The 72,089-nt window shown below is 36.7% G+C and overlaps 2 protein-coding genes and 1 pseudogene across 2 annotated transcripts in view; 1 reads left to right on the top strand and 2 right to left on the bottom strand.

Moving 5' to 3' along the window:
* Window positions 1–41,763: 41,763 nt before the first annotated feature.
* Window positions 41,764–57,761, top strand: CSN1S1 (casein alpha s1). The gene is given in 19 exon segments (NM_001082391.1): window positions 41,764–41,812; window positions 43,530–43,592; window positions 45,098–45,130; window positions 45,615–45,635; window positions 46,068–46,109; window positions 46,506–46,529; window positions 46,810–46,833; window positions 46,916–46,957; window positions 47,968–47,991; window positions 49,406–49,429; window positions 50,051–50,080; window positions 51,162–51,185; window positions 51,276–51,320; window positions 52,853–52,897; window positions 53,745–53,771; window positions 54,726–54,749; window positions 55,554–55,712; window positions 56,331–56,374; window positions 57,373–57,761. Coding segments are annotated over 17 exon segments (648 nt in total). The 5' UTR covers window positions 41,764–41,812; window positions 43,530–43,541; the 3' UTR covers window positions 56,340–56,374; window positions 57,373–57,761.
* A 5,791-nt stretch (window positions 57,762–63,552) lies between these two features.
* LOC149125147 (FMR1-interacting protein NUFIP2 pseudogene) lies at window positions 63,553–66,901 on the bottom strand (annotated as a pseudogene).
* A 2,703-nt stretch (window positions 66,902–69,604) lies between these two features.
* The window catches only part of CSN2 (casein beta), a 9,834-nt gene continuing 7,349 nt past the window's right edge, over window positions 69,605–72,089 (bottom strand). The window contains 2 exon segments of the mRNA NM_001082759.2: window positions 69,605–69,932; window positions 71,421–71,462. Coding sequence (NP_001076228.2) covers window positions 71,457–71,462 — 6 coding nt within the window. The 3' untranslated portion in view covers window positions 69,605–69,932; window positions 71,421–71,456.

Here is a 72,089-nt window from a genome sequence, read left to right as displayed (position 1 = left end):
ATTAACTTTGGGAAGAAAAATTGTATACTTGCACTAACACCTTGATTCTAGTCATTCTACATTTAGCAAAATAATTGTAGAAGTGTGTAATTTACCACAATAAAAATTGCTGGAGTCATTGACTCCTGTTCTCATCAATACCTGTCATATTCCTAGCATTATGCAAGTACTGAAATATTTATCAAGCTAATTAGTACATAAGTAATTGTTGTTTTTTATTGATAAAATTTCATTTTGGTATCTTTTTGCCTGTATACCTTTATATTTTCTCCAAACTTCTAAACCCTTTCCAGAACAAGCACAAAGGATAATTAAGTATTATGTGTGATAGGAAAAAAATAGAAAAAAATATATGGATCCCATAGACAGTAGCTCCTTATTATCTTATCCTTTGACAGATAAATGTGTTTGTATTTGCATGCATCTTGCCATTTCTCTCTGTTAAATAGGAAGGGAATTATTCCTTCCTCTATCAAAGCAAACCTGTGACGTGCGCTATGGTTCCTATATCCTCTTGCCTTTCTTGGGACCTTCAGCTCTTGCCATAGCCTATATATTGGTCATCTTTGCTGCATAAATCGCCATAATATATTATAATTGGAGGAAGAGTATCAGTTTCAGATTTTGTTGATTTTTTTGGATGGCCCTTAAATGTCAGGAAGCAACCTGGAATCAGGTTACAATGGTTATATTGCAAACATATATTACCCAAGAGTAATATTCTAATTCATATGCAGAGAATACAGAACTAAAATTAAGATAGACCATGAGACTGATTATATTGTATTTTTCCCAGAGCATACTAATTTTTAAAAATTGATTTTCTAAAATTTTCTAAAATTTATCTAAAGCATGTTTCAACTATTGCTTTGTATTTCTAGGACTAACAGTCAATCAAGACCATTTTAACTTCTCCAATTCATTCTATTTTAGTGGCAATACTTTGTCATGACAACATATTAAAAGACACCTACTAAATGTAGTATTATTTACAAAATAATAAATATTTCAAATATTTTTGTCATTGAATTATATTTGCTACTATTAATATGATTTATTTTTGGTTAAGATTTCTTACTATGCATTGACCTATTAGTAGAAGGCCTAGTAAATATGAGTATTAGAATTAAAAAATGCTAGTGTTTTTAAATTTCTGGGTTAAAAGTGATATTCTCTTCAATTCCAGTAGGAGGAGGCAAAACCTAAGGAGTGTTATAGGAAGTAGACCAGACTTTGAATCTAAAAGGAAACCCTGACTCATGATTTCCTTAAACTCCAAACATGTTTGTGACACACTCTAAGCCTTAATAAAATGCAATTGTTTTCTAGATTAGTTATTTTTTTTTTTTACTTTTCCAAGTGGAAAATTTTTAATTTTGCATTTGAAGAAGAGTTCAGTGGTGAAGCAATGTTTATGGACTAAAGAAAGCTCTCTCTCTCCCCCCACACAAATATAAACATGCATGAGTGCACACATGCACATATACACAAATACATGCAACCTGGGGGGATCTAATAATGCTCTACACACCCTATAGATCTGAGAAGTTTTGGTAGATGACAGACCTATTTTAAATTGGATCCTTTTCTTTTCAAAAAGAAAGTATTAGCTTTGATCAGTAGGTGGCAGTAAGGAGCAACAAAATCTGTTCAGAGGAATAAATGCAAAGTAACAGAAAAAATTAAACATCTCCTGTAATAAATCATCTTTCTTTTATTAGACAAGGTAAGACTAGTTTCTGGGTTGGAATAATATTAAACAAATATTTTTAATTTCCTAAAGACCATTTTTAAAATCCTCTTTTTTCATATTCTAAAATTAAATATGACTTTGGCATATGGGTTATTTTTACTTCGTTGAAACTAAGAGTTACTAGTTTCATTTGTCTAGTGATTTCTATAATCAATTAATCAACTACTTAGTCATCTAACGTCACTAGGTACTAGTCATCAAAGTTCAGAAAGAGATGTGTTACATACATACTTGTCCTCAGTTATTCCTTTGAGTTTATGTCAAGGCTCATGTGTTAGGGGTAAATATTTAACTCACTTTTCAATTCACTTGAAAACTATCAATTTGTCACCAATTATATTTCAAGTACTGCAAGATACTAAGAGATGACAATGCTTCTACTTGCCTTCAAAGTATTTACAATAAATGAGGAAATACAAACATGTAAACAGGGAACGAAAATGCAAGCAGTATTGGTGGAATGCAATGCTGGTACACATGAAAACTTTATCTTGTATAAAAGACCTCAGGAAAGAGTCATTTCACAAACGCTGGAGAAGTGGTCACAAAGCCAGTATAGGCCAAGCAATGGCAGAGGTGGAATGAAGTAAAAATAAAAAAAAAGTTTGAATATCCCAGGATAAAGAAAGAGCACACACATTGGTTAGAAGGAGTGGGAAGCTCATGCACTCTTAAACTGAAAGACACATGTTATGGTTGTATCCCTGTAAAACCATGAGTCTCTGGGGGTAGTAAGAAGGAAAGCTGGGGAAGTAAGCAAGGGATATTGTGCATTGATTTATAGGTGAGTTTACCTGTTTCATTGTTCCAAAAGCATTGGGAGACATGGGAAAAGTAGTTTGTATGCGACAAACAACACAATCAGCTTTACAGTGCTGAGACATTTCTTGGAGTAGAGTGTGGAACATGAGTTAGATAGGAAAATTGCAGGCAGTGAGGGCTGCAAAGGGACTAGATCGCTGTAGTAAGATGAGGGTGGCTTAACTAGAAATGACACATTTTGTAGGAAGTTCGAGAGAGACGGGCTGTTGAAAAAGAGACAGTAGTCAAGAAATCTCTGAAGTGAGTAATCAAGGGAAATGTTTAGGAAAACAAGTTTGTTTTTAGATAAACTAAATTTGAGGTGCCTGTAAGTCTGTAGTCTTTCCCTCATGGCTTGCTATCTTATGAGAGGTACTAATATCCACCATGTGTTATTTGTCCCATCCTGTATATGCAAATTATTATCATGTTCCTAGAGTTTTTCTTTCCAAAAAGTTTTTTAATCTGTCTAGTTATTTCCATTTCCACCATCTTCCAGTTTAAGCATGATCTTCTCTTTTTGGATAATTTTAGAAGGCTCTGAACTAGTCTACCTCCTCTCTCCCCCAGTAGCCTTTGGTTACCCACCATGATCTTTTCAGGATATGCATTCGATACTGTCCCATCCCATAACATTCCTACATCGAACATTTAAGTAGCTTCTCTCTCGGTTGCCTCTTCACTTTACTGAGTGTTTCTTTTGCAGTACAGAAGCTTCTCAATTTGATGTAATCCCAATTGTGAGTTTTGCTTATGCCTCTGGAGTCTTTTCCAAGAAGTCTTTTCCTATGCCGATGTCTTAAAGAATTTCCTCAATATTCTCTAATAATCTGATGATTTCCAGTTGCAGATTTAGGTCTTTAATCCATTTTGAGTGGAATTTTGTGTAAGATGTAAGGTAGGGACTTGCTTCATACTTCTGTATGTGGAAATCCAGTTACCCCAACACCATTTGTTGAAAAGACTGTCTTTGCTCCAGGGATTGATTTTAGCTCCTTTGTCAAATAAAAGTTGGCTGTACATGTTTAGGTTGATTGGTGGCATTTCTATTCTCTTCCATTGGTATATCCATCTATTGTTTTTTTTTTTTTTTACTGTGTAGTTCAATGTGAATTAATGATATGATTAGTTCCCAAACAGTATTTTGCACTTTGTGTTCTGTGTGGTGGAAAACTGATGAAATCTTTACTTAATATATACTAAATTTATTTTCTGTATATAAAGATAATTGAAAATGAATCTTGATGTGAATGGAATGGGAGAGGGAGCGGGAGATGGGAGGGTTGCAGGTGGGAGGGAAGTTATGGGGGGGAAGGCATTGTAATCCAAAAACTGTACTTTGGAAATTTGTATCTACTAAATAAAAGTTAAAAAAAAATACCCATTTGTTTTTGTACTGGTACCAGGCTGTTTTGATTATAAATGTCCTGTAGTATGTCTTGAAATCCAGGATTGTGATGCCTCCAGCTTTGTTTTTGTTGTATAAGATTGCTTTAGCTATTTGGGGTCTCCTCTGTTTCCATACAAATTTCAGTACCATTTTTTTCTGTATCTGAGAAGAATGTCCTTGCCATTTTGATTAGTATCACATTGAATCTGTAAACTACTTTGGAATTATGAACATTTTGATGATATTGATTCTTCTAATCCATGAATATTGAAGATTTTTCCATTTTTTGTATCTTTTCTATATTGTAATTCTCATTGTAGAGACCATTTACATCCTTGGTTAAATTTATTCCAAGGTATTTGATTTTTTGTAGCTATTGTGAATGAGATTGATTTTAGAAGTTCTTTCTCAGCCATGGCATTTTCTGTGTATACAAAGGCTGTTGATTTCTGTGTATTGATTTTATATCCTGCTACTTTACCAAACTCTTCTATGAGTTTCAATAGTCTCTTAGTGGAGTCTTTTGGATCCTCTGCATATAGAATCATGTCATCTGCAAATAAGAACAGTTTGACTTCCTGCTTCTCAATTTGAATCACTTTGACTTGTTTTTCTTGCCTCATGGCTATGTCATAAACTTCCAGGACTGTACTGAATAGCATTGATGAGAGGAGCATCCTTGTCTGGTTCTGGATCTCAATGGGAATGCTTCCAAATTCTTGCCCATTCAATATGATGCTGGCCATGGATTTATCATAAATTGCCTTGATTATGTTGAGGAATGTTCTTTCTATATCCAAGTTGCATAGAGTTTTCATCATGAAAGGGTATTGTATTTTCTCAAATGCTTTCTCTGCTTCTATTGAGATTATCATATGGTTTTTGTTCTGCAGTCTGTTAATGTGATGTATCACATTGATTAATGGGTGAATGTTGAACTATCCCTGCACACCAGGGATAAATCCCACTTGGTCTGGGTGGATGATCTTTCTAATGTGTTATTGGATTTGATTGGCTAGAATTTTGTTGAGGATTTTTTTGTCTACACTCAGGGAAATTGGTCTGTAGTTCTCTTTCTTTGTTGCATCTTTTTCAGGTTTAGGAATTAAGGTGATGCTGCCTTTCTAGAAAGAATTTAGGAGGATCCCTTTCAAGTGTTTTATATAGCTTGAGAAGAATTGGAGTTAGTTCTGCTTTAAATATCTGATAGAATTCAGCAGTGAAGCCATTGGGACCTGGGTTCTTCTTTGTTAGGAGGGTCTTTATTACTGATTCAATTTCCATCTTGGTTATGGATCTATTTAGGTTTTCTATGTCTCATGGCTCAATTTAGGTAGGTTGTATGTTTCCGGAAATCTATCTATTTCTTCTTGGTTTCCCAATTCTTGGCATACAGTTCTTTGTAGTAATTTCTGGTGATTCTTTTTAGTTCTCTAGTATCTGTTGTTACATTTCCTTTTCCATCTCTAGTTTTATTAATTTGGTTCTTCTCCCTCCTGTTTTTGGTTAGTTGGGCCGATGTTGTGTCACTTGTTTATTTTTTTTAAAAATTAGCTCTTCATTTTGCTGATCTTTTGTATTGCTTTTTGGTTTCAATTTTGTTTATTTCTTCTCTAGTTTTAATTATTTATTTTCTTCTATTAGTTTTGAATTTGGTTTTGCCATTGTTTTCCTAGATCTTTGAGATTTATTGATAGCTCATTTATTTGGTGCCTTTTTAATTTCTTGATGTAGGCACCAATTGCTATAAACTTTCCTCTTAACACTGTTTTTGCTGTTTCCCATATGTTTTGATATGTTGTGTTGTCATCTTCATTTCTTTGGTGACACACTGTTCATTCAGGAACATGTTGTTCAGTCTCCATGTGATTGCACATATTCTAGAGATTCCTGAACTGTTGATTTCCAGCTTCATTCCATTGAGGTCTGAGAAGATACATGGCATGATTTTGTCTTTTTTGAATTTGCTGAGACTTGCTTTATGACCTAGTATGCGGTCAATGTTATAGAAAGTTCCATAAACTGAGGAGAGAAATGTGTATTCTGCAACTTTGGAATGAAAAGTTCTGTAAATATCTGTTAGGTCCATTTGACCTACAGTTTTGATTAACTGTGTTGTTTCCTGGCTGATTTTCTGTATGGTTGATCTGTCTATTCCTGAAAGTGGGGTATTGAAGTCCTCCATTACTATTGTATTGGAGTCTTTGTATTCCTTTAGATCCCTTAACATTTATTTTAAATAGCCAGGTGCCCTGCAGTTAGGTGCATATACATTTATAATAGTTACATCTTCCTCAATAATTGATCCCTTAATCATTACATAGTCCCCTTCTTTGTCTCTAACATTTTTTATGTGAAAGTCTATTTTGTCTGATATTAGAATGGCTACACCAGCTGTTTTTTGGTTTCTGTTAGCATGGGATATCTTTTTACATCTTTTCACTTTCAGTCTGCATGCACCTTTGTCAGTAAAATGTGTTTCTTGTAGGAAGCAAATAGATGGGTTTGTTTTTTAATCCATTCAGATGGTCTGTTTCTTTTAACTGGAGAGTTGATGTCATTTACTTTCAAAGCGACTATTGAATAGTAGCTATATTGCCCTGGTATTTTTCCATAAATATTCCTATTTTTCCTTTGGATTTTCTTTGCACATGTACTGCAAGATTTTCTTCCTTTACCTTCTTTCATACTGATGACCATGTTTCTTTGTTTCTGTGTACAGCACATCCCTAAGATCTTTTGAACAACTTGATGGGTAGTGACAAATTCTTTCAATTTCTCTTTTTTATGGTAGTTCTTTTATTTAACCATTATTCATAAATGAGAGCTTTGCAGGGTGCAATATTCTGGGTTAAGTTTTTTTTCTCTCTCTCTTAAGGCTTAGAATATATCTCGCCATTCTCTCCTAGCTTGTATAGTTTCTGATGATGTATCTGCTGTAAGTTTAGTTGGAGATACTTTGCAGGTAATCTGACATTTCTCTTATGCACATTTTAGAATATTTTCTGTATGTTTTACTGTGGAGAGTTTGATTACAATATGTTGTTGTGAAGATCTTTTCTGGTCATGTCTATTATAAGTTCTTTCCCCAAATTAGGGATGTTTTCTGTTATTATTTTACTAAAAAGGTCTTTTAATATTTTCTCTCATTCCATGCCTTCAGGAACTCTTAGTACCTGTATATTGAATATACAACTTTTGGATTATAGCAGCTTTTCCCCACATAACCTCCTTCGCACCCACAACCATCCCATCTCCCGCTCCCTCTCCCATCCCATTCTTCATCAAGATTTATTTTCAATTATCTTTACAGAAGATCAACTTAGTATATACTAAGTAAAGATTTCAACAGTTTGCACCCACACAGATAAACAAAGTATAAAGCACTGTTTGAGTAGTAGTTTTACCATTAATTCACATAGTAAGGACATAACATATTAAGGACAGAGATCCTACATGGGGAGTAGGTGCACAGTGACTCCTGTTGTTGATTTAACAATTGACACTCTTATTTATGATGTCAATTATCACCCGAGGCTCTTATCATGAGCTGCCAAGGTTATGGAAGCCTCTTGAGTTCACAAACTCCTATCTTATTTAGAAAAGGCCAGAATCAAAGTGCAACTTCTCTCCTCCCTTCAGAGAAAGGTTCCTCCTTCTTTGATGGCCCATTTTTTCCACTTGGATCTCACTCACAGAGATCTTTGATTTAGGTTTTTTTTTGTTTGTTTGTTTGTTTGTTTTTTTGTTTTTTTGTTTTTTTGTTTTTTTTTTTTGCCACAATGTCTTGGCTTTCCATGCCTGTGAAACTCTCATGGGATTTTTAGCCAGATAAGAATGCCTTAAGGGCTGATTCTGAGGCCAGAGTGCTGTTTAGGGCATCTGCAATTCTATGAGTCTGCTGTGTATCCTGTTTCCCATGTTGGATTGTTCTCTCCTTTTTAATTCTATCAGTTATTATTAGCAGAAAATAGTCTTGTTTATGTCATCTCTTTGACACTTAATTCTATCATTATGATCAATTATGAACTGAAACTGATCACTTTGACTAGTAAGATGGCATTGGTACATGCAACCTTGATGGGATTGAATTGGAATCCCCTGGCACATTTCCATATCACCCAGCAATGGCACCCTGTAACAAGGTGATAGAGAGAGCGGATGCCATTTTGGACATACTTAACAGCTTTGCCAGCTCATGTCCATGCCCAGCAACCAGCTGAGTGGAGACTCCAGAGTCTGGCAGAGAGAGCTGACAGGGTGCTGGGTGCTCATGCCTATGGGAGGCTTGTGTGCCAGGACTGTGAAAACAGAGTCTGCATGGGAAGGCTCAGGCTGTGGCTGGGACTTTGGGCAGTCTCTGTGGAAGCCTCCACACACTCAGGGTTCCCTAGTTCCAAGTTGAGAGACATTGCTGGGGAATCTGCTTACACTGATACTGCACAAATCCTTTGTGTGGTCCTTGTGGAAGTGTGGACAAATATTATACCTATTTGGGCTAGTGTCCAGGCACTGGTGTCTTTTGAGGAGAGTAAGTGAGCTGAATCTACACCAACAGAGCAGAACAAATCCAGCCTCTGATTAAAAGAGAGAGAGAGAGAGAGAGATTTACCACACTCAACCTGCTGTCACCTCAACACTCTCTTCACCATTGAGCACTGAATATAGATCTCTGGCCATATCCAGCACATGCCTATGGGTATTTGCTGAAAAGCAGACACTCCACTAATTTACACAAAAAAGGGAGGAAGGAAGGAAGAAAAGAAATAAAGAAAGAAAAGAAACCAATAAATATCATCACAAATGCTGAATAATAAACACAGCAATTCAAGAAACGTGAATATGGAACAACATGATGCCCCTAAAGGAATAAAACACTTTAATACTAAATTGTGAAGATGAAGATAGTGAAGAAATGCCAGAAATGGAATTCAAAAACTTGATCATAGGATTACTTAGAAATAATCAGAAGCAAATGCATGAACTAATGAAATTCACACATGACATGGAAGAAAATTTCTCCCACGAAATTGAGACCTTGAAAAGAAAGAAAAATGAAATCTTGGAAATGAAGAATTCAATAGAACCAATAAAAAATGCAATGTAAAGCCTTAATAACAGATTTGGTGAAGTAGAAGAATACCTGACTTAGAAGACAAATTGCAAGAAATTATACAGTCAGATAAAAAACAAGAAGAAATTAGAAAACTAATGTTTGGCAAGTTCAGTATCCCCCACAGGACTCCAGGCCAGATTCCCTCCATGCTTTTCCTGCAGCTTTTTCAACAGTGGTGTGGGCTGCTGTAGTCTGGTCTCACCTCCCTCTCCAAAGCTGGTGCAGAGGCTCTTGGCTTCTGGGGACCTAATTTGTGCATGGCCACACCCTTCACATAGATCCACTGTGTCCCTCTAATTTGCATAGTTTCCTCTGCCATTTTCTCCCTAACTCTTCCCTGAGACTGCACTCTCTCTTCTTTTTAAGCTATTTTCTCCTAGATTAGAGCACTATGATCCCTCCCTACTTCACCATCTTAATCCAATCTACCATCCCTATTTCTACCTCTTCTTTCTTCCTCATGTATCTTTGAGTCCTATTCCTGATACTCTTTTCTTCCAAATTCCTGTATCCTCTCAGATATGGAATTACTTTCCATTCCCATCTCCCCTAACCCCTTTCAGCTTTAGGCACACAGAACCAGAAGTAGACTTAAGGATGTCATCTCCTATTAGTTACTCACAAAACTGAGTATCTGATGTTTCAACAGGTGGTAACAGGAGGAGAATTTGAAGATAAAGACTTGAAGAATTAAAGTAGGTTTTGGATCATTGATTGAATTTGTGAACAAGACATAGCATAGATGTCATGTATTTAGTAAATGAAAGGATAGATTTGAATGCCACAGGCTAAAAAATGAGTCAAAGACAAAAAATAGTAAATGGAAGGACTTAATCTGAAGCAAAACTTGGTGAAACTGGTTCCTGATTGAGATTTCCAGGGACATCTGAATCTTTAGTAGTCCTGAGCCAGCCAAGTACTGATTATTCATGATCTATAATTGCTAGGAAATTGCAACCATATTTAACATCCATATTGTTTCTGTGAACAATAAATGTACAGAACACATTCAGAATTACATTTTTGAAGTAAAAATTACTTTTATTATCCTAAGTAAAAGCATTACGTAATAGAAGATAATGGGAGCCAGCACTGTGGCACTGCAGGTTAAATCCCTGGCCTGCAGCACCAGCATCCTATATATGTGCCTGTTTGAATCCAGGCTGTTCCACTTTCTATCCAGCTCCCTACTAATGCACATGGGAATGAAGCAGAAAATGGCTTAAAAACTTGGGACCCTACACCAGGGAGACCTGGAAGAAGCTCTTGGCTCCTGGCTTCAGATCTGCCCAGCCCCTGCTGTTGTGGCCTTTTGGGAGTGAACCAGCTGATGGAAGACCTCTCTCTTTCTCTGTGTATCTACCTCTCTCTGTAACTCTATTTTTCAAATAAATAAAATAAATCTTTAAAAAAGTAATAGCTATAACATTTTTATGCATCTTTCTTTTCCAAATATGAAAGAATAAAATTATATACACTAGTGCCGCCTCAAATCTGAGAAGAATAAATATTGATAAATGTGCCAATTTATAGCTGTGATAATTTGGTATAGTAGTAACAAGAGTAGAATAGTATTTAATTGGACTACATAACTTGATTAGAGCAATTTCTAGTACTTTTCTCTCCAATATTTTTAGATATCAAATTTAAAAAACACCTGTGAAAAAATTATAATCTGCTTACAGATTAAATCTATGTCATGCCTTAAGAGAGTAGCTTATTCTTTTTTCACATATGCTTGTTTATTTTGGGTGAAGGAAAATACACTGGAAATCTCATGCCACAGAATATTCTTACTAAAGAATTTCCTGGTGCTAAATGTACTTAAAAAGAATTGCCATGAGTTCAGAACATTTCTAAGAAATACATTGTTTTGTTTTCTGAACACTGTAATATCCTTGCATTATTTAACACCTTTTATTATTTTAAGCCCATGAATAATTATATGCTAAAGGCACACATTATTTTAATCACCATTTCCTTATCTATGCTGAACACGTTTTTTATAAAAATCATGAAATTATATAAAATATATAAAATACCAATAAACTTAATGTTTACAGATTATAATGCAACTAATGAATCCTAAAATGTATTGTAATTAACACATCCAAAGCACTGTTAAGTCAGGAGAGGTAGCACAAATCAGAAAGATAAAAGTCAATTTGCTTTCATAAAATAGAAATGGTTTTAGAAAGTATGATATATCAATGCAGTGTGTAATAGCCTTTATATTATTTAATAAACTCTGATCTGCTACACATGAATTTCACTGTTTAAAGCCTATTTACTTCTCATATATTATGTTTCAGACACTTCTTTAGGTATTTAGGGTACATTGTTGGACAACACAGTCAGAACTCCCTGTTTTGGGGTACTTATATCATAATGAAGTGTAGGCAGAATATACACCATTAATAGCATGCGAAATGCTATTACTTTAGAAGATCATACAGGCTATAAAGAAAATATGGGATGGAGGAGAGAGAGAAGAGAGATATAAAACAACAGAGGGAGGGAAATAGAATGGAGGGGGGAAGAGTAGAAGATAGAAGAGGAGAGGGGAGGAAGGAAAAAGCAAACAAGTAGGGGACAGGTGTGGTGAGAAACTTCAGCACTTGGAAGGCTCACTGTGAGGTATACAGTGTATCGTTGCATACTACATGGTGGGACTTTTAAAATGGAAAATGTAATTAATTCTCTTTGTTGCCAATTTATTTCTAATTTCAGTTAATAATGTATTAATGTTTATTTTTATGTCAATATTAATGTTTTCTAAAATAGCAGAAGTAATCACAGGGACTCATGTTTCACAGGTGTTTGCTGTTATTTGTCTTTCCAAGTCTTAGAATGAAGTGCATAGGTTGGGAATAACTTGGTTGGCTTTAGCTAATCACTGTGCTTTACGCAGTGTGGGAAACGAGGCTCTGGAGAATACTGCTGAGGGCTGTGGGACATTTTTCGGGCTGTGGGACATTTTTCACTCTTCTTGAGCTGTTGCTTCTGGCATCTCTGCTACATCAAACTTTCCTCCTGTTTTAATTCCTCTTCCTGTATTCTCTTTCAAACATGAACATAGACCCTCTTCCACCCTCAAGATATCATTACACAAAGCTGCAAAGTAAGTTGTCATTTCTTATCACTAATCATATCGGAAGAGGGACTGTATGCCAGGAATACACTTCACCAAAACCAAACTAAAACAGCAACCCTTAAAATCCATGAGTTAAACCCTAAGTTTCCAACAAGACATCATTTTTTCTTGTGTCCACATGGCTGCAATTCATTGGAACTTGCCTCTTTTTAACTAAGAGTTGTTCATCTCCTATCACCTTCAGTTAGACTCAATGCCCCAAATCTTTGTTGAAAGGTAATCAATGCAAAGCAAAATAAACTAGCATGTCAATCTTTTTTTTCACCCGTAACAGACACTCTTTTGTTTCATTTTGCAGAATAGTTCAGTCCCTCTTAGACCTAAGCTTTCAGTTAAGCTTTTGCTGCTTTAAAAAAAAAAAAAGCTTTATGAGTGTTAAAGAAATGGACAAATAGCTTAATTTATGTAACTTTTTTATTAATTTTTTAATTTTTATTTTATTTGACAGATAGAGTTAGACAGTGAGAGAGACAGAGAAAAAGGTCTTACTTCTGCTGGTTCACCCCCCCCCCCCAATGGCCGCTACAGCTGGCGCTCTGCTGATCCAAAGCCAGGAGCCAGGTGCTTCCTCCTGGTCTCCCATGTGGGTGCAGGGCCCAAGCACTTGGGCCATCCTCCACTGCCCTCCCAGGCCACAGCTGAGAGATGGACTGGAAGAGGAGCAACCGGGACTAGAACCTGGTGCCCATATGGGATGCCGGTGCTGCAGGTAGAGGATTAACTAAGTGAGCCACGGCGCTGGCCCCCATTTATATAACTTCGAAGAACATTTTTATCTGTCCAAATTATATAAGTACATGAGACTTGATGCTGAAGTGAGGTAAATTTTATTTCAGGCTCATTGTTTTATTTATTATACATAATTTCTTTCATGTACAGAAATGTGTATTTCAATAGCTTGAGAAAGAATGGAGCAAAGACAGAGAGGGGAAAAACACAAAAGTCAATTTTGAGAAACATCAGTCAGTTGACTGAAGCACAGGATATTAAGAGAGTATTAATAAAATTGGCTAGAAAGATACTTTTGGTTTCACCTGTCAAGTTTAGACAAAACTTATCAGGTGCATTGTTTTTAGCAAAGAAAAAATTTGAGAATACAGGAGGAACAAAATATAGAAGTTATTATGAGACCATAAAGAAAAAGGAGTTGTATATAAAATATACTGACCTAGAACAATGATTTGCTCATCCCGTAACTGTGTACCAATCCCATTCCTTAGTTTTAACTTTTGAAGCTAATATTTATGTTTTCTAGAGATAGATGTAGTATTCAGTTTTTGAATTTAGCATTCATTCTTCCTTTTCTGTAGTAGACTTAGACACAGATTATCCTTTGCTTCCTAACACTAACCCCAGCTAGCTACCCCAGTTGCCTGGAACAGAAAAATGAATAACTGATGAAACAGTATATTAGTCTTGGAAAAGTTACATTATTGCACTCAAATGATTTTTTAAATCTTTGATTCTATTTTCTTTTTCCATAGGTTTTCAAGGAGCCATCAAAGATGAGACTAGGGATAGTGGTTACAAGGTTTGCACCCTACATCAGAGTACCTGGGTTCCATCCTAGGCTCCAGTTACTGACTCCAGCTTTCTACTAATGCAGACCCTGGGAGGCAGTCAGTAGTGGTGGCTCAAGTAATTGGGTTCTAGATGCCCACGTAGGAGACCTGGATTTAGCTCCTGTGGGCATTTGGGGAATGAAACAATGGAGGAGAGTGTTGTCTCTCTCTATCTCTCTGTGTTTCTCACAAAACAAGAAAATAAATAAAAATGAGAGTGTTTTGGTTATTATATTATTGATTCTCAGCAAAGTTTGTAGTCTCCCTCCAAATGGATCTCTACCCCCTATTGATTTCTTATACACATCCAGTTACTTGACCTAGTTTACACAGAGAGAATTGTGCTGTGAGGCATATATCCATGTCTTCCCCATCATTACTCTGGTTCTTACAAATCATTTATTTACAACATAAAATTTTGAAGATTAAATTAATTTCTTTTAATTCAGCACAAAATAAATTATAATACAAAATATCCGGATTAATTTTTTATATTATTCTCCTTTAAAGATATGTTCCAAAATCATGGTCTTAAATTTATCACCATCCAAAATTTTAATGAAGTCTCTGCCATTGCCGCAGATTTGGAAAAATGCTACCAATGAAGTAAAAACATCTAGCTTAGATTAGCAAAACACATTCAGTTATTGCTAAATTGCCTTTCTGAAAGCAGAAGTTTGTATGTGCATGCATGTGTGTGTGTGTGTATCCTTACATGTGTAAGAAGACATTCTTTCCTTTGTTTTGGGGGGCTGCTGGTCAGCCTAGGTGTGCATATGCACAGGCTCTTGATTTTCACAAGATTTCCCAATGTAAAGAGATGGTGAAAATTATTACCAAGTTACACATTTATTTAGCCTACAAAATCTCAATTTTAATTTTAGAGTGTTTGAATTTCATAATGGAGTAAAACTGATCATCTCAAAGCTAATACCCAGAAACTCACTTGGCATGTCAGAGAATTCTTCCAAGAAAATTATGATCAATGGACAATGCTTGGTATTGTGTGAGTTTATGGACACAGCTTCTGCGGGGAAAACAAGCACCATCTGCTCAATATTTTCCAGAAATATTTGCTCCAATACTTACAGGAAAATATTATGTGAAGTGCATTAATAACCTTATTTTACTTCTTTCACTTGTGTAATATATTTTGCCATATTATATGATTATATATTTCTATTGCTATAATATCATATTATCTGTCAATCATAGTATATATTTAGTTGTTTATTTTAGGATTTCTCCATTAGGATGTAAGCAGAGCATTTTATATCTTGACATTTAGAAATAGTACCATGCTTCAAAGCATATGTACCAGATACAGAGTTAAATGTATCTCACTTGATAGATAAGATGTGAATAATTACTTTCCTTAACTTCATTTTGAGTTCTTATCATATTATACAATAATATCATTCAATATAACTAACTTAAAGCATGGAATGCCTCAGAATAAAACAGTTTTTTAGCCTACTTGGTTTTGAGTTCTGGAAATAATGCTCAATAACTATAAAATAAAAAATTGAAAAAATATGGCTTCTAACATCTATGGAAAGGCATCATCAAAATAGTATTTTATTTTGTATGCATAAGGAAAGATATTCTAGCCCTTATGACACTGAGAGTAATTTTTAAAGATTTTATTTATTTATTTGAAAGTCAAAGTTACATAGAGAAAAAGCAAAAGACAGAGACATACACACAGAGAAAGAGAGATCCTCCATCTACCGGTTCACTCCTCAGATGACCACAAAGGCTGGGGCTGGGCCAGGCCAAATTCATCTGAGTCTCTCACGTGGGTGTCAGTGGCCCAAACACTTGGTCCATCCTCTGATGCTTTTCCCAGGCCACCAACAGGGATCTGGATTGGAAGCAGAGTATCTAGGACATGAACCAGCACCCATATGGGATGCCAGCATTGCAGGTGGCAGCCTTAACTGCTATGCCACATCACAGACCCCAAGAGTAATTTTTTAAGATGTGTTTTTCTCTTATAATTGCAAAGAAATTTCATGATAAATTATGACCTTTAAGAGACACTTTGACACAAGAAAGGGAAATCAGGGTTTTCCATTTTAAGAAACCTACAGAAAAGAAAAAAATAATTAATGATCAGTGATTTTCTAGCAGTCTTGAAGAAATTACATATATTCTTCTGCAAAATTAAACTGATAAACTTAATCTGTATTTTGTAAACCAGACATATTATTGGCAAAATAATAGAAAATATTAGTTGATAAGGGAAAAAGCCACTATAATCACATATATTTTGCAAATATTAGGTTAGACACTATCAAAACTTTTATTGTCAGTATTTTCAGTCTTCTACTCATTAATCTTTCACACAGTTCAAAGACAAAGTTATAGATTAAGAAATCCTATGTTTTTTGACCTGTTAATTGTATCTCTTTAAACATATTAGGGTACACCAGTACAAATGATTAGGAAGGGTATTTAGTGGAGCATTTCAGATTTAAACATATTTTAGTGATCATATGCTCAAATCTTAGCCATTAATTCCTATTGACGTTCTTTCTATACTATCTTCCTGGTAATCCTTTGGTAGTTAATGCTGTTCATTTCCAGGCCTATGCATAAGTTTTGACTGATAATTCAGAAAAATAAATGATAAAACCTTATGGTTATAAAGAGTTAAAGTGTTATTGGGCCATCTTATAACATAAGTTTTATTCACAAAGAGAAAGAATTTTTAGAAATTAATAGGAAAGATGTAAGCTTTCACATTTCCAGCACCTGGATAGTCTATAGGATATATGATCTCATAACTGAGAGAAGTTATAATTATGATGGTAATAAAGGTAAATCAGGAATTCATCCATAGATGTTGATTACCAGGCAGATAAATTCAATTAATGCATTATTGTTGAATAAATGAATAACACATGAGAAAAAGACGAGGTAAAACATTGAGACCAAACTCCCTGAGAATAGGAGGTTAGTATTATTGGTATATTATAAGTTGGTTAAGGTCCCTTATGTATAAGCACTGAGATAATCCAGAATTCTATAAAACTTGTCAGATTGACTCAAATACTGTGGCAGCTGTATCTTCTCCAGGACCACAATGACCTCCCTGTAATCCAGCCATGTCCCTTGTTTGTCCTCCATATCCCAAATATTTAGCTCCCACAGAGTCTCATGCCAATTTTTTAATTGCTCTTCAACAAACGCATGAAGGCCAGGACCTATTGGGTCTAAGTCCCTTTTTCTCTGCAAGACCTTAGCAGATTAAGGGAGATATGAGGAGCTTCACAGATGACCCAGATCATTATATTAAGGCCTTCCAGAACTTTACAGAGCTGTATGAGTTAACCTGGAAGAATGTAATGCTTCTCCTTGGCTAAACTCTAACAAGGTCACAAAAGCTTGCAGCTGTATAGCAGCAGAGGAAATTCAGTTTGCCTTGTATGTGTCCCATGGACATGACCCTAAAACTGCAGTCTATGGACAAGAGGTTCTATTCCCTACAGGTCAACAGGCAGTTCCCAGAATGACCCTAACTGGGACCCTAACAATCCTGCGTAAGATTTAAGAAGAAGGTATCTTACTGTCTGTGTTATAGAAAGATTAAAGAGAATTAAAATCAAATTCTTAAACTACACTAAATTATCTCCAATTAATCGGGGCTCACAGAAAAATCCCTCTTCCTTGATGCAATGTCTGAGGGAGACTTTAAAGAAATATGCCCCATACAACCTGATTCCATTGGACAGGAAATTATTCATTTATTTGAAAGAGTTACACACAGAGAGAAGGAGAGGCAGAGGGGGAGAGAGGCCTTCCGTCTGCTGGTTCATCCCACAATTGGCCACAACAGTCGGAGCTGTGCTGATCCAAAGTCAGGAGTCAGGAGCTTCCTACAGGTCTTCCAACAAGGGTGCAGGGGCCCAAGACTTGGGTCAACTTATAGTGCTTTCCCAGGCCATAGCGGAGAGCTGGATTGGAAGTGGAACAGCCGGGACTCAAATCAGTGCCCATATGGAATGCCAGCACTGCAGGTGGTGGCTTTACCTGCTATGCCACCACACCAGCCTCATGGACAGGCAATTTTAAAGGAGCAGTACCTGGTTCAGTCTGCTCCAGATATTAGGAGAAATTTCCAAAAATTTGCAGTGGGACTTTAAACCACCCTACATAATCTCTTAAAAGTGACCACCACAATCATATATAACAGAGATAAGGATCCAAAATCATGAATAAAAGGACAGAAGGAGAAATGTAGTCTTGGTGGCAGCTGCACAGACACATTCCCAATGCTATCTCCACAGAGGCAATGAACACTTCATCAGATATTGAAAGTGCAGACCCCAAGAGCCATGCCATGTTTGTAAGGGAGATCACTAGAATTGTGACTGTCCCTGATGACTGAGAACACCACGGTCAGGCATTTACCTCTGCACAGGACTGAAGCAGACTGACGCCCTATTTATAGGCTATGGTGACCCTCTAGATTAGTACCCAGGAGTGCCAGGTAATGCTTATGGAATAAAGACCTATAAATTTCCTTCTAGGCACTGGAACAAGTTTTCTGTCCTCAGCTCCAGCTTTGACCCCCTCTCCTTTCATACTGTGATCATAAAAAAAACTATCTCAGGAACCACTCAGGTTAAATATTTCACCCAAATTTGAGCTGTGTCTCAAATGATCTAATATTCAGTCTCCCCTTTTTGATCATACCAGAAAGCCCAGCACCTTTGCTCGATAGAGACCTCCTGGCCCAGTTGAAGACCACAGCTGTTACAGGACTAGGGGAAACTTTATGCCTCCCTGACAGAGAGACATCAATCCTGAAGTTTGGAGCATCCAGGGGAAAGTTGGTCAGGCTATAACTGCTCAGCCTGTCCACTTTAATCTTAAAACCCATCCTCTTTCCCTCATCAGAGACAATATCTATCAATATCTGAGACTCAAAAAGGGATAAAAGCTGTAGTTGTCAGTTTTTAAGGTGCAGGTGAAAGCATGCAATAGTCCCTGAAACATCCCAAATCTAGGGATTCAACAGCCAAGTGGAGAATGGAGACTAGTACAGGATCTTTGCCACATCAATGATGCTGTGGTGCTCATATATTCTGTGATTTTTAATCTTTATATCTTGTTATTTCAGATCCCAGAAAGCGTGGCCTAATTCATGATTTTAGACTTAAAGTATGCCTTCTTCTGCATTCCTCTTCACCCTGATTTCCAATTTCTATTGGTCTCTGAAGATCCCTTAACTCAGTCCTGACAATGAACTTGGACTGCATTGCCTGTGGGGTTTAGGAACACCCCACATTCGTTTCAGCAAGTCTTGCTAAAAACCTGTTAGAGTTTTCTTACCCCCAGATAACTGTTCTACAATACATAGACACCATCCTCTTATGTGCTCAAACCAAGGAGGATTCCAAAGAGGCCATTAGAGCACTTCTTAATTTTTTAGCTAAAAGGGGCTATAAAGTTTCAAAGTCCAAGGCCCCACTCCACCTACCTTATAAATATCTAGGCTTGACTTTATAGGAAGGAAAACAGGCACTAAGACAGGATTAAACCTATAACCAAATTCCCATCATCTAAGACTCTTAAACAGTTTAGAGGCTTTCTATGTATAAAGGGGTTCAGTTGGCTGTATTCTCCTGGGTTGTGGAAATAGCTTGCCGACTGTATAAGCTAATAAAAGAACACACTGGTGCCTGGAATTCATATTCTGGTATGGAACACAGAGATGCAATGAGCCTTCACCCAGTTCAAATGAGTTTTACTTGAGGCCCCTGACCTAAGCATCCCCATGGGTAAAGTAATCTCTATGTAACCTAAGAAAAGGGATGGATGGATTTAGGAGAACTCAACTCAGAGGAATTGCACTTAGTTCTTATCAAAGCTAAACAGGACTTTAAAACCTGACTTCTGATTATCTGTTATTCTGTTCATCCCCTGATCAGTTAAATCAGAAAGAGACCAATCAGAGAGAGCAACTTCAGGTTTATAAAGGCAGACACTGGCAAGCTTCGTTCGCATCTCCTTCCTTTGAGCCCCCTCTGGCTACTGTGGCAGAAGGTTTCTTGCTTTCCATAAATATTTCTTGGGCTTGGCACTGTGGCACTGTAGGTTAATCCTCTGCCTGTGGCGTTGGCATCCCATATGTGCATTGATTCTAGTCCTAGCCGCTTCTCTTCCTATACAGCTCTCTGCTATGGCCTGAGAAAGCATTGGAAGATGGCCCAGGTGCTTGGGCCCCTGCACTCACATGATTGTCCTGGTATAAGCTCCTGGTTGCTGGCTTCAGATCGGCTCAGCCATTGGGGCAGTGAATCAGTGGATGGAAGGCCTTTTTCTATGTCTGTCCCTTTCACTGTTGGTACCTCTCGAATACATAAATAAAATCTTTAAAAATATAAAATAAATATTGCTTAGCTCACTGTCTACATGGAAATTCCTCTTCAACATATCATGAGCACCAAGATAGCCCTTTTTCTCATCCTGTCAAAATTCTAACCATAGCCATTTCCCACCCAGAATGTTAAACTTGGGCTACATTAGTAATAAGTCACTAAAATATGCTATAATGCATCAAATACATCAAATCTAAATGACTCACATATAATTCAGGCTATTGATTGTTTGATCTTTTAGCACAGATAATTGAGATATTTCCATACTTGAATAAGATTTATACTATGAATGTTCTCAAACTTCCACATGTACACAGTTGTCTGAATATATTTTGGAGATACTCCTTTTTTCCTATCATGTGTGTCTTAGTGTTAGGGAGCACACCTCACACACCAGGTTCCCTGCTTTGCAAGCTAAGAGTACCAGATCCCAATTTTCCATGCCTTGTTCCATCCAGTGCAACCCAAGGTTGTATTATGAGACTCTCTCCTGGTGGTATGAATCCTGTTTGAGTAACCCAAACGTACATGTAAGTTTACATATTTTTTTCCAGCTGATAGATAGTGTTCCAACTATTATAATTAAATGCTTTTGCTGTTCTCTTATGCTCTTTAGAGCCCCCTTAATATTAAAGTTTCCACTAATTCTGGATCCTCTTCTCCAATAACCTTTGTTCAGGATAGGCGGAGCTGAATTCATTACCTCACAAGCAAGAAGCAAAAACTCCTGGTATTGGAGTAACAATACAAAACATTTGGGGAAATTTAGATAGTAATGGGGAAATGATGATTATGAGCCTGGATCTAGGCAAAGTGGCGACACTTCTCACTAGATATGTATCTAATCTCTGAAGTTAGAAGGTAGAAACTCAGCCGGAGCCAGGGCTCACTTTGCTAATCATCCACCTGCAGCGCCAGCACCCCGGGTTCTAGTCCCAGTTGGGGCACTTGATTCTGCCCCAGTTGCTCCTCTTCTAGTCCAGCTCTCTGCTGTGGCCTGGGAAGGCAGTGGAGGGTGGCCCAAGTCCTTGGGCCCTGCACCCGCGTGGGAGACCAGAAGGAAGCACCTGGCTCCTGGCTTCAGATCGGCACAGCACACTGGCTGTAGCGCGCCGGCCTTAGCGGCCATGTTGGGGGTGAACCAATGGAAAAAGGAAGACCTTTCTCTTTGTCTCTCTCTCACTGTCTAACTCTGCCTGTCCAAAAAAAAAAAAAAAAAAAAAAAAAAAAAGGTAGAACCTCAGCAATGTTCCTACTGTAGTATGCTTGTTCTTCCCCCCATTCATCTGTTGAAACTTAATCCTTTCATATGATAGAGTTAGAATGTGGGGTCTTTGGGATGAGATGAGGTCATGAGCCATCATGGGATTAGTACCCTTATCCCAGACTCCAGAGGGACAGACAGTCTTTTCCATCATGTGAGGATACAGAAAAAAGGTGCCAGCTATGAAAGACATGCATCAAATTATCTGGTGCCTTTTCAACTTCCCAGCCTCTAGAACCGTAAGAAATAAAGTTATTTCATTAACAAGCCACATATTCTACAGCATGAGGATACTTTAAAAAGTCCATGGCAAATGGAATTAAAAGTTAAGTTTGTTCTGGTGCAAAATTTTCCGAAATTCATGCATAGTTTTTTTTTTCCTTTTGTATTACTAATTTTAAATTCACAAAACAAAAACCATGAGATAGTACTACAAAGAATTCCTATTTGCCTCTCATTCCATTTCCCCTATTAGCATCTTTTTCTATGAATGTTCTGAAGGGTCTTGTTTTATAGTAGCAGTGTGAAGGGGCTCAGATAACCATGAAATACTGAGAAACTTCGGGTTACCCAGGACCTCTCACAGCAGTATAATCCCCAGAAGTCATTCTCACTAATCCTGCAGAATTCCCTCCTGTCCACTAAATTCTACATCCTTTATCTTTCATCAGCATAGTCTTAATTTCCTCTAGGTTACCAGCTTTGAAGAAATGCAGAATACACTTAAAATCACTGAAAATCAATTTCTTTATAATCACAACCAATTCATGCACAGAATCTTTAAAAATTTTTAAGATTTAAAACAGATAAAGTCATGGTTTTTGGTGAGGTATATTATACAACATAAGCATAATGATCCAGGGCTGGATTATATAATACCATTATAATACCATATGCCGTTTTCCACTAAAAGCAAAAAACAGAAATCAACATTTGGTGCAATGGTTCAGATGCCACTTAGAATATCACATCAAATATTGAAATGTCTAGATTCAAGTACTACGTCTGATTGTGTTTCTTGTTTCCTGCTAATGTGCACCATGGATGCGAACAGATAATGGCTCAAGTAGTTGGGTCCTTGCCCTCCAGGTGGGAGACTAGCTTCAGTCTGTCCCAGAACAGGCTGTTGCAGGCAATTAGGGAATGAACCTATGGATGGAAGATCTCTCTCTCTCTCGTTCTGTCTCACTCTGCCTTTAAAGTAATATTATTAATTAAAAATTTAACATTTTTTCAGAGCCTTTCATGGTTTCCTTAATAGTCCAAACATTTTATATTTACAAGCTCTTTTCTTCAGAATTTTGGAAGGAAGAGACTGAACTAACACAATTAAGCCAGGTAACTGAAAATCATAGATAGAATATGAATCACAAGTTAACTAAACACATGACTGAATGGGAGAAAAACTTCATAATGAGGAAAGATATATAAGAATAAATGTCTTTTTAAAACATGAGTCCATGGCCCATTTTATTCCTTCTTTTTGCTCCCCATTGTGCTTTTTTCTCTTTTATTTCTTTCTACCCTCTATTTCACAAATTTCTTTCTTATTCTTGTTAATATTAGCATACAAGATCATCAAAATCAAAGTTCATATGACCCCAAAAGCTTTACAACTGTGTGAAATACAAGCTCATTATGAACAGAAGCGCAAGTCTTAAGTCACTAACAATTTTTTGGCATTTTAAAATGCTTTTATACTTAAAAAATTAATTAATTAAACAAATTTACTTAAAATTACATTCATTTAATAAATTAAAAATGGTCATATTCAGCATCTTGCTTGTGTATGCCAAAATATTGTCAATCTGTTGAGTCAGCTTTATTTTGAAACCCTTTTACCCAAGTAATTGATTCAGTGCTATAATGTCAATAATATCATAAAAACATTGGTGGAAAATTATTTTGTTGCCATTTATAATTCTCCAGCTGTGGAGAATTCACTTTAGGGAGCTTCACTTTAGCGAAAAAGAGCTTTGAAATTTAATTCAAATGTTGTCTTCAGTCTTGTGTTTTTCTTTTCTTTCTCATTTATTTCCTCTAGTCAATTTTTTCTAGAATTATCAAAACAAAAGTTTGGCTTATCTTTTGATGTTTTCCCTGGTATTCATTTCTACCTTTATTTCCTTCTACCCTCAAATTAAGAACTGAAAATCAGATGTATTAACTTAATTTGCCCAAAAAGATTCTCACTGAATGTACTCAGCAGTAGTTTCCAATGTCTCAGGGTCCCATAGCAGAAACTTTGAAGTATATTGGATTCACTACTGCTTGCAAACCAGCAAGAAAGCCTGACCCAGTGTCAGGAATGCAGGCAGAAGATACAAGATCCCTAGACAAAAGACAAAAGGCTTTTCACTTATAATAATAGCTCTCTACAGAGGATCAGCATTTGTTCATTTCTTTTTTTTGGGGGGGGGGATTTATTTTATTTATTTGAAAGAGTTACAGAGAGAGATAGCGACAGAGAGAGAGGTCTTCCATCCCCTGGTTCACTTCTTGCTAATGCACCTGAGAAGGCAGCATATGATGCCCCGTGGGGTTGGGTTGCCAGCGTGGGAGGCTTAGATGGACTTCTTGACTCAGTCTGTGGTGGACATTTTGAGAATGAACCAGAGATAGAAGATCTCTCTGTCACTTCTCTCTGTGTTCCCCCTTTCTCTGTCACTCTGCCTTCAAAATAAAAATAAATAAATCCGTGAGTCAGAGGCAAAGAGAGAAACAGGACAAAAAATGAAGCTGTGGAAATATTATTGCCCTAATTTCAGTATTAAAGCAAAAATTATAGCAAATTATCTCCTCCCCAGAAGGATGGGTATGAAATCAAAACAAGTTTGTAAGTAGTTAAAGTTCAATAATTTTCTATAATACATACAACTACAATTTTAAGATTTACACTATAGCTGAGTAATAATTTACATAAAATCATCCCTAACTGAATTATCAAATTTAAACACTGCCATATAACATGTTCTATGGTTATTTACTTTTTGCATTAAAAGAGAAATCTATAATTCTGCTTTACACTTTTAAGATGGAAACTGGTCGTTAATGATTTCATTGCTCTAAGCATTCTGCTAAACTAGCAGTTTGGAAGCCATTAATTTTCAGATTATAGATACATTCTCTCAACCTGCCTGCTCTTATTATACCCAGAATGGCACAAAACCTTTGGGGTAATTGAAATTTCTTCGATCTCTCTTCAATATTACCTTAAATATGTGGCTGCTTTTACTTGCTCTTTGGTTTATTTCAAAAGTCACTAACTCAGGAGGAAAGTTAAAGAGAAAAGGGACTGGCATTGTGGTGCAGTAGGTTAAGCCTCCATGTGCAGTATCAGCATCCCATATCAGAGTGCTCATTGTAGATCCAGCTGTTCCATTTCCAATCCAGCTCTCTGCTATGGCCTGAGAAAACAGTAGAAGATGGCCCAAGTCCTTGGGCCCCTGCACCCATGTGGGAGACCTGGAGGAAGCTCCTGGCTCCTGGCTTGATTGGCCCAACTCTGCCCGTTGTGGCCAATTGGGAGTAAACCAGCAGATGGAAGACCTCTCTCTTTCTCTCTCTTTCTGTGCCTCTGCCTCTATGTAACTCTACCTATCAAATAATAAAAAATAATCTTTAAAAAATATGAAATTATAATCAGTAACATTAAATTTTAGGGACAAAAGTTCAGAAAAACACCATACAACAAAAAATTGATTTATTTGTGTTATGAAGATGAATCGAATAGAGGTTCTTTTCTTCACTTAAGAAAGAATTCAGACATGAGACAGAGAAGAGTGATAGCAAGTAGCAAGGTTTAACGGGCTAAGGTATCCATCAGAATGGATGGGTACCTTTTCAGATATAATCTAGAATGCCTAGTTTACATTTAGACTGTGGGAGACCTCATTAAGCTCCAGGCTCCTGGCTTTAGCCTGGCACAGCCCTTGCTGCTGTGGACATTCAGAGAATGAACCAGCAAATGGAAGTTCCCTGTCTCTGTCTTTCCCTCTCTATCTGTAAGTCTGCCTTTCAAATAAATAAATCATAAAAAAAGATAAAAACATAAATTCAAGGATGTAAATATGCATCATAATAAAAGAAAAATAAAAGCTTTAATAGAATACCTCTTAGAAATAAATCAGAATAAACTGTCTGATTACATGGAGCAATTTTAATACAGTAAGAAAAGCCAGATGTAAATAATCAAGTTATCCTATCATCATCCTAGGCTCCTAAATAAACATCTTTGGTGTCAGACCATACCATTGTCTATGACTAAGCAGGAAAAAATAGCTTACAAAAGCTGCTTAGATATTTGAGGGAAGGTATCAATTAAATGGAAACTAAAAAGGAGAAGTTTCAGTTCAGAAGATGAACAAAAATATTAACAAATAGATTTTAAAATAAAAGATCAAAACTTCTTACAAATATTTACTATCAATACACATAACTTTAAGAAAAACCTTTTGCTTTAACACATGGGACAAAATCCTGGCTTTATTTATGTGAAAGGCAGAGTTACAGAAAAGAAAAGAGAGAGGGGGAGAGAAAGGTCTTCCATCTCTGGTTCATTTGCCAAATGGCTATGACGGTCAGGGCTGAGCCAGGCAGAAGCCAGGAGCCAGGAATTTCATCCAGGTCTCTCACATGGCAGCAAGGATCCAACCATAGCAGCCACTTGGGGGGTGAACCAACGGAAAAAAGAAGGCCTTTCTCTGTCTCTCTCTCTCACTGTCTAACTCTGCATGTCAAAAAAAAAAAAAAAAAAAAAAAGATTCCTGACACAGACCCACTTTACTGAGTAGGAGAGTAGCAGGAAGCCTTCCAGAAGATTAAAGGGCTATTAACAGAAGCTCCAACACTAGTAATCCCTAACTTGGATAAGCCATTCATTCTGTTTGTAGCAGAGAAACAGAGGGTAGATCTAGGTATACTGACTCAAAATTGGGTCTACTTCCATGAACTGATGCCTACTGTTCTAAACAGCTAGATTCAGTGGCTGCAAGATGGCCTGCATACTTAAGGTGGTTGCTGCAATAGCTCATTCAGTGGAGGAAACCACCAAGCAGACTTTAAGCCAGCCACTAGAAGTCTAAATTCCATATCAAATGCAAGGAGTTCTAAAAATTAAAAGACATCAGTGGCTAACATGATGATGCCTTATAAACTATCAGTCTCTTTTATTAGATTCACCTGAGGTAACTCTCAAGCTATGCCAAGTTCTCATTCTGATTTCTCTATTGCCATAGAAAAGTACTAAAGAACTGGGCCGGCGCCGTGGCTCACTTGGTTAATCCTCCGCCTGCAGCGCCGGCATCCCATATGGGCACCAGGTTCTAGTCCTGGCTGCTCCTCTTCCAGTCCAGCTCTCTGCTGTGGCCAGGGAAGGCAGAGGAGGATGGCCCAGGTGCTTGGGCCCTTGCCCCTGCACCCGCATGGGAGACCAGGAAGAGGCACCTGGCTTCTGGCTTTGGATTGGTGCAGCACTGGCCATTGCGGCCAATTGGGGAGTGAACCAATGGAAGGAAGACCTTTCTCTCTGTCTCTCTCTCTCACTGTCTATAACTCTACCTGTCAAATAAAAAAAAAAAAGTACTAACTCTTGTGTATAGACCATAGAGCAGCTCTATTCTAGTAGACCTGACCTATGAGATGAACCTCTAAAAAATCTAGATATTGAGTGTTTTACTTATGGAAGTAGCTTTGAGAAATAAGGAATTAGAAAAGCAGGTTATGTTATAGTGAATCTTACTCAGATGATAGAAGTTCAGGAATTGCCATCTAATATTTATGCCCAAGAAATTGAATTTATTGTTTGGACTAGAGCCTTACAATTAGGAGAAGGGCAAAGAGTGAATATTTAAACAGACTCCAGATATGCTTTCCTTATGTTACCTGAATATGCAGAAATTTGGAGAGAAAGAGTTCAGCTGACTGCAAAAATTCTTCCATCAAATATGCAATGACCACTTTTCTTGCCTTGGGAGCATTGACTGGGAGGTCCCCATATAGATAAACACTCCTTGTACCAATGTCCTGGATTTCCACACTTCAAGAACTGTCTTGCATGGCAAGATGCCCTCTAGATTGGCCCTCTAGTTACCACATGTTGGTTACAGTCATTGCCATCCTATGATCCTACTGTCTGGACTACTTCACACAGTGGGTTACCATATCTTCTTCAGGCTTGTCTCTATTGTTAAACACCTGAAATTCTATTTCTACCAATTGCTTCATGGAGATTTAAGATCCTATGGCCACTTTCTGGAGCTTTCTTCTAACATCTGAGGATGACTGACTGATGAAATGAATACCAAGTAAAACCTCTGCTTCAGGAGATTTTATTAAAAATTTACTTATTTATTTGAAAGTCAGAGTTACAGAACGTGGTGGGAAGAGAGAGAGAGGTATCTTCTATTTGCTGGTTCACTTTTGCAAATGGCCACAATGGCCACGGTTGAGCCAGGGCAAAGCCAGGAGCCATGAACTTCATCCAGATGTCCCATGGGGTAGCTTAGTGTCAAGCCTCTGGGCTATCTTTTGCTCTTCCCAGACCATTAGAAGGATGCTAGATCAGAAGTGAAGCAGCCTCGACATAAACTGACACCCATAGGACATGCCAGAGTCACAGGCTGTTGCTTTTTAGCCACTACCCAACAATGGCCGCCCTATACAGTTTTTTTTTTTTTTTTAAGAAACCTACAAACCATCCCTGAGACAAAGCTGGATATTCATCCAGCTCCTGTGTTTTATTTATTTCTGATTTTATCATAATTTACAGGTTTGGTAATACATTTCTTCATCCACACTAGTAGTCATGAATGATATAATCACATAGCTATAAATCCTCATGTTGCTTCTTTTTTATTCTATTTTTTTTTTTTTGCTTTTTTTCAATGTTGCTTCTGATCATTCCAATAAGGTGCAGCTGTTGGAACTGCTGAATCTGCTATAGCAAAATTCTCAGGATACTGAGCTACCAGAGCACCAGAGCATCTCAGGATACTGAACTACCAGAGCATCAACATGGTATTGAGCTCAGCCCAGATATGTCTTTTCAGTGGTGCAACAAGTAGATAAAATAACATGCAAACCCTTCCAAGTTAAGTTAGAGACCAAAGCTAAGGCATGAAATGCTTTGATAAATACAGTACAGTCCTCTGAAAATCTTCCTATCTTTTGTTTACGTTGATTTATATCATATATGATGAAAGGGACATGTGTTATAGTTGTCCCTTATAGCCTTTTGACATTTTCTCAAAGGAAAGAGCATACCCACGTTTGGCCACTAGAGGGCACCACTGTGAGTAATTATAGTCAGGCTATCTTCTGGTAAAGGGGGCAGAATGAGTTAAAAGGTCAAAGTTGTGAAGTCATAGACTCCTCTTTAGGAGTCAGGTTATGAAGGTACAGGAGATAATCCGGTATCCTTTGGAAATCAAGGACTAGCTAGTAATGGCTCATCCACTATGTCTTATTCTCTCTTGTCTGTGGGAGAGCAGGGCCATGATATAACCCATCACTCTTCTCATGAGTAAAATTATATAATACCACAAAGGCTAGTACATAAGCAACATAAAGAACGGCAGCCACTTTTGTTGCTCGCATCAACAGAGGTCCATTTCTGAGACAATATTGGAGCTAAGAGTCCTATCCATTGACTAAGTTTCTGCATTCTCTAGCCAAACAGTATTAGAGAAGAAGCCCAGCTTATTATTAATTATACAATTCAGTTTAAGAGTTTGAAAATTATGAAGTATGCATCCTAGGGGTGTGTCCAAGGGAATGAATGCAGAGTTATTACTCATAGTTGAGTCTTCATAACCTGGGAAGATGGAAGAGAGAAAAGACTCACTCTGAGCCCACTTATGCTTCGGCACATTACTTAAATCCCTTTTATTAGATGATACCTGGAATCTTAGAATCCTTGCACCCCAAAGTGAGGTTTCCTGTTTCAGTGGATCACAGGGAGGATCCTTGTAGATTGATATAGATCTGGGGGTATTGTCATTACCTAATGCCTTACCTAGGGTTACTGGCGGGGCATCATTGCTAAAGGGCCAAAATTTACAGAGATACATTGAGGGGTTTTACCTTGCAACTTAAATATGCGGGGAGAGTAGCACCTCCACTTGGGTCTTTGGACCTTTGGGACATTGGACCTGTGCCTGGAGCCTGTGTTTCCAGGTGAAAGACACTGGCATATCACTAAATTGTCATCATTTTAGCTTAAACCCTGAGCTTTAGTGTCCTGAGCATTCTGGGGGACTTCATTACCTTAGATGGGGTTCTTTTGACACTAGGAGGCATTGAACCACAGCCCTGCAGTCTAGGCTCTAGGACTAAATCAGTATCCAAGCAACTATGGATGCTTGTGGTGAGAAATTCAAGCGTTAAGCTAAAAGAAATCCTAGTCCCACGGACTGGGCAAGTGGTACACAATAGGGCATAGAGGCCAGTATGTTGTAGTGTAAGTCCCACTGGAGGCTGCTATGTTGGGGTGGAATTCATGCTGGAGGCTGCCATATTAATGTGGGATTTGCCTGTCCATCTTCCAGCAAAAGTAGAAGTTCTCCCCTCTGCAGTAGATCCTGCCTTCTGACTCTGAGCATGATAAGAAAGCAATAGAACCTGTTGCACCACTTCTTGCCTCCTGTCAGGCATCAAGCAAAAGCCATACAAAACTTCTTATTTTAACAAGTCAAATATTTTAAATGAAGCTAATCAGCCACATTAAATTTGTCCATAAAAGCCAGATGCTAAGAACCAAATTCTCTTGTAGTGAATATTAACTTTAAAAATGCAATACAGGCAAACTACAGGTGGGCACAAAGTGGCCCATATTCTCCTTGTTTTTCCACCATTATCTCCTGAACACTAACAGCTTGTAGTAGCTGTCCTCCTATCAATATTAGCTTTAGAAATAAAGGTACCCACATTTGCATCTTAACTGAAATGCCCAATCTGAGAACTCTGGGAAGAGCCAGAGCTGGGAGAGGATTTTTGCAAGGAGATAAATGGTACGTACAACAGAGAAAAAAATCTACTCACCACTGCTGTTTCTGAAGTCATTCCCCAGCTTCTCCAACTCCTGGGTTGCTCACTTACCAATAAGAAGTAGGGGAGTGGATTATTATTTTTTTCTAGGCTCCTGATTTGCACCTAGAGAAACATTCTAAGTACAGGCAAGAATAAGGGATAAAAAGTGATTAAATTTATTCAAAGATGAGATACCAAATATATGCACATATGAGCTTGGGTTGCCACACACTGAGAAATACCCATCCTGAGTGGAGTGTAGACCAGAAAGGAAGGATGGAGGAGAGGAAACAGGGCACCCCAGCACCTCATCCAGCTGTGGTCTCTTGAGGAAGGGAAACCTCTTCCCACTTGTTGGACCCTTTTATGAGGTCGGGAGGGGTGCCCTTACAGGCATGAAATCACCATGAAATTTCATGTGGAGCTCCATATACATATTTTCTGGTATCTTCCCCTTCAAGTCCCAGATGAATCCTGGGAAAGGGGGCGTGTTGATTGAGAATTAAGAAAATAGAATTATACATTGGGCAGCGGGCTTCTTGGGAATTCCAGTTCAATAATCATAAACCAGCTGCCTGTCCATCCAAAATCAATTTGAATTATCCAGTTTTAGAACATATCAACACTTTACTCAAGCTGTTGAATCCCCAAAAGGGAGAGTCTCTGAGAAAAAGTCTCTTAGCAGCTAATGGAATGTCCTTGGACTCCTAGTTGTGGGGTCAGTTTGTCAGTGAATATGATAGCATGGATGTTCTTGTCTTCATGCAAGAAAGAATTCAAACTTGAGACAGAAAGTAGTGGTAAGAAAGACAGCAAGGTTTAATTGGATAGAGCATCTCACAGAATGGATGGGTACCTCTCCAGAGAGTACCCAGTAATCCTATGATAGAGAACTTTGTCTTTTAATTAAAGTTGTTTCTAACTAGCATGATTAAAGTTGTAGTAGGGAATGAAATGTAGTTATCTGCTTGCCTGAGAAGTTGCTATCTGCTTCAGTTCCTCCTTGTTAGCACCAAGGAATGGTATTAACCCTTGCTAGACAGTGTACAGCTCAGTATGTGTGTGTGGAAAAAAAAAAATCATTTACTATGCACACATGTTCATCAGTATTGTATCAATTCCTGTAGCAGCCATGTGACATTAGAATACCCAATCAAATGTATGCATTTAGCTATAAAAGGAAGATAAAGAAACTAAAACCATATATTAAAAAATCCCTATTTGTTTCCCGCTCAGCTTTTGCATAAAAATCCACGTGGGCCTTATGCCATAATAATGATAATAATAATAATAATAATAACAACAATGACCTTGGTGGTTCTTCTCTGTACAGGAATCTCACTACAATTCAGACTAGGGTCAGCAAGGTTGCATAGCGTAATGGAAAGTACACACCTCACAAATCAAATGGGCATTTCAGAGCTGAGCGCTCAGAGCTCAGAGCAATACATCTGATAGACCAGGCTGGAGTCTCAGGAAAGAGCTGAGCATGCGATCTGCATTAAACTGGGGTATGTGAGGTAACAGAGTCCAGATCTTCCCATAATTTCTCCTTCCCACACCCTCTTCTCCTGGACAAAGAGTGTGTTGGTTGTGAAATAGGTGAAATTCTTCCTAAGATTTTATCACCCTATGTTCTTACACTGGGTAGCCTACTTGGCAACAGGGCAGAGAGCATTTTCCTGATGTGCCCTCCATGGATGAAGGATTGGAACTATTTATAAAGTTACTGGGCTATGGGTAGAATTTTATAGTGTGAAATCCTGAGATAATTTCAGGGCGTGTTTTGGAAGCTGCTAGAGGCTGCCACATTCCTTTCTGTGAATGCTTTGTTTTCCTCAGGCCCCTCTCACATATGTAGGCTGATTTTTATCTCCCTGTCAAACAAACACACCATAAGCAGGTGTGGCATGGGGGTACAGGTAGCTGTTGCCCTTGTGTGAAAACATGAGAAAGTTAGGCCACTTGAAAAGTATAACCCATACTCCTGGGATGGCTTGCCAATTTTGTTACTGGACAAATATTCAGTCCCTTACTGCTCCATGCTTGACAGCCAACTCATAGGAGATGAGAGTTGGTGAGAGGAAAAAGTTTATTCTAAGAAGCTGGAAGTCTTGGGCAAAGAGAGATATCTGGAGCCAAAGCATGCATTTTCCATCAAATGACTCAGCAAAAAGATTTTTGAAGGGAACGAGGCAGTTTCTGGGAAGGTTGAAAACAGAAAACAATGAGCTTGGTCAGTTTATAATGAGGCAGATTTTCAGCCTTCACTCTAATAATGGTCCATCCAGGAAACCTTGATTATGGAGCTTAGCATCAGCCAGTGGAGGTTTCTTTGCTAGTTGAGTCTAAGGTTTGCCATCCCAAGTCACCTCCTTTCAGAATGTTCCTGAAATTCTTAGGCAAACATTGCTATTCTCTAGACTAATCACAGGTAATTCTCAGTATAAGTGTTGGGTTTTTTTTGGAATATGAAGAGAAGGGAAGAGAATATGCCTTCATTAAGGTGAAAATCTGAAAGAAAAGTGAGGAAAGAGACCTTTATTAATATTACATGCATATTATATCAATGTGCCTTTCAGTAGAAATTAACAAAAAAAAACAAACTCTGAAAATAATATAAATGCCCTTTTATTGGTAAAAATATTGTGATGCATCAATGAGATGAAACATTGTTTAGTTATTGAAAACATTGCATAGAACTGTGGTTTTCTATCTGTGGTCTGTAGGATTGCTTTCTATCCCGAGAATGAAAGGGAAAGTATTCTACCAGGGAGAGGAAACATCCCAACTTGAAAAGTATACTTTTTTGATTTATGGCTTGAGTTTCAAAGAATGTAATCAATTATTCAAAGCATATTGAAATTCACTGAGAGGGGCCATGGATTTGTTGTAGCCTGTAAAGCTGCCACCTGCATCCCATATGGGTGCCAGTTCAAGTCCTGGTTGCTTCACTTCCAATCCAGCTCTCTGTTATGTCCTGGGAAAGCAGTAGAAGATGGCCTAAGCCCTCTTGGGCCCCTGCATCCATGTGGGAAGACCTAGAGGAAACTCTTGGCTCCTGGTTTCAGATCAGCACAGCTCCAGTCATTGCGGCCAGTTGGGGAGTGATCCAGCAGATGAAAGATTTCTCTCTCTCTCTCTCTCTCTCTCTCTCTCCTTCTCCTTCTCTCTGTGTGTAACTCTGACTTCTAAGTAAATAAATAAGTCTTAAAAAATTTCACTGAGAAGAAAACAGAAAATGACAATGTTACAAGAACTAAAAAACAAGCAGGTTACTGGATCACATGCAATGTATTATACACAGACTCTCACATACAGAACTCATAAAACTAGAAAACACACTCTGGATTCTATCAGTGACTAATTATCTTTGGGTGGTAGTTTGTGAATTATTTCTTTTGCTACTTTTCCATATTTTTGTAAATGTGTACATGCTTAACTAAGCTCAAATCTGCAATTGTTTTACAATCAGCAGAAAGCATGTAACTCAACTTCTATAATTCACTTAACAAATCAAATGCCAGAAACTTCTAAAACTGACTTTGTATTTTATTAATTTATTTTATTTTGAAAATTTAAATAAAATAAATACAAAAATTATTATGTAGCTAGGTAAGCATCAGCGTGTTTGTAACTGTAAGGGGAGGTGAATAAAATGGGGATATTTGATGAAAAAGAGGATTTTTTTTTGTCATCAAATGAGGAAAGAGATGTGGAAGCAGGCCTTGGAAGCAGACAAGCACATGCAAATCAAAAATCTTGCCCTTGTTCAATAACCGTAGTAAGTGGATCCCGAAGTTTTCCCAGGGGCAATTTAAGGGAAACTCCAGCACCCTGTTTCAAGGGGGCTTTTATACCCAATCACACTGTGCTTATGAAGTTCTGGGAGGAATTTTAAGAATTTCCTCCCCAGAAAGCCTCCCAGCTGACAATATCTCAGAGAGGGTAGGGGAAGAGAACCAGAAGGCCCATCCCCATTTCCATGAAAACTCAAGTCTGAATCCTGACTGGGCTCTTGGTCCTTTATGGGGATGCACACCTGGTCTCTCAGATGCACTCCCTTCATTCCCAGTCTGAATGCAGACTGGGCCCTCACTTCCCTGAGATGCGCACCTGCTGTATCTCATGTATTCTCTTCATTAAACTTTGCTGCCTCACTTACCTCTATACTGTTTCACATCTGAATTCTTTCTTGTGCGAAGACAAAGAGCCTCTGATCAGCCACCTCCAGTAACATAAAGTCACTTGTCAGACTTTCCTCAGTACCTAAATCTTTATGTAGGACACAGAAAGTCTTTGGGGGCATACTTTAGATAATAAAGCAGGGTGTTTAAGAGTGAAGTCTCTAGAAAAAAGAGTCTGGTCCAAATTCCATTTTAGCTCCTTGTACATTAATCTGTGGAATACATTTATAATTTTAAAGCCTAGGGTCTTTATGTCTAAAATTGAAATAACAAACATATTTACTTCTTTGGTTGCTCTGAGAAAATCCTTAAAGCTCTACTCAATGGTTGACTGTCTGGCTCATTATAAATGTTCAATAAATGCCAACTCTTACTATTGTAGGGAGATCTAATTGTATTAGAGCCTTGACACTGCAATAAATGGTCCATTGTAGTAAATGCCTTCCTTGTCTCCTCATGAATGCCTGGAAACAAGAGTAACAAGGGCAGAAATATGGCATTAGAATTGTGGAGGACGTAAGCTTCCAGGTAGATGATGAGGAAGGTCCATGCTTGGGCTGGAACAACCCATGACCACAACAATTTGAAACAAGAGGAAGTTATGACATCCAGGAAAGAGTTGGGTGAGGAAGGGTAGAATAGAGATAAAGAGCATTGCAGAGCTTCAGGTCAGAGTCCAAGGAGAGAGCCTGCCAAGCTTTCAGTCTCCACTTGCTTCATAAGCAAGAAGTCCCAATTCTCAAGGTCAAACCGAAACTCCGTTTTGTACTGTAAAGTCTTTCCTCTTCTGCTTCATCCTTTCCTTTCCAGCTCTATTATGCCTCACATCCGTGCTTGGCTCCATGGTGCAGTCACTTCAAATCACTGTCATTAACATACCTTTCTATAGCCACGTGTTTTTCCCATCCTCTTTCCTCAGCTCCCACACTTCTAGTCATCTTGCAAGACTCTGCTTTATCTTTTCACATGGAGAATAAGACATTCTCTTTTACACTCAGTAAGTCTTAACATTCCTCAACAAAGATAGCACCTTTCAAAATACAAAAGTTGGTGTGGGCATTGTGATTAAGCACAGGATTAAGCTGCTGTTTGCTATATCTGCATCCATAGGAGTCCTGGCTTCTCTGTTTCTGATCTGGCTACCTGATAAAGCATCTTAGAGGCACCAGATGATGGTTCAAGTGCTTCAGCCCCTGCATTCATATGGGGCCATCATATGATTCATATGAATCATTCATATGGAAGGCAATCCAGGTCTCTGACTTCAGCTTGGCCCAGTGCTGGCTATTGCAAGAATGAACCAAAATCATGAATGTCTGTGAAATCTTCTCTATTATAGGATTCTTCACAGCTGTCTCTGAATCAGCAGTCTACCCTGCTGTTTCCTCTTCCAGTTCACCTGCGTGTTGTCTGTTTTCTGAAACATTCTCCCTCCACAGTGTTCACTCCTTTTTCATGAACCTAAAATGTCAGCGATATTGCTAGTAGCCACCTTCATCGCCTATCCTTCCAAGAAAAGCCAAAATCTGAACCTGAATCTCCCAATATAAAGCCATCCCATTTTATAATCATCTCAAGCTGGTGAAGGTGTCCCTTTTCTGTTGCCAACTCTCCCTGAAACTCAGAGGAAAGGAATAATTACCCTACTTCCACCCCTGCTCTCTGATTGTTTTGCACCATCTTTACTCAAATGGCCTCCAGCCTTGGTCTCTGCCATTCATTACTTAATGTGGCCCCCATCTCATTCTTGCTGATGCTGCCTATAAGTCCTTTTGGATCCCTGGCAGAATCCAGGTCCAGAGATTTCTTTTCCATACTAGCTTCAAACTTTTCATGAATCTGAGCTACATCAGTGCCCACACAAACAACTCTTTCAAACTCTCCAATTCTTGACTTAAATGACATTTCCTCATGTCACTAATTACCTTCTTATTGGTATTATCAAGAACATTTCTATCTTTAAAATTGTTCAATAATTCTCTTTCAGCTAAAATGTTTAATATTAAACACTTCAGTACTTCCACATGGCTGCCAAGTACTCTTTTTTAATTTAATTTAAGTTATACAAGTTTTGTGTATTTTATATATACAGATTTAGGAACATAGTGACATTGCCACCCCCTCCTGCCCAAGCTCCAAACGTTCTTTCTCCTCCCTCTCACATTCCCATTCTTAGTTTCTACAAAGATCTATTCGCAGTTTACTTAATGATCATGTAGTTAGCCCTACACTAAGTAAAAGATTTCAATAAACAGTATGAAGAAAACAGAGAAAGAAAAACAAAACAAAACAAAAAAAACTACCGTTCCTCAGGCAAGTACTCTTAGAAGCAGTTAAGTTTTAGTTAATCAAAAAAGAGTTTTATTATTGATGTTGTACCTGTTAAAAAGAAAAAAATGGATAAGAATATTTGGGTGATATAATATTGGATCTAGGAACGTGCAGACTTTTGAGAAATATTGAGAAGTTTGTCTACAGGAAGCCAGTGACACTTTCACTCTACTTTTTCCTCTTACTCTCATATCTTTCCTTGATGGTCTAAAGAAATTCATCTTGTATGTGTGTTAGGCATTCTCCATTTGCTAGGACTTACTTTGTCCAAAAAATACCCAAACATACAATACTTTGAATTCAGTAAATTTTCTCATTGAGTGAAATAATGAATAACATGGACTATTAGGAAGAACTAAGCTCTGATGTCAGAAGACCAAAGTTACTAGGAATTTGTTGCATGGATCTTATGAGTAGCGAGTTTAATGATAATTATAAGAAGCCTTTGGACATTTAAAGAACTATATCCATAATTTAATAAATGAATGTATAGCATTTTGCTTATAGATTAGTTATGAACCTATCTGATAAGCTGTATTTCTGATAGCTAGTAGTTTCCATTGAATACATTGTACCCCCAAAATAACATTATTAAGCAAGGAAATCCAATTTTTAGGCCCAGGAACATATATCAGTTATGAAAACCATGTTCTGGCAAATCAGAGGATGGGGTATTTGTAACTAGAAAAAATCTCTTTAACTGGCAATTTACATATTTTTTTAGAAAAAATTCAGAATGGGTAGGATTTACTTATCGGAATTAAATTTTAGTCAAATTACGGGGATGTCCTAATAGATATTTTTACTGGTAATAGGAGAATAGGAGGCATAGTTATAATCTAGTTGCTATGCAGATCCATATTGTAGACACATTCTACTTATAAGGAAAGCCCAGCACTGAGTAAATAAATGTTTTATTTTAAACATTGTTAAAGAAAGTGAGCGATTTCATGGAAATGTGGTCCAGCATTATTTCACCCTTTTGTTCTTGTTGTACATGCTACATGTTTCTGCAGTTTTCGTCAGCTTAGTATTTTTTACTGGTGTTTTACATTAAAACCCTTATTATAGGATAAGTTTAAAGGAGAAACATGCACTGCATTTTTAAATTTCCTACTTCCATAATACTCAAAGATTATTCCATAACTCCAGAGACTTCTTAACAAGGCAGCAAAGAGCTTTTTAAACATTAATCTAAATGATAATATGAAATTCAGTGTATGTCCAACATAGCAGTACTCCAATACATTTGATACTAGGAAAAACATCCTGAAGAGAACTCTTATTTTCTATCTGTTTCTGGGTGCCAATTTTTATAATACCCAAAAGCAGTTACTAAGCATCTGTTGTGAACTGTCTCAGGTTCCAAGTACAGTATGTTTCTAAAGAAAAAGGCCTTCCACATTTCTCAGTAAGTTTCCTTCTTGAATGTTAGCTATTCATTATGTAATAGAAAGATACTTTCTTAGAAAATTCATGAACGTTTTATCGAATGTCCTAGCAAAAACTGACAACCTATCTTTGAAACATGAACCTCTGAATTCTTGACTGATACATACGACATAGGTCCCTCTAAGCAGGCTAAGTTATGGAGAAGGATATACAATAATATATATAACTTTGCCCAGTAAAATTTTATCTCTTCACATGATAGCTTTTTCTGCCAAATCTGTCTACTACTAATGGAATTTTCTTTCGTGTTCTTTTTTATTCACATTTTTACTGATATAAACAGAACAGTTTTCATGTATTTCATAAGCACATCCTTTCATGTTTTTACTAATTAATTTTCTAATGTGTATGAATCCAAGAAGAAATAATTTTCCAATTTTGAAAGCTTTGAAATAGGGACGCTTTCTACTTATCTCTCCTTTATTTGTCCTTTTTCTTCTTTCACATGTGTTAGATTTTCTAAAGCAATTGTAATGACTAAAGTAACTGTGCACTGGAGTGGTCCTAATTTGCGTCTGTTGTTTTATTGTAATGAGCAAGAGCTGACTCTTATCAGCAATGTTTAATTTTGAGTGATCTGTTTGTGTGTTCAACCCATCTATGACTCTATTACACCAGCATTTTGAAATTGACAATCATGTCATAATTTAATGACTTAAATATATTCTCCAAATATGAGCTTTGTTAATTTTGAAACTGGCCAAAGTTTATACAAGCAAATTTAGATAAATATATGTTTCAAATATGCACTTTTTTCAATGATTGACACAAACCAATTTTAATAAAAGCAATTGGAAAGCAATTCAAACAAAGGAAGTAAACCTTGGTTAAAATCTTGAAGACTACCACAAATCTGCAAAAAACAGACAAATCCTTTTTTTTTGGCATATCATAATGAATAGTCATATTGTGCAGTAACAAAAATGATTTATTGGGCAACAGGGCTAAGCCACCACTTGGGTGCTCTCATCGCATATTGGAGTGCCTGAGGTTGAGTTCTGCTTCTGGCTAGCATTCCAGCTTCCTGATAACATGGAAGGCAACAGATGGTAGTCCAGGTTCCTGCCACCCACTTAGGAGACCTGGATTGAATTCCAGGCTTCTGGCTTCAGCCTGGCCCTCTCTCAGCTGCTGTGGAGTGAATCAACAGGTGGAAGATTCTCTCTTTCTCTCAATCCCCCTCACCCCAGTTCTTGTGAGCCTTTGGGTAGTGAACTTACAGATGGAAGACTTCTCTCTTTCCTCTTCTCCTTCTCCTCTCATTTTTCATCTTCTTTTCTCTCTCTCTCTGCTTTTCAAGTAAATATGTTTTTTAAAGTGTTACTTTAAAAAAAAGAGAGAGAATGATTTATCTACAATGGCAGACAAATGTAATCAACCTTCTTCAATACCTAATTCAGACAAAATGGAGATTGCTCCTTATCCGTATGGATCATACATTTAAAAGAAAAATTGGATTGTAAAAATACTCAAAACAAATAAATTCTCTAAGAGGTGGCTCATTTTACGCTGTAGATTAAACACCATAAGACATCTGCTTGTTCCCCATAAGGCCAGCACTGTTTACTACCAAGTCCATCTAAGAAACATATTCTGGTGTGGCTCCCAGTCTCAGCTGTCCCTAGATGCTTCAGACGCACTATTCAAGTATCCATTCTGGGTTATCTGTAACATACAATATCATTTGCTTCTTTGTGCTAATTATCTACCATACTATGAAGCCAGGAATTTTTTCTCACTCAGTTTTTACATCCCAAGTATCCCAAGCACCTTGTCAAGTTCTGAATAAATAGGTGACTCAAACAATGAATAAACAAGTCAGGATAGAGTATATTTTCATATAGTAGGATTCTGAGTTGGCAATAAAGTACGTTAGTCATCCTGGGTAAAGACAAAGGCAATGGAATTAAAGTGACTTTTGGTGCTGGTTCTCAGCCCATAAAATGTGTCAGAGTAAATGTGAAGCACTAGAAATGTGATGAAATTGATATAATACAGTCATGAAGAAAAAACTTTCTAAAGAGAACTTTAACGTGGAAAACCATAAAGTCTTCTGAAAACTAACATGAAAACCCTGAAACACACAATTTTCTTCTAACCTGGAATAATTCTCCAGTCATATGGCTAAAAATAAGTTTTAATATCAAGATTATTATTTTATCATTTGAAACACATAGTATGACTTCTTCTTTGTAAAAAGCAAAGTCATAATCAACAACAAAAGTCCTTTATTTATTATTTTCCATTTTCTTGAAAGACAGAGAGACAGATACCCATGACAGCTAGGGCTAGGCCAAGTGTAAACCAAGAACATAGAACTCAATCGAGATCTACTTGTGGGGTACAGAGACCCAAGTACTTGAACTGACCCAAGTATTTGAACTTATCAGCTGCTGCTTCCCAAGGGTGCACATTGGCATGAAGCTGGAATTGACAAGAAAGCTGGAACTTGAACCCAGGCACCCTGAAATGGGAAGTTGGAATCTCAAGCAATAACTCAATGGCTGATTAAACACCTGTTTCAGAAACAATTTTTTAAAAAAACTTTCTCTCTATATTTATCTTTTCCTTAGCATGCATTTTTCTACACAGTGCACTTCTAACTTCTTCTATTGGAGAGAGAGATTTTCATTTTTCCCATTTATTTACTTAAGAATTAGAAAATGAGAGGTATGGTTAATTTAAAATTTTTTAAAAACTATAATTCTTGAATAGTTATGTATTTTAATTAAACTGTAATAAATAAATAAATATTGTCACAAGTAGTATGTTTAAGACAAAGAAAACAAAAATTTACCTGATATAGCTAAAATATCACTAAAATTTATAGACAGTTAAAACTCCTTCTTAGAAACAGAGCACATATAACATAAATTACTTCACAAAATAAGTAGTCAGGATATATAGTTGAGTAAAATTTTCATTTTAAAAGGTGAAATAACAGCCTACTTTATGAAATCTGGAAAGTTTTGATGATCCTATATTGTTCCCAGGATTTCCTTTATAGAAATCACATTTTTCAAAGAATGATTTTATTAAATATTAGACTTCTCAATGTACAACATAAGATAATTTTCCCATAACCTTGAAACTTAAAACTTTTGTATTTTGATTTTATTAATGCCAATCTGCTTCCTGTACAATCTATCATAGTATGAATCACTCCCTTGTTGAAAACTCTCCTCAGAATTTCCTGGGAGAGGAACTGAATAGAAAATTAATTTCCTATTTGAGAGAATTCTTAGAATTTAAATAAACCTATTGGTTGATCTGAAACCACAAAATTAGCATTTTACTGATCACTGGGTTTAAATACTTGTGAAGCAAAGAGATCGACCATCGCCTAGATCATCAACCCAACTTGCCTCTTTTCAGTCGAGTTTAAGGTATTGGTGATCAAATCATACGATTTCACACTGTCTAATGTCTTTCTTCTGCTTTTTATTAAGATGTATTTGTAACTTTTCTATGTTTGAAAATGTTGATACCTTTTTAAGATATACTGGTAGCTTTAAAATGCATTTTCAAAATTTTAATACTATCTCAGAGCTTTAGGTAAGAAATGTATATGGCATTATAAAGACCAAATCATTTTTGCTTAATGTGTAACTATATCTCATACACTTATCACTTATCTTTCAATAGAAACTTAGAATAAGGTAATTTGAATTCTTTTAGCCCAATTCTATGAAATTATTTGTGAAAAATAATTTACTATCTTTGCAATTGCTATAGCAAGGCTTGTTTTGGTAGAATATTTCAAGACTCAGTTTTATTCCATATTTGTGGCTATTAAAATTAATTTTATACCATGTAAATTAAAAAACAACAGTTATCTATAGATAAATACTTTTATAAAGGTGATTAAATTTATATATTTGAAAGGACAAAAATGTGGATAAACAGTAAGTTAATTTTGGATTTAGAACAGGCTTTCTTTACTTTTGCTCTTAGGATCTACATAAACTGAAGCAATACACTATTAGTTTGCTGACAAATTAAAAATGTAGCCTAATGTTTTTTTGATTTCCCTGAAAATCATTTTCATGGTACATGTAAATGTCAGTATTTCTGAGTTCTTCCAATTTGATGGAACTGCAGTCATCAAATATGATATGATATATGAATATTATGCCTCTTTACATTTCATCCATCTTCATATATTCATGCTGTAAATATTTCAATGCTGCAAAAACATGATGTCTGGATTCCTTTAAAAAATAACTGATGGAGGTTAATAGCTCCCACATAATGCAATTACAACATTTTTCATGAAGCCTTGTCAAATACAGTAGTTCTCAAATAGATTTAAAAGAACACATTTTCAAAAATACTCGTGAAAAAATTAAAGGTCAATTCTCAGTGGATTTGGTTTCTTACTCTTTTTGACAAATTTGATAGTGTAACTGAAAAAAAAAATTGTAGTTAAATATTAGTATTTCTCTTTTCTGCTAGCAAAGCCAGTCACCACAACAGAGATAAATGTCTTATGTTAGACTATTAGTGAATAAAACTGAAGTAAGAACTTGGTATTTCTAAATAATGTAAGAAATAAGAAAGATAACTAAAGTGGTAATCATATTAAGTAGCAAAATTAAAACTCTTAAGTTTGCAAAAATATTGCTACTCAAATGAACCTGTTATCAAAATTTGTTCCTTGTTGAAAAGTAAGGGTTTTTTAAATTATTATTTCTTCACTTTTTTGATATGACTATCTACCTATATGCAGACAAACACACACACATATAAAGATATGAGAGAGAGGGAGAATTTTCCACCTATTGATTCATTCTCCAAATGTCTACAATAGCCCAGTTGGGTCAAATTAAAGCCAGGAGCTGATAACTCAGTCCAGGTCTCCCAAGTGGGTAGCAAAACCCAAGTTATTGAGCCACCTCTTGTTGCCTTCACAGGTAGGAAGCTGGATCAGAAGCAGAGTAGCTGGGTCTTAAACCAGGCACTCCAATATGGGATAAAGGTGTCCCAAGTTGTGACTTATTATCGCTCTACAACACAGGAGCCCCAGAATGTTCTTTCATTAAAAAAAGGTGGGGGGGGGGTTATTGTAATGAAAACTAAAGGATGTTTTGTCCTCTTACTTAGGCTTGGACCACCATGAAGCTTCTCATCCTCACTTGCCTTGTGGCTACTGCTCTTGCCAGGCATGTAAGTACCATAGGGAATCTAGAAGATTCCAGACTCTTCTAAGTGACATCTGATACCTCATCAGACACAGTGTACTGGGAATACAATCTGAAAACTTTCATGTCATAATGCTTCCCGTTTTCAGCACTATTTGGCCCATTGAAACCCTTAGCTTCAAGGAAAATGTTTGACCTGAAATACAAGAATTACTCACACATACACACACACACACACACACATAAATTTAAAAGTAAGCAAAAAAACAAGAAATGAGATATTGCACAATTAATAGCATCTTGGGTCCACTAGAAATTGTGCATATTTCTAGGCACTTAATAGGAATCAATATTTATTTACCAAGTGTAACCACAAAATCACATGCTCTAGAAAGTATACTAGAAAGTCAAATCCTCATTTGAGATGGCTTGTGTCCGTCGACTTATTTTCTCCCAAGAGGTAGGAAACTCTTAATCCAAAGAAAACTGTTTATTTATGTCACTACTTCATTAATTTTAATTGCAATATCCACAAAGTTCAGGCTGAGACACAGTTTATGTAATCTAATTGATGATAAAAATAAAACCCAAAAATATTTAATTGGGAGCATTCATATATCGCTCCCAAATTTTTGTAATGGTTTATCCTTTACTCTGTTCTTTTTTTTCATTTATTTCTCTTTGTTAGGATTTCTAAAATGCCATATTTTTCTTTTATTTTACTTTGCCATTTTATTTATTGTTTGTATGGAAGTTATGTATTGAAATTTAGCCATGATCTGTTTTATTTTATTTTATTTTTTAAAAGATTTATTTGCTTATTTGAAAGGTAGAGTTACAGAGAGAGAGAAAGAGAGATAAAGGGATCTTCCATCCACTGGTTCACACACCAAAAGGTCAAGGCTGGGCCAGGCTGAAACCAGGAGCTTCATCCAGGTCTCCCACATGAGTAGCAGGGTCCCAAGCATCCAGGCCTCCTTCCAGTGCCTTCCCAGGTGCAATAGCAGGGAGCAGCCAGGATCTGAAACAGCACTCATGCGGAATGCTGTCATTGTATGTGACAACTTAACCCACTATGCCACAATGCTGGCTCTTTATTCTGTTTTTTTATTTGTTTGTTTGTTTATTTTTTAATTATATTTAGAACTGTCATATATAGTTCAAAGTGTTAGACTTCTCCTTTATTAATCACGGAGACTTAAAAAATCATCTGGATTAACTCAAGCCAACTGAAAGTTTTTTTCTTTTCAGAAACATTTTATATATAATGTTTTCAATTATCTGGCACATTCTGAAGAAAGGAAATTAACCTATTTTGGTTTGATATTTGTCGGTAAAATATTGCCCTTCATTTTTACCACTTGATTCTCCCAAGAAACTTGGCCTTTGACAAATTTTGCTGCTAAAATACATGCCTTTCTTAAATAGCAATGGGAAAGTTCATATTATACATGTTTTATAACATTGTTATTTTAATTGCTTTTGTTTTTTGTTTTTTTTGTTTTACAATTCTTGCATTGCTTTTCACAGAAATTTCATTTAGGACACCTGAAACTCACTCAGGTAACTATTTTGTTCTTTGTTTCAAGAATTTACTCTAAGTGTGGTTCTTAAGTGTTGATGTATTGATAGCAGCTAAATCTAAACCGGCTCTTGCCTTGTTTATGAAGCAGCCTTTGATGCTTTTTCTGTGATATCATTTCTTCAGTTCAAGTAACTGTGGATATCATCTGCTCTCAAAAAACTTTTTAAAAAAGAAGAGGGCCCAAGGATTTGTATGAACTTAATGTTTTAAAAATCTTGTTATTATTCATGAGAAATGATTAAACAGAATAATGTTATTACAGTTTTTTTTAAAGTGTTCTTGCTTCTTCCTATGTCTTTTACATGAGCTCAAGCATTTGCTTCATAATATGGCCTCATTTTATAGACTTACTTTTAAATCAATTACTGCTACTACATCCATTTCAAAGAGTCAACCCTTCACTCTGTCCAGAAACTGAACTAATGGTTTTTTTTTTTTTTTTTTAATTATGATTCTTTGCAGGAGCAGCCTGAGAGCAGTGAGGTAAGCTCCTTCCGGAGAGTCGGTCTTTCCTCTTTCTTGTACCTGTTTTCCCTTTCAGTTAGTTATAAATGTTGAGTGCTTTCTGTATTCCACTTTTGGTTACCTTCAAAAGTAATCAGCAAGTACCTAGATCATTCTCTCGATGATATTTTGATGAAATTGAGATTCAGTTTCTTCTTTAGGCATTTTAGTAAATATAGACTCACTTGATCTCTTGACCCAGCAGAGAAGCAACCATTAAAGGTATTTCCAGGAGATTTTAATATTCAATAATAAAAAGAAAACGGCTTGGTTTTTTTTCTTCCATCAATATAAAAAAAAAAAAAAAACCTGTGGCTTGTCAAATTAAGTGGAATACCTGTGTTCAAGTGGAAAGAAAGTTGCCATTTTCGGCCTGTTTTTCAGTTTTTATAATTCACAATTTTATTTCAGCAGGAAATCTTAAAAGAAAGAAAGCTCCTCAGGTTTGTCCAGGTGAGTGTTACTTATTTATTCCTAAAGGATGCATGTATTTTTCTTGGAAAACTAATTTAATTTCTGTCTATAAAAATGCTTCATTGCATGACTTAATGTACACTTCCCATCATTAAAGACATACTTTAAATTTAATTTGTATTTAAATGGCAACTTCTTTCCAAAACACTGTGCTTTCTTTTCATGAACTATGCGTAATTTTGCAGTTCAGTGTTCACTATGATGGAGTGTTTCTTAAATCTAAATAATTGCCCACCTGTGTTATATTGTCCAATAATTTTGTAACCTGAATATTGAAATAATTATCAAGAGCTAATTAAAGGCCACTATTTAAAAGATTTGATAACCCAACTCTGAATAGATTTTAAGACACTTTTTTCTTTCCTTTTTTTGTAGACAGTACCACTAGAATTAAGAGAGGTAAGAATGACTGAACAGCACCATGCTTAAAACGGTGAATGACAAAGATTGACAAAGTTGAGTGTGATAAATTTAAAAATATTTTAAATTACACCTTTACATACCAGGATCTTATATAACGAAGGCATAACAAAAAAAGACTTAAAGTTAGAAATGATATAATCGGAAAGTCAGTATATTCATCAGAAATAGATTTATTTTTTAATTTACAACAGCATAATGATCATTTTCTTATGTCATTTTCACTCAAAAATGTTTATCTCTTCTTTTCCATCTTCAGGAATATGTCAATGAACTGAACAGGGTAAGAATCATCAAATAAATCTAAAATATTTTAAATTTTTCAATTTAAAATATATTTTATAAGCTCTGCTTTATTGATTTAGCAGAGAGAACTTCTGAGAGAAAAAGAGAATGAGGAAATCAAGGTACCAAAGTTTTTCTTTTCTTTGTTTCCCTTTCTAAAAAATTAGTTATTGATTTGAGATGCAGGGAGTAATGGGGGTGGTGGGAGAACTACCAGGAGCAGGTTCACTCCTCAAGTACCTGCAATGACCAGTGTTGGGCTGGAGAGAAAGCCAGGAGCCAGGAACACAACCCAGGTCTCTTACATGGGTGTCAGGGCCCCAGCTACTTAGTCCATCACCTGCTGCCTCCCGAAGTCTACATTTGCAGAAACAGGAGTTGGGAATCCAATTCAGGAACTCCAACGTGGGATGTGAATACCTTGGCCACTAGGCTAAATGCCTGCTCACCAAAGTCTTCTTAGCAAATTTTGACCAAAAAAGTCCTTCTAACAAGAAAAAAAATTTTATTTAGAAACTTTTTTCTATAGCATTTACTTGTTCCTTGAACTTTTCACACATTACTCATGTATTCAAAATGACTAATGAATTTTACTCTGAATTCTGCTACTGATCTTTTTGACTTAATTGAGTAGCTATGATGGGACAAGGCATTAATTAGTATAGATGAATAAATGAACAAATAAATAAATGCAATTATGAACTGGCTTTTTGTTTGCATTTAACCAAGATTGAAAGAATGCTTTATCAAGGGTGTTACCTAAAGTAATATATCTTAGTCAAAAATGTTTTACATAGTCACTCTTGATTATTCTTTTTAAAATAATGAATAAAAACAGAAGTATACAAAGAGAGAAAGAGAGCACACTCCCATTACTGGCTCATTCCTCAAATTCCCACAATGGCTAGGGCTGTGCCAAGTTGGAAGCAGGAGCAGAACCAGAACTTGAAACCATCCACCTCAACTCATGTGAGCCTGATAAACAGCATCATAATCACTAAGAAGTCTTGATCTGAACTATGTAGTAATTTTTAAGTAGATTTAGTGCTACACAGGTACTCAAAATTTCTAAGATGAAATATGTATTTTCATATCTGTCTTTCAAACCTGACTGATTGCCTTTTCTTGGCAGGGAACTAGAAATGAAGTAACTGAGGTAAGACCCCTCATTTTAAAATTATTGAGTCAGGTATTAGGAAAAGGAACAAATAAAAATATTTCCTTTAATCACCCTACTCCAAATAATTCTTTTAAGTTAAAAGTAAAGCAAGCCGGCGCCGCGGCTCACTAGGCTAATCCTCCGCCTAGCGGCGCCGGCACACCAGGTTCTAGTCCCGGTTGGGGCGCCGGATTCTGTCCCGGTTGCCCCTCTTCCAGGCCAGCCCTCTGCTGCGGCCAGGGAGTGCAGTGGAGGATGGCCCAAGTGCTTGGGCCCTGCACCCCATGGGAGACCAGGATAAGTACCTGGCTCCTGGCTCCTGCCATCGGATCAGCGCGGTGCGCCGGCCGCGGCGGCCATTGGAGGGTGAACCAACGGCAAAGGAAGACCTTTCTCTCTGTCTCTCTCTCTTTCTCTCTCACTGTCCACTCTGCCTGTCAAAAAAAATAAATAAATAAAAATAAATAAAAAAAAGTAAAGCATATACCTCTAAATCAAAAGAACAAAAGATGTTCAATATCATGTGTTGGCCAGAATTACCTGTATAATGAAACCAACTCTAATATTCTGAACTCGAACTCTGAGAATAATGTCAGCACTCTTCATATTGCCGTAGTCATGAAAACTGAGCACAACATACTAGATGGAAAAAAACTGCTTAAGTATGTATACACCACAAAGAATGCTCTCCTTTGGCATACTCCTATTTATCTCATGATCTTTAACTATATGCTTCTGTTTAATGTCCAGAGCTGGTTTTTTTTAAATTAGTATATTTATTTGAAAGGCAGAATTATGCAGAGAGAGGGAGACGCACACACACACACACACACACACAGAGAGAGAGAGAGAGAGAGAGAGAGAGAGAGAATCTTCCTTCTAGTTCACTCCCCAAATGGCCACAAAGCCCAGATCTGGGCCTATCCAAAGCTAGGTGCCAGGAGCTTCTTCCAGGTCTCCCACATAGGTGCAGGGGCCCAAACACTTGGGCCATCCTCTGCTGCTTTCTCAGGCCACCAGCAGACAGCTGGATTGGAAGTGGAGCAGTTGGGTCTCCGATATGGGATGGCGGCACTGCAGCTGGAGGTTTAACCTACTATGCCACAGCACTGGCCCCAGAGCTAAGATTTTTAAGCAAGAATTTATGCTGTTTAAAGAAATATGCAAATTTTTATGATGATTTACCACAATACAAGAGTCCAACATGTTTTCTATTAAACTTTAAATGTAGTTTAAGAAGGGAAATCTTTCAGTTAGCTCAGGACAAAGGCAGACTTTTTGCTTTCTTTATTATTTGAGGATTGCTTCACTTTTCTGTTTTCTTTGGCATTTATTCTATTTAGTGATAATTTGCATTTGACATTTATTATAAATAATTAATGTAATTCTTCCCCCCTTCCCATCCCACAAGGAACATGTTTTGGCAGACCGTGAGGTAAGATACTTCATTCTAATGAAGTTAATTATCAATGGGCCACGTTACTCTGAACACACAGCCAGAGAGAATAGTCAGTTAAGTATTAGAATTTATCTTTTAAATTATGGACCTTGGAATAAAACTTATATTTGCATGTAAATGTAACTGTACATGATTTTGAAGAAAAGCAAATAGTTCAAAGAGAAGTTATTTTAAAGCATCGCATAACATTATTTCCATCTTGAGATTGCTTACTGTATTTAATGTTATTGGTTGATCCATATGCAAGTAGCTTTGAGGGCAGATGAGAATAAATACTCAACCCAGGGTTCTGAGTGGCCTAGCTCAGTATGACTCTTCCTTTGAAGATTTCTTTTTACCACAAAAATCTACATGAATTTCCCTTCTACTCAATAATAGGGCTGCATTTGTTTTAATAACTAGGCTCCTTGGAAGTTATTAAATTTTGCCTCATGCTAGCATTTTTCAAGTAAAATTGACTCTCCAAGAATATCTGAATCTTTTCTCACCTCTTGTTGCCCAGAATAAGCAACCCACCAGGATGACATGGATCTAGTTTTCTTCAATATTCCAAAAATCCTGATATGTCAATAATCCTAATTTTCTTTCTTTTAACAGACAGAAGCTAGCATCAGCTCATCAAGTGAGGTAAATCATGTTCATGTTAATTCAGTGACCCAATTAAATTTTATGGAAATTCTTACTATAAGGGCTATATATCCTGTAAAGCCACCTTGCATCCAGCCCTATGTATGTGGCATTATTCTAATTTTAGTGTGTGTTTGTCAATCCAAAGGAAGAAAGATTATAGAATTATATCTAGGCAAACAATCTTATCTAGTCATTTGTAGTGCCTCAAATATTTTTTGAACTTATTCTGTCTGTCTCAGATTTTGGTAAAATTCAATTTTTTTTCTTTTTTTTAACTTTTATTTAATGAATATAAATTTCCAAAGTACAGCTTATGGATTACAATGGCTCCCCCCCATAACGTCCCTCCCACCCGCAACCCTCCCCTTTCCCACTCCCTCTCCCCTTCCATTCATATCAAGATTCATTTTCAATTCTCTTTATATACAGAAGATCAGTTTAGCATATATTAAGTAAAGATTTCAACAGTTTGCTCCCACACAGAAACATAAAGTGAAAAATACTGTTTGAGTACTAGTTATAGCATTAAATCTCAATGTACAGCACACTAAGGACAAAGATCCTACACGAGGAGTAAGTGCACAGTGACTCCTGTTGTTGATTTAACAAATTGACACTCTTGTTTATGGCATCAGTAATCACCCTAGGCTCTTGTCATGAGCTGCCAAGGCAAAATTGCCAAAAATGATTTATATCTAAAGGAATGATCCAATCAAAGCAAAAGTTGATCAATTCTAAGTTAATCAGAGACTGGAATCCCCTAAATTCTGTTCATCTTTTGCTCTCCTTCATAGACTAAAAAGAGATCAGACAGAGAGGGTGATGTGGTTACCCCTTTGAATTTGGGAGATCTCCATCCAATTTAATTATATGGAGATTCTGAGCTATGTGCTTGTGAAAACAGTGAGAAGAGGGAAGGAAGCACCAAGTTATTAATTGTGTTTTAGTTACACAACAAATTATGGCTAAAATAAATTTGTCATTATTTAGTAATAATATCTGGTTGATTACTATTCTTACTTAAATGTGAAATTAATGTCATAATATTAAAACTAGATGTTTGTGTGCTTTTTTTAAGGAAATTGTTCCCAGCAGCACCAAGGTGAGGCATATTTGCTAATTTTAAAATTTATTAATATTGTCCAGAATAAGTTAAGATTTACTTAAATGATTTTTGTGTGCATTTTTTTAGCAGAAGTACGTGCCAAGGGAAGACCTGGCTTACCAACCTTACGTGGTAATGTTTCATTAATGCTTGACAAAGGCAAATGTACCAATTAGTCAAAATGTTGTACTGATCAATAACTCCTCTTTCTCAGCATCTGGTACATTTTAACCCCTTGTACTTAATCTTTACAAGCCTAGGGGTTTACTCACTCCCCTCTAAAAACAAACACACTTTATCGCAGCATGTAATCTATACCTTTTCTTCTTTTGAAACAAATATTTATAAGTCATGGTTTCACATACATTATTTGTATTTTGTAGTTATGCTATGAATCTAAGCAGCATATTTTGTAAGTGGCAAGCTACCAATTTGATCAGACTTGAGTTTGACCTAAAGCTCTACTTTTTACCAGAATGTAATGTTAGATGGTTTACTTAACCACTGTAAATCTATAACATAATTTTTTTAAAAATTTTTTTTCTTTGAGAGCCCCCAAATTGCTGCAATGGGCAGGGTAGGCCAGGCTGAAGTCTGGATCTGGAACTCCATCTGGTCTCCACTGTGGGTACAGAGACCCAAGCACTGTAGCCATTTTCTGCTGTTTTCTGTGATGCTTTAGCAGGGAGCTGGAACAGAAGTGGAGCATCCAGGAAGTGAATCAGTGTCCATACAAGATGTTAGCATTGCAGATAGAAGCTGAACCTAATGTACTTCAGTTCCAGCCCCCTATAGCATAAAATTTAATGTGGCAGTGACAGTAATAAATATTAAAGATATAAATCAATTTAATATGCTCAATTGCACACAATAAAATCTAAATGTATGTCAGTAGTATTAAAAACTTCATTTTTCCTAGTTCATCTAAGATTCAGATTTAATTTTATTAAAACAATTTTTAATAATTCTGACCTTAGACATACTGTAAGTATACTGAATTAATGTTTATATTTGCAGCTGTTTCTATTGTAATGTATTTTAAGCTAAAATTAAGTTTAAAATAGTTTTTCTAATGTTTTAAAAGGGAACAAGTGAATTAGTCCCAATTATTGGTAAATAGAATTAGCATTTTAGTAAAATGAATAATATCATAGTCTTTATCCCTGGGAAGGTGCTTTGTAGGATTCTTGATCCATTTCCTGTAATGATGAAGCTTTACTTAATGATATCCTATAATAAGTTAAATTTTAAATTAGATCCATTTCTAAATATGTTCTAACTTTTCTCTCGTTCTTGCCCTGTTAGTGATAACTGAATTGTCGCTCTGATTTTCTACATATTTACAGGCAAAGCTCATTCTTTCTGCTTATGTCTGGAGTGAAGTTGTGTTATCACATTCATTATTAACCAGGGAGAAATTGACTTGGACAGTATTTGACACAAAATCCTCTTCTAGCCTCCCTGATGATGCATTTTATTCAGGAATTTATCATTGTGTTTATTACTTCAAATTGGAAAATAAAAGTGTTTTGCTCTTTTTGTAATTCTGGCATGGACTATAGCTTATTCTAAATTTCAGAGATGAGTACATTCTCTTGGTACATTATGATATGAGTGTGTTTTTCCAGAAGATGTTTAAGCAACTAGAATATTTTTCTTTTAAGCAGCAGCAGCTTCTCAGAATGAAAGAACGCTACCAAATCCAGGAGGTAATATTTTGCTTAACATTTGCAAGATAATATTGCTTAAGTTTAAATATGTTTACTTTTCTATAGCCATCTACTTTTGAAAAGATTTACTTCTTTTCAAGCTTTTCTCACTCCTAACTTCCTGAGCTAATTTACATTAATTGATATCAGCAATGAGAACTGCTTGTCATTATTCTGTGGAATGAGAGGTGTTCTATGTCTGACTCAGGCTTATGTATCACATTTAGTATCACAAGCATGCAAGTATTAACCTCCCTAATTGCCTTAATTTCTTTCTTAGCATGTTTATAGCCTTATGTTCATAAATTTGACTCTCAGATTCAGTTTATATTTAGGAATCTGAAAACTAGCTATAATTATGCTCTGCTAAGCAAGGTGTATTTGAGATTTATGAGTAAACACACTTTTCTTTTGAAGAACCATCTGGAGAGAATGAGTGTTTCTATCAAGATACTCTGATCTTGTCTTTATGTAAAATGAGTTTATTAGTAATACATAGCAGATAATAATCCCCCCCCAACACACACACTTACAGTTGATTCCACAGTGTTCCTGGGTCTTCTGACTTTTTTTTTTGAAATATTATCCACTGCCATGTTTTGCCATAGTAATTCTGATTCCTGAGAATAGCTAGACTAATTCCAGCCCTCCAACCACTATTCATCATTTAGTGAATTTTACACAGAAGATGAAGATGCTCCATATGTCTCAGAAAATAATATTTCTGCATTACCAAAATGTAAATGCCAGAATTGGTGTCAGTTTCCAAACCCCTAACACATAAAAGTATTTGGACTAGGTTGTGTAGAGCAGTCATAAAGGTAATTCCAACTCTTTTTCTTTCCAGAGAGAGCCTATGAGAGTGGTGAATCAGGTAAATCAGTGTGCGTATGTGCTTGCGCATTTGTGTGTGTGTCTCAACACTGCCCCCAATACTGTCTTTGAACAGGCACTGTTTTTGTTTTGTTTTTGAGAAACTGTTGTCCTAGTGCCTTACAAACTAATGTGATTCTGGTATTTATTAGCTGTTGATTGGCATTACACTCTTCGGTGCTAGTTCTAGCATTGCTGTAGAAGATCAAGTCTAAGTTGACAAAGAAAAATACAAAATTATCCTATGGTTATCCATAAGGGACAATCAAGATAGCTTCAGGACACTGTTAAGTAGTAAAAGTCCTGACTAACCATTCATGTTCCCTAACTCTGACCCTTTTATATTCTATGACCATATTCCTGTGTGGTGGAAACAACTTGTTTTCTAAGTCAAGGAATGACCTTTTTTTAAGATTTATTTATTTGAAAGACAAGATGACAAGAGAGAAAGGGTTAGATACAGAGAGGGATCTTCCATCCACTGGTTTACTTCCCAAATACCTACAACAACCAGAGTTAAGGCAGACCAAAACCTGCAGCCAGGAACTCCATCCAGGTCTCCCAGGTGGGTGACAGGAAACCACGTCCTTGGACCATGATTCACTGGTAGCCAGGGTTCAAGCCAGGCACTCTGATACCAGATGCAGGCATTTCAAGCAACAGCTAACCCTGAACACCCACCCTAAAAAGGACACCTCCAATAATGTGACCTGGACTGCATATTCTCTTTGACTTCTGATTTCCCATTTGTGGAAAATTTGATGTGTCTTTAGATTTATTCCCTTCCTCAAAACTCTCATATCTCAGTGTTTATAGTTCTTTTGTATATTGTTATTTAATGAGAGGCTTCGGTGGCAATAATTTAGTCTACTATAGTGTTCAAATGGATATAAATCACAAAACTACTTTTTAAAATTCTGTCTCTCTTTCTCTCTCTCTCTCTCTCTCTCTCAAGGAACTGGCTCAGCTCTATCTTCAGGTAAACTGCCTTTATTTTATTTATTTTTAATATAGTACTTTAATAAGTAATAGGAAAATTTCAGAAATCAAATCTGTTTTAATTTTTACGTGAGTATCCACAGTAAAACACTTTCCATTTGTTTCTTAATTCCAGTGAAGAACACTTATCTTCTACCTAACAATTAGAGAATTATGTGCAATTGTTTCTATGTTTTAATATAGAATCATAGAAATGACTAAGTGAAATGTCATGATAGAGCAGTTATAAAATTTCAGAAAGAAAAATGTTTTTATTCCAAAACTCTAGTGTTTGCAAGGGCTAGGTAGGAGTTGTAGAATTATTTTCTTTCTCTTCTTGGCATCTCTCAAATTCACATGTATTGATTTGGCATATGGAACCCTTCCTTTGACTTTGATGTCTTCAAGAAAAATTATGGATATAAATGGCAAAAATAATTTTTATAGTCTAATATCCACAAGTTTATAAATTAAGTAGTAATGGAACTCATGCCAGTACTTTCTGCTGGGCTCTGGCAACTGAATCAATGTGAGTAATGCAAGTACTGAACTCAGTACTTAGTAGTGACCTTTAAAAGTGACCTATGTGTCCTCCTTTGGGCACTTCAAAAAGTTTCCCTCTGAATGTTTTTTCACTGTGTTTCACCAAAGAAAGGGTTTGATGTCTTTCTGTTCTTGCATGGACTGATCACTTTTTGTGATGCTAACATGCATTTCAGAACTGAGTGAAGTGATAAGATTTTTCAGAGGTTCACAGCAAGACTTTGCTCATGCAGTGTTGCTTTTCAATCATCTTTTCCTCTAGCCTTTCGAACAACCCTACCAGCTTGATGCCTATCTCCCTGCTCCTTGGTACTATACTCCGGAAGTGATGCAGTATGTTCTTTCCCCACTGTTCTATGACCTCGTTACACCCAGTGCCTTTGAGAGTGCTGAAAAAACTGACGTTATTCCAGAGTGGTTGGTAAGTACATTTAAATTACTAAACATTTGTGTTCTACCAAAGGAAATAAGAGACAGTTGCTTAGACCACATCTGATGAGAACAAATTTAGAATAATTGAAAAATCAATGCCTACAGTAGAGTAGAGGAATTTTCTGAAATGCAAAATTGTTAATATTTTCTGGCATCTGTGGCTAACAGTAGCACATTCCTTAGTAATAGGTGGAGCCATATTATCTATTTTATAAGAGAAGTTTATTCTAACAAGGATAGGACAATTTTCTCCAAATTAAAAGTAGAATTCTAATATGTAAACCAACTTATTCTCCTGTACTTTTACTAATCTTTAAATACCTTCCTTTTTTACATGTATGAGAAATATAAAAATGTTTGCATAGGAAACAAAGCATAAATATAGTCATCTCATAATCTTCAATTCAACTTTTGACCTTTTTGCTTAGGTGAAATGGTATAGTATTATTTATTTATTATAACCAAAAGTTATATGGAGTCAAGTGTGATAAAATATACCCATCTGGGAGTATATAGACACTGAATAAGTAGAAGTCATTTTATTGATTTAGTAAACTATTATAGCATTATCTTCACTGCATAATTTCTACAATTTTTGTTCTTTCAGAAGAATTAAGTCAATTCTCAGGAACTCCACAATTATGACCATTGGTAAGTTTGGAAATTCTTTGTCCAACCATTGATTCTGATTCCATTTGCAAATTATTTTCATAATCATGATACATTTAAATAACAACTTTAAATGAACTAATTTTAGCTAAAAGAATTTATAATATTATAAACCCCAATATAAGTATGTGGTAGATGTTATTAATTTCTCATAAAGATGTGTCTTTGGAACACTAGTAAACCTAATAGTGGGATCCTATTCTTTATGATCAATCCAATGGAAGTCTTTAGAAGTAATATAGTTACACTAGTAGAAAAAGGGCTGCAAATGTGATTTAATTGCATCTTCCACTACATTGGAATTTTGAATTGTGTGAACGTGTTTTTCCTTTCCAGTTGTGGAAACTTCCCTTCCAATAGTTCAAACCAAGAAAAACTACAAATAAAACTCCGATCTATGTGGAGGTCATTTCTGATAATTGCCTTTTCACATAATCTTTGATAGACAAAAGGAAAACTTCTTGATAATAAATTTCCTTAAATTTTTTTTTCTGGACAAGCAGAGTTAGACAGTGAGAGAGAGAAGAGAGAAAGGTCTTCCTTCCATTGGTTCACCCCCCAAATGGCCACTACGGCCAGCGCACCACGCTGATCCGAAGCCCAGAGCCAAGTGCTTCTCCTGGTCTCCCATGCGGGTGCAGGGCCCAAGGTCTTGGGCCATCCTCCACTGCCTTCTTGGGCCACAGTAGAGAGCTGAACTGGAAGAGGAACAACCGGGACAGAACTGGCGCCCCAACCGGGACTAGAACCCAGAGTACTGGCGCCACAGGTGGAGGATTAGCCTTATGAGCAGCAGCGCCAGTCATCCTTAAATCTTAACAACGAGGAGCAGTAGGCATTCATGTTAGTAATAGTGAAGCACACAGAGCATTGTGAGCTGATCTAATATGAAGAAGAAATGGCCAGCATTGTTAATAAGAATTTTCCTATTCCTAAAATATTTAATTTGACTAACCACATATTTCTATTTCTACTTACAGATGTGACTGAAAATTCAACCTATGAATTTCTCATCTTTGTTTTATAATCTAAAACCACTTTATCCAAAGACTTTGTTATTCTAGGATAGGAAAATCTCATATTGAGGGCAATCTTTCTTTTTGAGCTATCTACTCTTTAACAGACAGCATATCATTACTTTCTTAAGCAAAATTTTCTTAGACAGTTTATTATCTAAACTCCAGTTGTATCATGCCAGTATGGAAAGCACCTGGTTAGGGGGTATTAAAGTCTTTAGTAAGTTTCTGTAATGGAAATTTCGTTTAAAAAGTCTTTGGATGGATTTTTCTGTAAGTGCAATCATGTCAAATAATTGTGTGCAGTGACTGAGATTTGTTCTTTCTTCTCAATAAATTACATTTTAAGGCAACTCCATATTCATTTCATTATTCCATTCATCAATATTTATATCATTCTATGTGTCTTTATGTAATATTTTATTTTCATCATTTTAATTATATTTTCAATCATTTTAGTCATTTTATGTTTGCTTCTGGCTAGTGCTGACAGATCATAGTATATATTTTTAAACTGTGTCCAAGATCTTTAATTTAAAGTTAATTGTTTATAGTATATTTCTCATGAGGACATAGTTGTAGCTATATAGAAGACCAATGTAGTTATGGGTGCAATGGGGATTTGAATAACTGAGTTATGCAATTTACTTATGCCACTGGAGAGTCAGATCCTGAGCCTTAACAGCCCATCTCAGGCACCACACGCTAACCTGGGATCCACAGTGAACTCTTCAGTGTCTGCCAGAATCCAAGTTGAAGCTATTTTCATGAAAATGACATAGTTGCTTTCTCTGGTATCTTCAAAGACACCCAAGTGAGATTTACCTATCAGAGTTTGCTCCAAGTTGCCTACAGCAACCTATTTGCCATGACTTTTTAGTGAACTCTTGGATCTAGACTATTTAGAAAGCCACCAGTATCCTTTACACTGTATTTTACACCCACGAACATATACATCTTCAAACATACATTTTTGCCTTAAAAAAAGCTGTTTAGCTTTGGGTTTCCTACCTTTTCTTAGTGTTAGGCAATACAAAGGGAAACTGCTTGTTCATAAATCTAAAGGAGGCTTATAAACATACACAGAATATTGAAACTGCCGGGAAGTAAGAGAGGAAGCATCCGTGTGTGTCTCCCAGTTTCTGTCACCATGTCACTTCCCAAGGCATCTAAGGCACTCAAAACATTTTGCTTCCTAAGTCCTATAGGAACAGAGTCATCAATTTAATAGAAACACGATGAACCACAGAATGACAATGCAGTCATATTCCCTGCACACTAAATAATAACACAAGGGGCCAGCGTAGTGGCATAGCAGGTTAAGCTGCCGCCAGCCATAACTGCATCCAATAGGGGCGCTGTTTCCTGTGCCAGCTGTCCTACTTTTGATCCAGCTTTTTGGTGATAAACCTGGGAAAGCAGTGGAAGTTGGAAATAGTGCTTAGGCCCATGTCATTCACATGAGAGACCCAAATGAAGCTCCTGACTCTTTGCTTCAACCTGGCTCAGCCACAGCGATTGTGACTATTTGGGGAGCGAATCATTTGGGAAGATATCTCTCTCTCCTTCTCTTTCTATATCTCTGCCTTTCAAATAAATAAATACATCTTTAAAAAAATAAGATAAAATGCCACCTGCAATAGGCACTATTACCTTATTCAAATTTGCAATAATCCTTTATTAATTTTCAAGAAGCATTGCAAAAGACAATGAGGAAATAGAATAATACTGTGATATGATTAATCTTCCTTTCTCTTTTAGTCTACAAAATTCACAACTTTCTCAGAAATACAGTATTTTCAATTTAAAAGAGACATTATACCAATTTCCAGCCTGCTCTTGACCTTCTTGCTCCATACATTAAGAGGGCAGCATGTGAATTACATCAGTTCATAAGCTTATCTATCCAAAGTATGTACTCTGAACTAGGAACTTACCATGAATGGTTTAGATTCTCAGTGGGCTTAAGAAGAAGCAAAATCTGGTGACCAGTGTTGTAGATAGTGGGATAAAGATGCCGCTTGTGACGGTGGTATCCCATCACATCACTCCACTTCCAATCCAACTCCCAGCTAATGGCTAGGGAGAAGTAGCAGAAGATGGCCCAAGTGCTTGGGCCCCTGACATCCATGTAGGAGATCTGGGTGATTGTACTGTCTCTGGGTTTTGTCCTTGCTCAGCACCAGCTATTGCAGCTATCTGGAGAGTGAACCAGTGGTTAGAAGATCTCCCTCTCTTACTCTGTAACTTCAATTTTCAAATAAAAAAATCTAAAAAAAAATCAAACTTTGGTGGCAATACCATCTATTACTCAAGATCCCATCCTAAGTAATAGATCATTAAAATATAATCCATTCCAAGGAATTTGTGGTGAGACAGAGCATGAATTCAAGAGTCCATCAGAAGATCAGATTGTACTCTTTCCCTAGGTAAATTCCCAAAAACTCATGGGCAAAGGCAAGTCCCAGGATTAGAAATCTGTTGTTATGGAAGTTCAAATGTCTGTTAGCTACCATAAGAATGCTGTTTGCTGCAGTTCTGTGTCCTGTGCTTGGATGCTTTTTATACGAGTTGTCACTGTTGGAAATTCTTGAATAAAACTGATTTAAATAAAAAAAAAAGAAATCTGTTGTTATGACAGGATCATTCTTACATAGTTTTAATTTTCCCTTCATTCAAAGGATATAGAAAATAACTGATTCTAATTTTGAAATTGGAAACCACTCTCTCTTATGGTGTCTTAAGCCAGAGTTCTGTGTCATCAGTCATGGACACTTTATATTTGAGATAAAAAAAATCACCCTCATTTTATTGTCAATACATTTTTCCTAGAGATATGATGATTAACCTTAGACAAAGATCACTTTTTGCCAAGCCATTTCTTGTGCAATAATTATATCATCATCATCTCTCTGAAAATTTTAATCACCACATTGCTTGAGATAGACTTTTTGTTACTTTATTTAATTTATTTGAAAGGCAGAGCTACAGAGATAGAGATAAGGAGAAACAGAGAGGAAAAAGAGAAAGAGAGAAAGATCTTCCTTCTGCTGATTCACTTCCCAAATGGCCATAACAGTTGGGGCTGGATGGGGCTGAAACCAGGAGACAGGAGCTCAATCTGTCACCCATATGGGTTCAAAGGCCCAAATACACCAGGCCTGAGCCATTCTCCACTGCTTTCCCAGGTGCATTAGCCAGGAGCTTCAGAAGTGGAGCAACCAGGATGCAAACCAGTGCCCATATGTGATGCTTATCTTGCAGGCAGTGGCTTAACCTACTACAGCACAAATGCATAGTCTAGAAGTTTACCTGTCAGGTTACTTTCATAAGGTCTCCAATTAGACTCACAGCAGACTTCTCATCAGAAACTCTACAGGCTAGGAGAGAATGGAAAGACATAGCATAAGACTTAGGAGAACAAAACTCAAATGTATCAAGCAAAGTACTCATTTATGAATGAAAGTGAAATGATGACCTTCCATAACAAACAGAAATGGAAAGAATTTGTCACCATATGACCAGCCTTACAAAAGATGCTTAAGTATGTACTACACACAGAAACACATAAAAAGATAGCCATCATTATGAAAGCATGTGAAGGCAGAAAGTCCCCCAATAAAAGTACAAAAGAAATACAAAGTAAACAGGAATATTGTTGAAAAATGGCAGGGCCAAGTCATTGATTTTAAATAGTCACCTAGAATGTAAATGGCTTAAACTCTCCAGTTAAAAGATACAAACTGACAGAATGGATCAAAAAACAAGACCTCTATATTTGCTGCCTGCAAGAAACATATCTCAACAACCAAGATACAACAAACAGACTGAAAGTGAAAGGAGGGAGAAATATATTCCATGCTAATGGAAAGGCAAAAAGGGCAAGTGTTGCTGTACTTAAATCAGACAAAATAGATTTTCTCACAAAAACTTAAAAGAGGTGAAGAAGTCCACTATGTAATAATTAAGGGATAAATTCAACAGGAATATGTGACTATAATAAATGTATATAATAAATGTATATATACCCAATTACAGGGCACTTAGCTATTTAAAAGAAATGTTAATGGATCTAAAATGAGACTAGGCTCCAATACAATAATCACAGGGGACTTCAACACACCAGTTTCATCAACTGACAGATAACTAGACAGAAAATCAATGAAGAAACAACAGAGTTAATTGACTCTACAGAGCAAATGGACCTAATTGATATCTACAGAACATTTTACCACAAAATGCCAAATACACATTCTTCTCATCAATGGATGGAACTTGCTCTAGGACAGACCATATGCTAGACCATAAAGCAAATCTTGGAAATTCAAAAAAATTGAAATAACACCATGCACCTTCTCTGAATACAATGGAATGATACTGAAAATCTACAACTCAAGAAACACATGGAGACTGAACAACATGCTCCTAAATGAACAGTAGATCATAAAAGTAATCAAAAGAGAAATAAAAAATTTCTGGAAATGATTGAAGATGAAAATACATCACATCAAAAATTATGGCATATAGCAAAAGCAGTGTTAAGAGAGAAGTTTAGAGTAATTAGCATCTACATGAAAATATTGGAAAGATACCAAATAAATGAACTATCTCAAGGACCTAGAAAGACAACAAACTGAACTCCAAATTAATAAGAAAAAGGAAATAATTAAAATTAGAGAAGAAATAAACAAAATTGAATCCCAAAAAGAATACAAAAGATCAGGGAAATGAAGAGCTTTTTTTAAAAAAATTAACAAAGTTTATACACCATTTGCAAACTAACCAAAAAAAAAGAAGACCCAAATCAAAAAAATCAGAGATGTAAAAGATGTAAAAGGAAAAAGGAAATGTAACAACAGATATCACAAAAATAAAAAGAATCATCAGGAATGATTACAAAGACCTATATACTAACAAATCAGGAAACTAGAAGGAATGGATAGATTCCTAGATTCATACAATGTGCAAAAATTTAGTCATGAAGATATAGAAAACCCAAGCAGACCAATAAGCAAGACAAAAATTGAACCAGTAATATCAGTAATAAAGACCCACCCAACAAAGAAAAGCCTAGGAATGGACAGCTTCATTGCTAAATTCTACCCTACTTTTAAAGAAGAACTAGTTCCAATTCTTCTAAAGCTATTCAAAACAACTTAAGGGAAGAAATCCTCCCTAGCTCCTTCTATGAAGCCTGCATCACCTTAATTCCTAAACCAGAAAAATATACAAAAGAGGAAGAGAACTACAGATCAATATCCCTAATGAACATAGATGCAAAAATCCTTAACAAAACATTAGCTAATCAAATCCAACAGCACATTAGAAAGATCATCCACCAGGAACTAATGGAATTTATCCCTGGCATGCAAGGATGCCTCAAGATTTATAAATCAATCAATGTGATAGATCACATCACATGAACAAACTAAAGCACAAAAACAATATGGTTATGTCAATAGATGCAGAGAAAGCATTTGATAAAATACAACATCATTTCATGGTGAAAACCTTAAGCAAATTTGGTATAGAAGAAACATTCCTCAACAAAATTACAGCAATTCATGACAAACCCATGACCAGCATAATATTTAGTGGGGAAAAGCTAGAAGCATTCTCCCTAAGACCCAGAACCAGACTAGAATGCCCACTCTCACCAATGCTATTTAATATAGTTCTGGAAGTTTTAGCAAAGAAAAAGGAATCAAAGGGATATAAATTGGAAAGGAGGAAGTCAAACTATCCCTGTTTATAGATGACATGATTCTATACATTAATGATCTAAAAGACCCCATTGAAAGACTATTGGAACTCATAAAAGACTTTGGTAAAGTGGCAGGATGTAAAATCAGCCCACAAACATCAATAGCCTTCGTATTCACAGACATGTAGATAGCCTTTGTAGACACAGCTATGGCTGAGACAGAATTTATAAGATCAATCCCATTCACAATAGTTGCAAAAAATATTAAATATCTTGGAATAAATTTAACTAAGAACATCAAAGATCTCTATGATTAGAATTACAAAACACTAAAGAAAGAAATAGAAGACATTAAAAAATGAAAAAAAAAAAAAAAACCTTCCATGTTCATGGATTGGAAGGATCAACATCATCAAAATGCCCATACTACTGAAAGCAATCTACAGATTCAACGTAATCCCAATCAAATTACCAAGAACATTCTTCTCAAATCTAAAAAATAAAAATAAAAAAAGATTCTAAAATTCACATGGAAACCAAAGAGATCCCAAATAGCTAAAGCAATCTTAGATAACAAAAACAAATCCAGAGGCACCACAGTACCAGATCTGAAGACATATTACAGGGCAGTTATAATCAAAGCAGCCTAATACTAGCACAAAAATAGACGTGCAGACTAATGGAACAGAATAGAAACTCCAAAAATCAATCCACACATCTAGAATCAACTTGTCTTTGACAATGGAGCTAAAATAAATTCCCAGAAGAAATACAGTCTAATCAAAGAATGGTGCAGGGGGCTGGCACCGGGGCTCAATCGGCTAATCCTCCACCTAGCGGTGCCGGCACACTGGGTTCTAGTCCCAGTCGGGGTGCCGGATTCTTTCCCAGTTGCCCCTCTTCCAGGCCAGCTCTCTGCTGTGGCCAGGGAAGGCAGTGGAGGATGACCCAAGTGCTTGGGCCCTGCACCCCATGGAAGACCAGGAGAAGCACCTGGCTCCTGCCTTCAAATCAGCATGGTGAGCTGGCCGCAGCATGCCATCCATGGCAGCCATTGGAGGGTGAACCAACGACAAAAAGGAAGACTTTTCTCTCTGTCTCTCTCTCTCACTATCCACTCTGACTGTCAAAAAAAAAGAAAGAAAGAAAAAGAATGGTGCAGGGAAAAACTGGATCTCCACATGCAGTAGTCTGAAACTAGACCCCTACCTCACACCTTACACAAAATCAACTCAAAATGGATTAAAGACCTAAAGGTACCATCTGATACTATCAAATTACTAGAAAACATTTGTGAAACTCTTCAAGATACTGGCACAAGGAGGAAAGACTTCTTGGTAAAGATCCAGGAAGCACAGGAAATCAAAGCCAAAAGTGACAAATGAGACTAGATCAAGCTGAGGAGCTTCTGCACTGCAAAAGAAGCACTCAGCAATGTGAAGAGACAATCAACAGAATGGGAGAAAATATTTGCAAACTACACAACTGATAAAGGGTTAACTTCTAGAATCTATATAAAGTTTAAGAAATTCAACAATAACAAAGCAAACAGTCCAGTTAAGAAATGGGCAAAGGACTTGAACAGGCATTTTTCAAGAGAGGAAATTCAAATGGCCAACAGACACTTGAGAAAATGCTCAAGATCACTAGGCATCAGGAAAATGCAAATAAAAACCACAATGAGGTTTCACCTCACCCTAGTTAGAATGGCTCTCATACAACAAATGCTGGTGAGGATGTGGGGAAAAAGCTACCCTAATTTACTGTTGGTGGGAAAATAAACTGATGCAGCCACTGTGGAAGGCAGTATGGAGACACCTCAGAAATATGAATATAGACCTACCATTTGATCCAGTCATCCCATTCCTGGGAATTTACCCAAGAGAAATGAAATCAGAATATGAAAGAGTTATCTGTACCCCCATGTTCATTGCAGCCTGATTCACAATAGCAAAGAGGTGGAATCAATCCAGATGTTCACCAACTTTTGAGTGGATAAAGAAATTATGGTATATGTATACAGTGGAGTAATACTCATCTATAAAAAATATGAAATCCTGTCTTTTGCAACAAAATGGACCCAACTTGAAACCATTATACTTACTGAAATTAGCCAGTCCTAAAAGACAGGTGCCATATGTTTTCCTTGGCACAAGGTAATAAATAGAGTACTTAAAATGTAATGTGTTTCTATGATATGGACATTTTAAAATTTGATCATTTTTTACAGCACTTGTCTCTTCTGTTGAGGAACAGTGTTGTTTTTTTTTCTTCATACTATTTGTTGAACTCTTTTACTTAGTGTGGGGTTAACTATATTATTACCAAGTAACCTCAAATTAGATCTTTGTAAAAAGTAAGAGTTAGAATGCAAGGGAGGAGGAAGAAGGTTTGGAGCATGGGCAGGAGGGATGGTAAGGTGGTAAGTAACACTATGTTCCTAAATCTGTATATATAAAATACTTGAAATTTTTATAACTTATAATGAAAAAATTAAAACATTTTTTTCTTGAAAAAATAAAAGAAGAAACACATTTCAGTGCTGACATATCAATCTGAGATAACTGACTTGAAAATCGTGCCTGAGTTTCTCCGCTAGATGATGGAAAAGGTGTAGATGAAGATGGTGACACAGAAGATTTCCGCACAGTTTTGCTCACGTTTTCCTTACCTTTATTGCATATCTTATTTTAAGAATTATTTTCTAACTGCTGTTTTTCACCAGAAGAACTATGGTTGTGTGTTAAATAGAGTCCAACAGTTCTCTCTATGGGCAAAAGCTAAAACATGCTTTCCTTTGGAATGATCATCATACTGTTAGCTGCTCTCACCAGGTTTAAAATTTGAGCTTTTCCGAAGCATTTCATCCACAGCAGATTTTCCCCAACTTGTTCCTCAGATTCATACTTCAAATGCTTGGAAGCATCTACTCAATTTCCCTTTTGTTCACTGTAGTCAGGCCTGAAAGTGTCTCCCTGTTTTAAGGTTGAGACACTGTTCTGTTGCATTATTTTGTCCTGCATTAAATTGGTTTTTTTACAACTTTTGGCACTGCTGTGCTTAGCTTTTCTTTTCTTATGAGTTGCATATCCACTCTCTATTCTACTATTTCCCCATAAAACCATTGGTAATTTATCCATATTTATTTGTTACGACACTGTTTGTAATACTTATAGTATCAATCTTTTCTACAGATTGGTTCTCTCTAGATTTGTTTTCATAAGACTTCCAATTCTTTTTGTTCATACAGTTTTTCTGGATGAAATTCTTGGCTTTAACCCCTGTTTTCCCAAAGTTGTTGGCCTTTACAGTCTGCTTCAGTCTAGTGTCTACAATGTGCTGGTTGCCGTTGAGGACCCTGGAAATAGCATTAGTAGCTTGATCAGAACCCAGATTCTGAAAAATAGTTCTCTTTCTCCAGGATTGCCATTTAGTTCACCATAACCTGCTTTCTTCTTCAGTGTTCCCTGTGTTGCTACAGGGTGTGTTTTGCACATGTTTCAGTGGCTTTGGCTGGACCTTGGGGCTACCCTCAACTCCATGACACAGGCATCAGTGAGGGTGCTGGTGGTGGTGGTGGTTGCAGGAATAATAGTGGTAGTGGTGTGGCTGCTGCTACCACTACAAGGAGTGATAGTACGGAGGGTGGCGGCTGTAATGGTGTTGACATTTTGCCTGGCCGGGCTTTTCCCTGAAAGCGACTGAGACTTCCTGGCTGATGGTGCAGACTGCTGCACTGTCAGGATTTGAGCTCCATGCAAGAATCTGTTTGTAATCCTCTGCCTCCATTGTCACACAGCATTCTCCTTGCATTTTTTCTGACTATTAGGATACCAGTCATATTGTATCAAGGGCCCAATCTACTCCAATAAGAGCTTACTTAGACTAATTATATTTTCAATTACCCTATTATGAAATAGAGTAACATTCTGAGATTCCAAAAGGACAATACATTGTGAGAGACATTATCCCACACAGTACAACGGGTAAATACAAGAAAGGAATTGCAGTGATTCCTAAATTCTTACTTGGTATGACAGAGTAAGTTGTAAGGCCATTTATTGATATGCTGAAGACTGAGGAAAGAGCAAGTTAGGGACTGGATTCAGAAAAAGGGTAATTCTGGCTGCACATATAGAAATTACTTAGGTACTTATGTACGTGGATCAAAAAGGCAGTTGGTATATGAATTTAGAATTTACAACAGGTGTGTGGAAAGATACATTTGGGCCGGCACCATGGCTCACTAGGCTAATCCTCCACTTGCGGTGCCAGCACCCCGGGTTCTAGTCCCGGTTGGGGCACTGGATTCTGTCCCGGTTGCCCCTCTTCCAGTCCAGCTCTCTGCTGTGGCCCAGGAGTGCAGTGGAGGATGGCCCAAGTGCTTGGGCTCTGCACCTGCATGGGAGACCGGGGGAAGCACCTGGCTCCTGGCTTCAGATCAGCACAGTGCGTGGGCTACAGCGGCCATTTGGGGGGTGAACCAATGGAAAAAGGAAGACCTTTCTCTCTGTCTCTCTCTCTCTCTCACTGTCTAACTCTGCCTGTCTAAAAAAAAAAGGAAAGAAAGCTACATTTGGACTCCCTAAACAGGAAATTGAACAAGATCAGCCAAGTTTAAGCTAATCCCCAGGGTAAATCAACACACAAGGCTTGGAATGAGAGGAAATTTCAGAAGGGAGGTGAGAAGATGTGACAGCTGAGTTAATGGAAAAACACAGGATTTATCTGGTAGGGGATTTCAAATGAAGAGAAGTGTGCTACTTCAAATGAGAAGTGATGGTTGACTACCAAATGTCACTAAGAGATTGAGTAAAAAAAGCCCAAATTAACTAGATGAAGTTGTTAGTAACCTTGGGAAAAAAACTGGTGTGAGGTGTGAAACAAAAGTTGTTGGACTGGTTTAATAAGAGAACAACATGTAAGATTGTGGAAAAAATTAATGTTGATACTTCTATGATAGTTGTCATATAGGTAACTCGAAGCACTGGAGAGATATTGAAGTTAAGTATTAGGGATTTTTTTTCTTTACACTAGGGAGATACTAGGGCAAGTGTTTGGCATAGTAGTTAAGACACTTCTTGGGACACCCACATCCCATATCAGAGTGCCTCAGGTCATGTCCTGGCTCTGTTCCCAATCTTAACATGCTTCCAAGGCACACCGTGGGAAGAAGCAGGTGATGCCTCAACTAAGTGGGTCAGTGCCGCCTATATAGGAGACCCGGGTTTTGTTCCCACCTGACATCCTAGACCTATCCTAATCTTGGCTACTGTGAGCCTTTGGGGAGTCACCCAGAAGATGGAGGATCTCACTCTTCATCTCTGTCTCTCTGCCTCTCTATATCCTTGCCTTTAAAACATAAATGTAAACTAAATAGAAAGAAGGACAACATAACTGGATACACAAATCTTGTACCATTCTAATGTCATAATAAGGGCAGGCAAACATTAGATATAATGGAAAGATATTGCTAGAAGTATATCGTTGCATAAACAGAAGGGAATGCAATCAAATATCCAAGTGGAGGAATTGTTTAGGAATAGGGATAATTCATCACAATAAACAATTACTTCTCAGTTATAGGCAATGATTATCATAGTTTTAAACAAGTCTTACTTTGTCGAACATTTCTGGCTGAATTCATGTAATCCAGTTGATTCTGATTGTGATAGAATACCTTGTTGCTCTGGTATAAGTGGTGTGAGCAGTGTGGAGCAACAAGGAATGCCTGCCATGTTAGGAATACCTAAGTCTATTCCTGACTACTGTATAGATATGGAAATTGAAATAATGGGTGAGTGCATCTCACAGCATCACTTAGATAATTATGTGGGAGCTGTTAAACGCATTTCACACTTGTAGCTCTTTCCTTCGAGTGATCACAAAACGTTATGTCTAATGTTAGTTAACTCTTTTTCTGTGTGGTGAAAAACATAAGTTCAATCATTGCATGGGGAAAATGAATATCAACCAAGATGTTTCAGGAGCAAATGAGATAAACATGCAATCATCCTATCTTTTCTTCCACCTTTTCATATCTTTTAATATTCAACTTAAAAGATTCTATTCAGGGCTTGTGCTGTAGTGTCAGCATCCCATATGGGCGCTGGTTCAAGTCCCAGCTGCTCCACTTCTGATCCAGCTCTCTGCTGCAGCCTGGGAAAGCAGCAGACCATGCTAAGTGTTTGGGTCCCTGCACCTACGTGGGAAACCCAGAAGAAGCTCCTGGCTCTTGATCCCTGGCTTTGGATCATGCCAGCTCCAGCCATTGTGGCCATTTGGGGAATGAACCAGCAGATGGAAGATCTTTCTCTTTGTCTTTCCCTCTCTCTGTCTATAATTCTGCCTCTCAAATAAATAATAAATCATAAAAAACATTTTTCAATATCAAAAGTTTTCCATGATTGTTTTCATCATCAATAATAACCTAAGGTTAACATTAAAAAGAATGATAACATTTGAAATGTAATAAAGACAGAACAACTTAAGTATGCCTAAAGGATTAATTTATTGAAATGACTGGAAAGGAAATAGAGTCTGAAAGAAATAATAGTAAGAATTATTTTTGAACATATTTTGGCATTGCTATAACATTTCCAATTCAATGTTGAATTTTGATGGTACTACCTGAATTACAATTTGTAATGTATAAACAACTTACAAGTCAAATTCAAATTAAATGAAATTTCATTTAAGGCATAAAATAAATAAAAGAGTAAGGATTCATTTGCCCATATTGGTTAGTTAAAAAACATTTAGTTTCTGATGACATGATAGAAAGACGGAGAAGATGCCAAAGTTCCAGTCTCAGTCAATTCTGTGGAATACAGAGCAAATGAAAAATTAGTTACGTTACATGACATGATTGCTAACCTTTTCCATTTGTAATTGTGCTGTGACTAATTAATAAAAAAATTGTATCACAAATATACTCTATTGTGCCTTTCCTTGGACATATAGAAAATTCCTAAGGTTCTAAATATCAGTTCACTTTAATTTTTTACTGAAATATCTAGTCTGTTATCACAAAAGGTTTTGTGTCATTAAGATCCTAAAAGTATCATCTTCTCTTCCTTGTTTTGTCTTTTTTTTAACTTATTTTAAATCAACACATAAAGCTTGTACATTTTACAGTGAGCATTAAGGTTAGTGGTTAAGATGCCTATATCCCACACTGGAAGGCCTGACACTGGTTCCTGACTTTGGCTTCTTACTTCAGCTCCCCACCAATGCAGACCTTGGATGTCAGTGATGTTAACTTAAGTCATTGGGTTCCAGCCACACATATAAGAGACTTCAGCTGAGTTCCTGGCTCCTGTTACAAGTCCAGTCCTGGCCATTGTCAACACTTGAAGAATGTACTAGCAGATGGGGACTTTCTCTTTCCCTTTCTCTTTCTCTGCCTTTCTCTTTCTCTGTCTCTTTACACCCATACATTTATGAGGTGATATGTGATGTTTTGTTATATTTTCTATAATGTCCAAGTCAAGATAACTATATCTATCATCCTCTTCCCTTTTTAATCCTTACATTTAGATTAAGTAATTTTATTTTGAATCATGGTTCAAAAGACAAATTTAAGTGAACCAAATACAAATTTTATAAGGCCTAAACCAGAAATAGTAATGCAAGTTGGTTTTCAACTAAAGCTCAAAGATATTTATATAAAAGTAAAAGAAGTGAGGCCAGTGCTGTGGCTGGCTGCAGTGCTGGCATCCCATATGGACTCTGGTTCAAGTCCCAGCTGCTCCACTTCCAATATAGCTCTCTGCCGTGGCCTGGGAAAGCAGCAGAGGATGGTCCAAGTCCTTGGGCCCCTGCACCAACATAGGAGACCCAGAGAAAGCTTCAGGCTCCTGGCTTCTGATCGGTGCAGCTCCAGCTGTTGCAGCGAATTGGGGAGTGAATCAGCAGATGGAAGACACTGTCTCTCTCTCTCTCTCTCTCTCTGCCTCTCCTTCTCTCTGTGTGTAACTCTGACTTTCAAATAAATAAATAAATCTTTTAAAAAAGTAAAAGAAGCTCTAGTTTTTATTTTTTCCTAAGCATTATGAATACCAAATGTAAGGACACTGGCCCTTAAAAGCAAGCCAGTCAGATTTGTCAATAACACATAAATAAAATTAAAAGTTATTGTGAATATAAAAGATATATAATGGTAAATAATACTCAACCATTGAGAATAATCTGATAAGTAAGTTTGTCTATGATGGAAACTGCCACTATTTTGGGCTAATGTAGGGGAATTAGTTGTAAAGTGTTGTCAACTATAAAATAGTCTAATCTCCAAAGTCTCAAAACTTACCAAAAATCAGGAAAAGATATTAACTGTGAAATCCTCTTAGACCTTTAAAATAAATAAATACAAAATAAATATACAGTTCACCACTGGAAAACACTTGCCTTAAAATTGTTCAAGGTAATGAAGTCAGCATTTCTATTTTTTCCCTCATGTGTACATATTAAAAATAGAAGATAAAAAAATTTTCAAACTATAGATAATACTAAATGTTCTTAATTTCAGACCTGTTCAGATAATTATATTTAATTCTAGCTTTAATTAACTTTGATCTACCTTAACTCAGATTTCTCAACTAACCAAGAAAATCAGAGGGCCTACAATCTTTTCCTTCAAACACAATTTTTTTTCTGTATGGTGGAGCAAAACAATTGTGTCAGAATTACTGTGGGTGGGCTTTTGCATTGGAATTTGAGTACTGGGAGTTCTCCAGTCTAAGAGTTCTCCAGGTTATCCCAAAGTATAGCTAGTATTGAGAATCACAGATCTAAAATATGATTTTGGGGGCCAGCACTGTGGCTCAGAGGGTTAATGCCCTCGCCTGAAGCACCAGCATCCCATATGGGTGCCAGTTCAAGACCCGGCTGTTTCACTTCCGATCCAGCTCTCTGCTATGGCCTGGGAAGCCAGCAGAAGATGACCCAAGTCCTTGAGACCCAGAAGAAGCTCCTGGCT

This window comes from Oryctolagus cuniculus, chromosome 8, assembly GCF_051225735.1.
Source record: "Oryctolagus cuniculus isolate XC-2025 breed Fujian yellow rabbit chromosome 8, ASM5122573v1, whole genome shotgun sequence".
NCBI classification, from domain to species: Eukaryota; Metazoa; Chordata; class Mammalia; order Lagomorpha; family Leporidae; genus Oryctolagus; species Oryctolagus cuniculus.
This window is presented reverse-complemented; position numbering and strand designations above follow the sequence as displayed.